This window comes from Biomphalaria glabrata, chromosome 7 (genome assembly GCF_947242115.1).
Source record: "Biomphalaria glabrata chromosome 7, xgBioGlab47.1, whole genome shotgun sequence".
Classification (NCBI taxonomy): Eukaryota; Metazoa; Mollusca; class Gastropoda; family Planorbidae; genus Biomphalaria; species Biomphalaria glabrata.
In genome coordinates, this window is record NC_074717.1 from 17,908,027 (window position 1) to 17,976,091 (window position 68,065).

At 38.2% G+C, this 68,065-nt stretch overlaps 1 long non-coding RNA gene across 5 annotated transcripts; it reads left to right on the top strand.

Annotated features, from left to right (window-relative positions):
* The first annotated feature begins 26,611 nt into the window (after positions 1–26,611).
* On the top strand, positions 26,612–37,047 carry LOC129927173 (uncharacterized). 5 transcript variants are annotated; one of them, XR_008778769.1, is made up of 5 exons: positions 29,792–30,687; positions 32,314–32,421; positions 34,490–34,576; positions 35,461–35,525; positions 36,950–37,047. It is a non-coding gene; the product is annotated as an uncharacterized LOC129927173 (long non-coding RNA). The 5 variants fall into 5 exon arrangements; XR_008778771.1 differs by lacking the exons at positions 29,792–30,687; positions 36,950–37,047 and adding exons at positions 26,612–26,689; positions 30,863–30,983 and having other exon boundaries at positions 34,490–35,891; XR_008778770.1 differs by lacking the exon at positions 36,950–37,047 and adding an exon at positions 26,635–26,689 and having other exon boundaries at positions 30,566–30,687; positions 34,490–35,891.
* Positions 37,048–68,065: the final 31,018 nt, after the last annotated feature.

Below are 68,065 nucleotides of genomic sequence, written 5' to 3' on the forward strand. Positions count from 1 at the left end.
ACTAAATGAATACAATTTAAGATAGTGACAATGATGAAATTCAACTATATTTAAAATTATAATAATGATGATATCTAACTAAATGTATAAATAAAATATATAAATATTTTAAGATGCTAAAGACACTATTTAGCATATTGAATAAAATAAATTTTTGTAAATAAAATGAATGATGAATAATGATACAAAATGATAATAATCAAATCTAATTAAATCAATAAATTTTATGAATAATATTGTTATGACTCTACATTGTGCCCTGTCATTTGGCGCGACATTGTGTACCAGAGGACACGATAGAGAACAGAGGAAGGAAGATGGCCGATGATTAGCGATGTAAACAAGAAGGCCTGAGATGTGATTCTAAGTTTGGCTCTAGATGTAGTTTATAATTGATTATTAAACGTTCTGTTTTATATCACTTTCGTTGAGGTTAATTGCTAAGTTATAGCAATATTAAGATGACAAAGACTATGAAATATAATCAAATGAGAACAATGAATAAATAATATTTCAAACTGATGATAAAATCTAACTAAATTAATCAAGTGAATGATGATACAAATGGATAATAATGGAAAGTAATCAAATGAAAAAATTAATTAACAATGATACTAAAATGAATAATATTTCTATATGAAAATTACAACTAGCTAAAAACATAAATAAATAAATAATGATATAAATGATAATAATGATGGCATCTTATAACTAAATAAAAAATATTTCAAAGTGATAATGATAAGTAACGTAAATGAATAAAATGAATTAATTATACAAAATAATGATAATAATGAAATCCAACTAAATGAATCAAATTAATGTTGAATGATACAATATAATATTGAACTCAATATTTAAGGATGATAATGAGGATGAAATGAATGATTAATGATACAAAATGACAATAATAATGAAATCCAACTGAATGAATGATTAATGACACAAAATGATAATTAAAGATGATAATGAGGATGAAATGTAACTAAATTAGCAATATAAAAACTATAAAAATGGTGATAATGATGATGATATGTAACTTAAATGAATTAACTATATAAATGAATGATTAATAATACAAAATGATATTAAACTAGATAATTGAAGATGATAATGAGAATAAAATGAATGATTAATGATACAAAATGATATTGAACTAGATATTTAAAGATGATAATGAAGATGAAATGAATGATACATGATACAAAATGATATTGAACTAGATATTTTAAGATTATAATGTTGATGAAATGTAACTAAATTAAGAAAATGAAACCTATATGAAAATGATGATGATGATATATAACTTAAATGAATTAATGATACAAAATGATAATGAAATCCAAATAAATGAATGAAATAAATGATTAATGATACAAAATGATATTGAACTACATAATTGAAGATGATGATAAGGATGAATGATTAATGATACAAAATGATATTGAACTATATATTTGAAGATGATAATGAGGATGAAATGAATGATTAATGATACAAAATGATATTGAACTAGATATTTGAAAATAATACTGAAGATGAAATGAATGATTTATGATATAAAATGATATTGAACTAGATATTTCAAGATGATAATGAGGATGAAATGAATGATTAATGATACAAAATGATATTCAAGTAGATAATTAAAGATGATAAGGAGGATGAAATGAATGATTAATGATACAAAAAAATATTGAACTAAATAATTGAAGATGATAATGAGGAAAAAATGAATGATTAATAATATTGAATGATATTGAACTAGATATTTGAAGATGATAATGTAGATGAAATGAATGATTAATGATATTGAATGATATTGAACTAGATATTTGAAGATGATACTGAAGATGAAATGAATGATTAATGATACAAAATGATATTGAACTAGATATTTTAAGGTGATAATGAGGATGAAATATAACTAAATTAACATAATGATGATAAAATAATTAAAATGAATGATTAAAAATACAAAATGATATTGAACTAGATATTTGAAGGTGATAATGGGGATGAAATGAATGATTAATGATACAAAATAATATTGATCTAAATAATTAAAGATGATAATGAGGATGAAATGAATGATTAATGATATTGAATGATATTGAACTAGATATTTGAAGATGATAATGAAGGTGAAATGAATGATTAATGATACAAAATGATATTGAACTAGATATTTTAAGGTGATAATGAAGACGAAATTAATGATTAATGATACAAAATGATATTGAACTAGATATTCGAAGGTGATAAAAAGGATGAAATATAACTAAATTAACATAATGATGATAAAATGATTAAAATTAATGATTAATGATACAAAATGATATTGAACTAGATATTTGAAGGTGATAATGAGGATAAAATGAATGATTAATGATAAAAAATGATATTGAACTAGATAGTTGAAGATGATAAATAGGATAAAATGAATGATTAATGATACAAAATGATATTGAACTAGATAATTGAAGATGATGATGAGGATGAAATGAATGATCTACAAAATAATATTGAACTAAATAATTGAAGATGATAATGAGGAAGAAAAGTAACTAAATTGGCATAATGATGATGAAATGATTAAAGTGAATGATTAATGATACAAAATGATAATGAACTATATATTTTAAGGTGATAATGAGGATGAAATATAACTAAATTAACATAAAGATGATAAAATGATTAAAATGAATGATTAATAATACAAAATGATATTGAACTAGATATTTGAAGGTAAAAATGAGGATGAGAAAAATGATTAATGATACAAAATGATATTGAACTAGATATTTTAAGGTGATAATGAGGATGAAATATAACTTAATTAACATAATGATGATAAAATGATTAAAATGATTAAATGATTAATGATACAAAATGATATTTAACTACATAATTAAAGATGATGATAAGGATAAATGATTAATGATACAAAATGATACAAAATGATATTGAACTATATATTTGAATATGATAATGAGGATGAAATGAATGATTAATGATACAAAAAGATATTGAACTAAATAATTATACATGATAATGAGGACGAAATGAATGATTAATGATATTGAATGATATTAAACTAGAAATTTGAAGATGATAATGAAGATGAAATGAATGATTAATGATACAAAATGATATTGAACTAGATATTTAAAGGTGATAATGAGGATGAAATATAACTAAATTGACATAATGATGATACAATGATTAAAATGAATGATTAATAATACAAAATGATATTGAACTAGATATTTGAAGGTGATAATGAGGATGAAATGAATGATAATGATACACAATGATATTGAACTAGATATTTGAAGATGATAATGAAGATGAAATGAATGATTAATGATACAAAATGATATTGAACTAGATATTTGAAGATGATACTGAAGATGAAATGAATGATTAATGATACAAAATGATATTGAACTAGATATTTGAAGATGATAATGAGGATGAAATGAATGATTAATGATACAAAATGATATTGAACTAGATATTTGAAAATAATACTGAAGATGAAATGAATGATTTATGATATAAAATGATATTGAACTAGATATTTCAAGATGATAATGAGGATGAAATGAATGATTAATGATACAAAATGATATTCAAGTAGATAATTAAAGATGATAAGGAGGATGAAATGAATGATTAATGATACAAAAAAATATTGAACTAAATAATTGAAGATGATAATGAGGAAAAAATGAATGATTAATAATATTGAATGATATTGAACTAGATATTTGAAGATGATAATGTAGATGAAATGAATGATTAATGATATTGAATGATATTGAACTAGATATTTGAAGATGATACTGAAGATGAAATGAATGATTAATGATACAAAATGATATTGAACTAGATATTTTAAGGTGATAATGAGGATGAAATATAACTAAATTAACATAATGATGATAAAATAATTAAAATGAATGATTAAAAATACAAAATGATATTGAACTAGATATTTGAAGGTGATAATGGGGATGAAATGAATGATTAATGATACAAAATAATATTGATCTAAATAATTAAAGATGATAATGAGGATGAAATGAATGATTAATGATATTGAATGATATTGAACTAGATATTTGAAGATGATAATGAAGGTGAAATGAATGATTAATGATACAAAATGATATTAAACTAGATATTTTAAGGTGATAATGAAGACGAAATTAATGATTAATGATACAAAATGATATTGAACTAGATATTCGAAGGTGATAAAAAGTATGAAATATAACTAAATTAACATAATGATGATAAAATGATTAAAATTAATGATTAATGATACAAAATGATATTGAACTAGATATTTGAAGGTGATAATGAGGATAAAATGAATGATTAATGATAAAAAATGATATTGAACTAGATAGTTGAAGATGATAAATAGGATAAAATGAATGATTAATGATACAAAATGATATTGAACTAGATAATTGAAGATGATGATGAGGATGAAATGAATGATCTACAAAATAATATTGAACTAAATAATTGAAGATGATAATGACGAAGAAAAGTAACTAAATTGGCATAATGATGATGAAATGATTAAAGTGAATGATTAATGATACAAAATGATAATGAACTATATATTTTAAGGTGATAATGAGGATGAAATATAACTAAATTAACATAAAGATGATAAAATGATTAAAATGAATGATTAATAATACAAAATGATATTGAACTAGATATTTGAAGGTAAAAATGAGGATGAGAAAAATGATTAATGATACAAAATGATATTGAACTAGATATTTTAAGGTGATAATGAGGATGAAATATAACTTAATTAACATAATGATGATAAAATGATTAAAATGATTAAATGATTAATGATACAAAATGATATTTAACTACATAATTAAAGATGATGATAAGGATAAATGATTAATGATACAAAATGATACAAAATGATATTGAACTATATATTTGAATATGATAATGAGGATGAAATGAATGATTAATGATACAAAAAGATATTGAACTAAATAATTATACATGATAATGAGGACGAAATGAATGATTAATGATATTGAATGATATTAAACTAGAAATTTGAAGATGATAATGAAGATGAAATGAATGATTAATGATACAAAATGATATTGAACTAGATATTTAAAGGTGATAATGAGGATGAAATATAACTAAATTGACATAATGATGATAAAATGATTAAAATGAATGATTAATAATACAAAATGATATTGAACTAGATATTTGAAGGTGATAATGAGGATGAAATGAATGATAATGATACACAATGATATTGAACTAGATATTTGAAGATGATAATGAAGATGAAATGAATGATTAATGATACAAAATGATATTGAACTAGATATTTGAAGATGATACTGAAGATGAAATGAATGATTAATGATACAAAATGATATTGAACTAGATATTTGAAGATGATACTGAAGATGAAATGAATGATTAATGATACAATATGATATTGAACTAGATATTTCAAGATGATAATGAGGATGAATTGAATGATTAATGATACAAAATGATATTATACTAGATAATTGAAGATGATAGTGAGGATAAAATGAATGATTAATGAAATAAAATGATATTGAACTAGATATTTGAAGATGATAATGAGGATGAAATGAATGATTACTGATACAAAATTATATTGAACTAGATATTTGAAGGTGATAATAAGGATGAAATGTAACTAAATTAGCATAATGAGGATGAAATGATAAAAATGAATGATTAATGATACAAAATGATATTGAATTAGATAATTGAAGATGATAATGATAATGAAATGAATGACTAATGATACAAAATGATATTAAACTAGATATTTAAAGATGATCATATGGATGAAATGAATGTTTAATGATATAAAATGATATTGAACTAGATATTTGAAGATGATAATGAAGATGAAATGAATGATTAATGATACAAAATGATATTGAACTAGATATTTGAAGGTGATTATGAGGATGAAATTAATGATAATGATACACAATGATATTGAACTAGATATTTGAAGGTGATAATGAGGATGAAATAAATGATAATGATACACAATGATATTGAACTAGATATTTCAAGATGATAATGAGGATGAACTGAATGATTAATGATACAAAATGATATTATACTAGATAATTGAAGATGATAGTGAGGATAAAATGAATGATTAATGAAATAAAATAATATTGAACTAGATATTTGAAGATGATAATGAGGATGAAATGAATGATTACTGATACAAAATTATATTGAACTAGATATTTGAAGGTGATAAGGATGAAATGTAACTAAATTAGCATAATGAGGATGAAATGATAAAAATGAATGATTAATGATACAAAATGATATTGAACTAGATAATTGAAGATGATAATGATAATGAAATGAATGACTAATGATACAAAATGATATTAAACTAGATATTTAAAGATGATCATATGGATGAAATGAATGTTTAATGATATAAAATGATATTGAACTAGATATTTGAAGATGATAATGAAGATGAAATGAATGATTAATGATACAAAATGATATTGAACTAGATATTTGAAGGTGATTATGAGGATGAAATTAATGATAATGATACACAATGATATTGAACTAGATATTTGAAGGTGATAATGAGGATGAAATGAATGATAATGATACACAATGGTATTGAACTAGATATTTCAAGATGATAATGAGGATGAACTGAATGATTAATGATACAAAATGATATTATACTAGATAATTGAAGATGATAGTGAGGATAAAATGAATGATTAATGAAATAAAATGATATTGAACTAGATATTTGAAGATGATAATGAGGGTGAAATGAATGATTACTGATACAAAATTATATTGAACTAGATATTTGAAGGTGATAATAAGAATGAAGTGTAACTAAATTAGCATAATGAGGATGAAATGATAAAAATGAATGATTAATGATACAAAATGATATTGAACTAGATAATTGAAGATGATAATGATAATGAAATGAATGACTAATGATACAAAATTATATTAAACTAGATATTTAAAGATGATCATATGGATGAAATGAATGTTTAATGATATAAAATGATATTGAACTAGATATTTGAAGATGATAATGAAGATGAAATGAATGATTAATGATACAAAATGATATTGAACTAGATATTTGAAGGTGATTATGAGGATGAAATTAATGATAATGATACACAATGATATTGAACTAGATATTTGAAGGTGATAATGAGGATGAAATGAATGATAATGATACACAATGATATTGAACTAGATATCTGAAGGTGATAATGAGGATGAAATGAATGATTTATGATATAAAATGATATTGAACTAGATATATGAAGATGATAATGAGGATGAAATGAATGACTAATAATACAAAATAATATTGAACTAGATAATTGAAGATGATAATGAGGATGAAATGAATGATTAATGCTACAAAATAATATTGAACAAAATATTTGAAGATGATAATAAGGATGAAATGTAACTACATTGGCATAATGAGGATGAAATGATTTAAGTAAATGATTAATTAAACAAAATGATATTGAACTAGATAATTGAAGATGATAATGATAATGAGGATGAAATGAATGATTAATGATACAAAATGATATTGAACTAGATATTTGAAGGTGAATATGAGATTGAAATGAATGATAATGATACACAATGATAATGAACTAGATATTTGAAGGTGATATTGAGGATGAAATTAATGATTAATGATACAAAATGATATTGAACTAGATATTTGAAGATGATAATGAGGATGAAATGAATGAATAATGAATGATACAAAATAATATTGAACTAAATAATTGAAGATGATAGTGAGGATGAAATGTAACTAAATTAGCAAAATGAAAACTATATGAAAATGGTGATAATGATGATATGTTACTTGAATGAATTATTGATACGAAATGATAATAATGAAATCCTAGTAAATGAATGAAATGAATGATTAATGATACAAAAGGATATTGAACTAAATATTTTGATGATGATAATAAGGATGAAATTTAATAAGCAAAATGAAAATTGTATAAAACTGGGGATAATGATGGTGAATTAAATGAAAGAAATATATTTTAAAGTGAAGATGATAATGATAAAATAATTATATAAAATGAAGAATTAAAATATGAATTTAAAGATGATAATCAAAATAAAATCTAATTAAATGAAAAAAATGAATGATGATAGTGTTATAAAACTAAATGAATGAATAATGATAACATGAATGAAACAACTAAATGAATAAAATAAAATGAATGAATAATGGTACAAAATAACAATAATAATGAATAAAAATTTTTTTAATAATGACAGTGAAATGAATACAATGAATGAATGATTATACAAATGATAATAATGATGAAATCTGACTAAATGAATGAATAATGATACAAAATGATAATATTGATAAAATCCAACTAAAAGAAATTCAATGAATGAATATTGATAACAACAATGATATCTAACAAACCAAAGAAGATGACTGTACGATGATACAAAATGAAAATAATGATAGTATCTAACTAAATGAGCTGAATGAATACATAATTTTTTTATCTTTTTTTTTTCTTTTTCTTTTTTTCTTTTTTTTTTTTTTTCTTTTTCTTTTTTTTTTTTAAATTTAGAGAAAACTAAATTTCTGCGAAGGTTCAATTCATAAGATTACTAACAAAGTAAAATAATTTAAACTTAACATTTCTAATGTAAAATGAAGCTTACATATTAGTAGAAAGATTTAGGCAACATCTATGATATTTAACAAAATGAATTTTAAAAAAAAAGAACACAGGATAATGATAATGTCATTCTGGCAATACAAAACTAAATGAATAATTAATAGTTTACTCATTTCTAGATGATAATTATGATGGTGATGATTATTAAACTAAATGGTGAATGAAAATATAAAATTATGATGCCAATTTAAATAAATGTAATTATGAAATGATAATGATGATGATTCTAACTAAATAAAGCAAATGAAAATTTCAATATAAAAATGATGGCATTTAACTAAATGAATAAGATAAGAAGATGACAAAAATGTCACATTTCAAAATGTTTATTAGAGCTCATTGGTTAGTACTATCTTTCCACACATTCAAGTTTCATCTAGCTGTTACTGTTTACAATTTGAGAAGATTATTTCCAAACTAAGGGGTATGATTTGTTGAGTCAGTTGGCTGAAATAGTCTGTATTTATGCATAGCTAAAGAGAAATAATGGAGTGTGTATAATGTATGTATGTGTTTGTATGTGTTATAAGTGTGTATAATGTATGTATTTGTGTGTATTGCATTCATATTTTAAAAATTCATACAGTAATTCTAAAAGGAATCAAAGAAAGCTGTAAACAAGGGAGATAACACTGTGTATATTTGTATTTTGTCACATTTTAGCATTATTCCCCTTAGCAAGGGAATTAATATTGTAATACTAGTAGACTGACGGCATAACATACACTGCTATTTTGAAGGGCCGGTGCAACCTATGTAACCGCAGTGAGCCCCGCACTTTCATAGGACCAGCGCTAATTCTAGGTTTATAAATTATTAAATTAGACCATTTTATAACATAACATATTTCCCGCGGCCTCTTGATTTACCAGAAGCTCCTGGAAATCTTCTGAAATTGCAAAATATAAGAAAAAGTCCTGGAAATCTCCGGAAATTATTAAAATGTATTGAAAACTCATACAAATCTCCTGAAATATATAGACTTCTTCTTCTTCTTCTAGCCAGCTTAAAAGCTGCTGAGCTGTGAACTTTTTTGCAGACTGTGCCAAGGAAAAAAAGTGTACTGTTTTCTTCAGTTGTTCAGCACTGCCGTACAGTGTGTTGGTTATGTTGGGCTGTAGTGGAAGTAGGGTCTGCCTAAAGTGGATTAGGAAGGGGCATTCAAAGAGGATATGATTGACAGTTTGGGTTCCAAAGGACTGTCAATGCCGGGGGTGAAAGTGGGGATAAGCACCCACTTTCCAAGAAATGCTCCCATGGCTTGCGTCTCTAAATGCCTCTGACAGTCAAATCCAGCTCCTGGCCTTCACGTGTGATTTTCTCAAAAATCCGGTGGAACCTGTTCTTACAAACTGACAGGAGAAGGGATGAAAGGTGGAACACTGGCGCCTCAAAACCAGTTTAGCTTCGTGTTGATGGGGCACATCAGCCTAAATAACGCAACCCATCTAGTTGAAGGAAAACTCTGACTCCAAACCTCCACTCTGTGGCGATACTCCCCCGTGTGGGTATCGGGGCTTGGAAATGACCAAGAGAAATAAATAACCCCACTGCCTTTCCACTTGCATTTCATTAAGTGAATAATAGTGGACCTTCCCCCCCTCTAGGTGCTTTTTGACGGAGGTCTGGATTGCACTACACCAGACGGAGGTCCTTGTCTCACTACATTCTAATACTAGACATAAATCCATCATGAAGTGTTTTTTTTTTCTGGATCTGGTGAATGTGATATCGTGAAGAGGCCTGGATCCAGGATGTGACGATTCCACAGAGCATACCCAGGGCACAGTCCACTTTAAGCTTTCTACCTAATAATACAAACAACTCTTAATTTTCACTTTTTATCACTATTCCTACCCAAACGTGGCCCTGCAAAAGCCGTTTCGCATAGGGCCCCACAATAGTTGAGTCCAGCCCTGCTATTTAGTGATGGGTGAATACAAAGCAGATTACTTGTTCTCCCCCGCCCCTCTTTTTTCTGCCACTAAAACTACATGGGGTAGAAATAAAAAAGAGTGATCTTTCCATGACTTCTTGGTCACAACGGTTAAGTCCGGCCCAGCTATTTTGTGATGAGGTGAATACTACTAGTTTTCCCCCCCTCTTTTTTTCATAGGGTAACTCTAGTCCGTCCGACTTGCAAAATAAAAGAGTGATCTTTCCATTACGTGGTGTTCAAACTCTTGAGCCATGAAGAGAATTATCTATATATATATTGTGTGTTGCATGTTACCGTATAACTAAAATTCAATTTTGAATTATTAATTGTAAATGCAAACACTACTAATATCACTGACCTAAAATCAGAGAAAATAGGGATAGCCAAAGTGTTTTCCTTACCATAAAATAAAAAAATGCATATAACTATTTGAACAGGTACAACTGTCAGATCTTAAATGTGGATAGGTTTTATTATTCTCATCAGCCCTTAGATCACATGGTGTGAAGGGTTACCTTTAATTTAGTATCTTGTGGGACAATGTCAAAGGTCAAAGTTGTAGAACAAGAATAAGAAATGTATCAGCTCAAGAACACAATGAATATATTTTATGCCTTGGTTTAAAGGCTTTTAATTGTGCTGTATCAGGCAGTCTTTTTTGGTGAGCTAAAAGGTGGTCAACGTAACAGAGGTGCACCACAGAAATGCTTCAAAGACCAGCTTCGGCGCAAACTAGCCTTAGCTGACATAGAGGAAATCACATGGCTGCATGCGGCCTCAGTATGAGACAGCTGGAGGTCAAACACAAAGGCCACGGGATACACATTTGAGACCAAAACAAAATTTGATGCCAAGGAAAGACGCAGATGGCAAAAAAAAATCTTAATCGACCACCGGCGGACAATGGTTATGCTTGCACTGGATGTAGTAAAATATGTAGGTCACAGCTAGGGCTGCGTAGCAACGGGAAATACTCATTTCCTCAATCTTCAGACTCGAAGACAACCCTTATTATTAGCCAGACAGTATCATTTATAGAAAGGATTGGTTGGAGACGTTGGATTTGTTGGTTGAAGAAGACAAGTTACATAGAAGGACATGTACAGAGTATTTAAGTTTGGTGGTAAGACATCAAAAGTGAATTTTATGTACCCAGCTTGTTAACTAATGTAGTTGAATTAGAAATACTATTGTTATTGTATGGATCTGCTATGAAAACATCTGGATTAAAAATGGACTAAGAGAAAAATAAAGAGATTGTATTTCAGAAAAATAAAGATGTATTGTCTTACATCAATTTTAAAAGCACTTTGTCTGATATACATATCAAATGAAGGAGGCTCCTCTTCCTGACACAAGGCATGGACACAGCAGTCCATTTAACTTTATTACAGCCCGAAGGATAGTAAGAAATAAAGGAGTGGGGATCTGGAACTCCAGCATTGGGGACAGGTTTAGGGTTTAAGATCTGGTAAGGTTAAATATTGTGCTTGATAGTAATTGTCTGATATCATATTTAATTGTTATTAAGTTTAATTTGTAATATTGTCATATAATAATCACTTTATATTGTTTTTAATTAGTAACTGATTAAAAATGATACATTTTATTTGTTACTGAGTGATTCTTAAGCTTTCATTAAGAATTTAGTTTATGACAAATTTTTAGGTTAGGTTTTCTACTAAATGCTTCATAATACCGTTATTTATAAACAACGCAGCATATGATAAAACTAATGGTTTAACAATTCTAAGAAATACAATTCGCTAATCATTAGATTGTATGTTCAAATGTGTCAGAATCAACTAACAATATGAATTATAAGAAATTTAGTTTAATGTATGACACCCATAATGTATAGGATGACTACCTAGTCGTGTGGTATGTGCTCTGGATAGGGTTAATCCCCAGTCATCCTGAGAGAAGTTTAGGCTGGGATGAAATAATCCCCAGTCATCCTGAGAGAAGTTTTGGCTGGGATGAAATAATCCCCAGTCATCCTGTGGGAAGTTTGGGCTGGGATGAAATAATCCCCAGTCATCCTGTGGGAAGTTTGGGCTGGGATGAAATAATCCCCAGTCATCCTGTGGGAAGTTTGGACTGGGATGAAATAATCCCCAGTCATCCTGTGGGAAGTTTGGGCTGGGATGAAATAATCTTAAAATCTGAAGGAATGTATGAAACGTAAAACAAACTAAAAACTAAGGGAGATAATAAAAGTGAATACATGACCTGATCTAGTCCTCTTGAACTACTGTCTGTACAGCAAGAAGACATCAGAACTCAGAAGCAGACATCAGAACTCTTGTTCCTTAGTTCACAACATTCTTGCGTGTCATGCAAATTAAAAAATAAAAACAAAGTCATTGAGCTGCGGTATTATTTTCATCATCTTAGTTTTAATTACAAAGCAAATCACAATTTTTACTAATAATTGTCTCAAATAATTGTATATCCTTACATTCATGTGTAAAACACAGCACTAAAAAAAAACCATCTATATAAGGTATAAGTGCCTTTTCTTTTAGTAATTAACATGTAATTTCAATTGTTACAAAAAATACTTTATCTAATTACTTTTCAACATCTCTCTTCCCTTTTGAACACTTTTGAGCTTTAGCATTTTGCCTATATTAAAATGTATCAGGCTGGCTATATGCTACTTTGGCATTAAGCCCCTTTTTTCTTTTGCCAACCCCAATGCAACTATCTGCTTTCTAAAGCTCAACCTTGAGTGACTTTTAGTATCCCATTCGTGCATTGTTTTGTAGTTTTAAAAAAAAAATGTGTTTTTATAAAATGTCTACACCAGCATTATTTTTATGCACTTTAAATTGAGAGCCACTGTTTTCTAAAAAGAAATTGATCCTTTTGTGCTATTAAACATCAGTTATTTTCCTTTGACAAGTGAGAAAATACTAAGCCACTAAATTTTTATTTTTTTTCATTGGCCAATAAGTGTAATTTCTAGTTTGAAAACGTCATGTCTAACTCTGAGAGATAACTCTTAAAATATATAAAATACTTTAAAATATATAAAATACTATTTATTAAACATTTAGAACAGCTTCATAAACTTTCTATTTCTATATGTGATCTAGTAAACTACAGTATCAACTTTCATTATTGTTTTACAAAAAATAAGAGCTATATACATCCAATTTTCACCACAAAAAGATTAACATCTTGTTCTCAATGAAACCTAAAGTACTCTCTGTAAGTAGATTTTAAAAATGTGTTGGTATTTTTCTATCCCAATGTAACTTATTAGAAGTAAACCTTTTGCAATAAGAGCTAATGTGTAAGTAAAATTATTACCTGATGTAGATGGATGACAATTACTGTTTCCGTATCAACCACTCAGTTCAGCAGAAGTCAGAAATCTTGATCACAAAAAATTATTTAAAAAAAGCAACAAAACAAAATACATTTGCAATAGAATTAAATATTCTGAAACTATAATTTTAGTTCCACAGGCAGAGATGAGATGAGATAATTTTAGTAATAACAAAAACAAAAATCTGACCTGATGTAGATCTATTGTTGTTACCATCACCACATCAAATGTTCAAGTTAGCAAATGTCATTGATTTTATATCCAATTGATATCCAATTCATGTGTAATTCTTAGCCTGAAAATTAAAAGATTGAAAAGACTAATTAATTAATTTAATTTAATATTATATTTGTATGTAATAGTAATACATTTATGAAAATGAATCTTATGGCCATTCTGAATTGAATAGGATGGCATAAAGAGAAAAGTATTAACATTAGAATTATGTAGGTCTGTTCTATATTAATTCAGGATTAAAAATGTTACTCAATTCTTACATTTTTTCCAGCAAAATATTACATTATTTTATTTTGTGTCAGAATGACTTTTCAAATAGAAAGCACTATTGGAGAATGTATCAAATCAAACATAGCCTTCAACCAACACCATGCCTGAGTTAAAATAAGAAAGAAGATGGGACTATTGTACAGAACTGACCTAGAGACTATACAATATCCTTTGATGTTTAACAGTAGATTTTATCTGCAAATGTGGACATTATTTTGGTGAGAAGGATGAAAAACAAGATTAAGTCATGGAGATGCAGTCAAACTACATGTGATAAATTTCATCCAGCCAAAACATTTTACAATTTAAAATAATTACAGAAGATTAGCCCATATGATCATGATTTACATCATCTCTTCTTTGAAATGTAAAGATCTTATTTTAGTTTTAATATAGGAAAATTTTAAAATCCTCTACGTCCAATTCCTTATCTTGGCATTTAAATATATTTAATCCCTAACTCACTCTCTTTCTTATATTTCTTAAATATTATTATTATTATTATTATTATTATTATTAAGATCTGCCTCAATACATGTGAGGCCCATAGGAGCAAATTGGAAGTCTTTTTTATTATTTAAGTTATTCCCCTTAACTAAAAATTGTCAAGCTTAAATTAAGTGTATAACAATAAATAAAAACCAGATTCTTTGAACATTGACAATGCAACAAAAGAATATTTTAGCTGTATGATAAGAATGCTACTAGTCACAGAAATAATGCAAGAATATTGTTACGAATGAACAGTGACAGGTAGAGGTCACTGTGTGACCCCGGCGAGATGACACAGCACCGAGTGTTATCTGGAATCTATGTGTGTAAACAAAGACAGGATGTGACGTGCCCTCACGTGTTGTTCCAGAGGACGAACAGATCTACGAAGGGGGCAGTGTTACAAATGAACAGTGACAGTTAGAGGTCACTATGTGTGACCTCGGCGAGATGACACTGCAACAGGTGTTCTCTGGAATCGACATGTATAAACAACGACAGGATGTGATGTTTCCTCCCATGTTGTTCCAAAGGATACTAGCAGTGTTTTTGCAACAATAGATAAGCGATTAGGGACTCTATTTAAACCAGAGAGTTGATGTGAAAAGAGTCAGTACAGTCGTCGTTACTGTTGTCTACTGTGCGAGACAGTAGAAGAGAGTGGACTTGAGCCGTTACACTCGATACAGTCGATGTAAGACGTATACGCTACATGTTACAGTGACGAATTGTTATAGTTATAATTCAATAAAGTTATATAAAGCTGAAAGTTGAGTCGTCAAGTTCTTTGCAGTGTTTTTTTTTTATTTGTGTGCCTAGTACATTTAGCCAGAATATCAGAAATACGTAACAATATGATAGTTGTCAAGACAAAAGATGGAATAGAAAAATCAAGCTAGTGAACACAGAAAGCAGATCAACACTAAAAATTGACTTACTTGACTTGTTCCAGTGTACCCCAGGTGAGCATAGAGCTAAAACCACAACTCTCTGCCAAAGTCTATTCTGAGCAGCTTTCTTTATCTGCTCCCAGTCTATAATCCTTAGCTTCACTGATGACTGACCACTCCCAGATTTGTTTGAGCCCTTTTTTTTTTGCTCGGTTCTCTCTCACAATTTAACAGTATATGTCCTTTTGGGTCACCTGATTCCCAGTAACCAGCATAGGTAACTGTTGGTGAAGATCTAGAGTTTTTATATTTGATTTTTTTTTTACTCTCTACGTTTGTGTGAAGGATTTGGTTCTTGTTCTTTATAGACAGTGCTTTGTCCCTTATTGTCTTTAAGTTCACTGTTTTGATTACCCCCACTTCCCAGATAACAAAATGGCATGTATCTTGGGTGTTCACCTGTTGTATGACTGGGCTCTCTTTTTTGTTATTAATTCTCATAACTTCAGTTTTCTTTTGTTGATCAGTAGTCCAGTCTTCTTTGCTTCTTTGATGTCATCAGGTCCATTGTATGAGCACTTTGTTGTGTATGGGAGAGGAGGCAGATGTCATCAGGACCATTGTATGAGCACTTTGTTGTGTATGGGAGAGGAGGCAGATGTCATCAGGTCCATTGTATGAGCACTTTGTTGTGTATGGGAGAGGAGGCAGATGCCATCAGGTCCATTGTATGAGCAACTTGTTGTGTATGGGAGAGGAGGCAGATGCCATCAGGTCCATTGTATGAGCACTTTGTTGTGTATGGGAGAGGAGGCAGATGCCATCAGGTCCATTGTATGAGCACTTTGTTGTGTATGGGAGAGGAGGCAGATGTCATCAGGTCCATTGTATGAGCACCTTGTTGTGTATGGGAGAGGAGGCAGATGCCATCAGGTCCATTGTATGAGCACTTTGTTTTGTATGGAAAGGAGGCAGAAGATGCCATCTGGTTCATCATATGAGCACTTTGTTGTGTACAAAAGAAGAGCCAGATACCAATAGGTACATTGCATGCCATTTTATTGTCAGAGACATTCTCATGACCCAATCAATGACAAAAAAAAATTACAAGCCAAAAAAAAATGATTTCTTGTCTTATTCCTTTTTTCTGGAAATGGATTATTAAGCTTAGTTGTCAACCATCGTGTAACAGCTAAATGATGATGGTGAGTATTGGTGGAACCTTGAATTGGTTTATCGACTTTTATGTCTCCATCAATACTAATGAAAGCTTCCTCAAAATCCACAAAGATGATGTACAGTGGGGACTACCAGTCAATGGATCTAAAAATGAAACAAGATTTTTGTATAAAATTATTTATTGAATCTAATTACAACTATCAAAGATGAATCTTTTTATTTATTTAACATTAAGTCTCTTTTCATTTCATTTACTGGAATACAAGATATTAAATACAAACATGTTCAGTGTCACCACTTTGGGACACAGGTTATAATAAAAATATATTTTGAAGATTGGGTGGTCCATCTAGTTGTATCACTTACTTACAAAAACAAATAAGGTATTTTTGGTGAGCACATTTATTAATTGCTGGGAATGCACCACATTTTATTTCAACCTGAACAAGTACGATGATGAAATTAGCGCACTTGACTATGTACTAACTGCCTTGCTAATTGGTGAATCTATTCTAATAAATCTATTGAGATTATCAGAGAAAAAAAAAAGGAGGGGGGAGGGAATATAGGGTTCATAGAGACTAACCTAAAAGACATGTCTGAATTACATTTTATTGACCATAATAGTAACTTGGATATGTGCATTTTGTTTTAACTTTCATCAGACCTACAAGCAGAGGTTCTATATTTCTTAATCATAAGTCCCCAGTTTGTTCATTTAACATCATCATATCATTAACTTAAATATGTATGATGTGTACACCTGTTTATACTAAAGACATAAGAAGCCTCCAGGTCTTAGTTTAATTTGTTAAATTTGCTAAAGATGCTGCCTTAAGTTTTATATCAAGAAACAAATCTCAGTATCAAAGTTTGATTTTTTTAAATTTACTAACTGATGTATGGGCAACTTTTTAGAACTGAATTCAACAAAAACTTAGTAGAGTTTAAGTCTATAATTGACATTCACAAGATTAACACATTCAGTGTTTTGAAAACAAAAAGTCATTTGCCCCTGTACTGGTAGAAATTATATTCTTTATAGAGATAAAAGAAACCTTAAATCAATCCTACATTCATATGTTTCATGTCTTGATATTTTTTTTTGCTAGATCAAACTTTATGTTCTACTAAAATGTCTTCAATGAAGAGATAAAGTGAAGTGAAAGTGAATGTTTGGAACACAGAATCCAACAAGAAAAACATTAAACAAATATTCTTTAGAAAAAAAACAAAGCTTATATTAAGTTTAATTTTATCTATTAGTTTGAATCAGTCATGGAATTTGATGTATAATTGACCTAGAGGGAAAAAAGAAGTAAAGTTTCCCTTTCAGGCTTGTTGATCTAAGAGGCAGATGATGTTAAGGTCATCTGTTTCTTTGGCCAACGGTTAACTAGCAGGGTATTATGTGGCCAGCACAATGACTAACTGCCTTAACTTTCCCCTACTTAAGTCAGGTACCCATTAGAGTTCAATGGACTCAGGGACGCCCTAAAAAATCCTGAAATTCAAAATCCCTGTCTTCACTGAGATTTGAACCCAGGACCTCAGATTTGGAAGCCAAGCGCTTAACCACTCAACCACTGCACCTCCATGATTGACCTAGACTCAATAAATAAATCAAGGAACAAGGAAGAAAGGGGTATCTTGGTGAATGTTTACATGATCATTTTTTTTAAATGTATTAAAAAAACAATGTTCACTCAAAGCCCTCATAGAGACTAATTCAACTAATACCACCACATCTGTCAAGTATATTTCATTTTCTTTCCCTTGTTCAAGATACCAAACAAAATATTTAATTACCCATTATATATATATATATATATGTATGTATAGTGATGAGAACTATGGGAACTAAACTAAATTTTAAAAGTTAAACTAACTTAAGTTTCAACTAAAATAAAGTAATTAAACTATCATGAATTTTAAATTATAGTTCAACTAAACTAAAGAAAATTAATTAAACTATACAAACTTTTTCATAACTTTTTTTTCAGGTTGGGGGGGGGGGGGGAGTTGATCTAAACTTGGCTATAGATATAATCATCATGTATGCCTATGGTTCGATCTTATCTTATTCATTTAACATTGTAGAAATATTTATCCATTATAAAATCAGTAATAAGGAAGATGTTTCTTACATAAACGTTAATGCCCAATAAGATTTGAAAAAAAAAAAGATGTCTAAATAAATGTGTGCTTGTATTTTTGCCTTATATTAAAACTTTTAGAACAAAATGGTACTTAAAAAAAAATAATAATATTAACTTGTTATATAACGGAAAATCTTACTTATACCAGTAAAGTTTAAAATCTCATTAAATAACAGATTTAGAATTTCACATTTCTAGTAACCAAAGAAATATAAACGAAATTGTTGGAGTTTTATGAAACATTTTTAAACATGAACTGTGGCAAACTCTGCTACTCCAGAATCAGCTTGATTAGTCACACTTCGAGACGAAACCAAGACTAGTGATTCCTCTGGTCTTTCAAGGCAGAAGGAATCATAGGTATAAGCAATTGTACCATTCAGAAATACACAAAAACAAATTTACTGCGACATATCACTAATTTTATAAATAAATTACATACATACACTATCTGATCAATTTTTCAACTAAGATTTCTTATATTGAAAATATCCAAAACGTTAGCATTCAGCAGAGCTCAAATCACTTTGTCACTTATCTTGTCAATAACATCTGACTACAGTTTTCTTTGATTCTTCTTCTTCTAGCCAGATTTTTGCTGCTGACCTGTGAGCTCTTTTGCAGACTGTGCCAAGGAAAAATAGTGTGCTGTTCTCTTCAGTTATTCAACACTGCCTCACAGGGTGTTGGTTATGTTGCACTGTAATGGTAGTAGAGTGTGGCTAAGGTGGATAAGAAGGGGCATTCAAAGAGGATATGTTGACGGTTTCATAAGAGTGGTCTACAAAGAGGGAGTTGTGTGGAGATAATTTTGTTCAGATGGAAATTTAACAGAGGTGTGTGTCCTTTTCTTAGTTGAAAGATTGTAGATTGCTCTTTGCGGGGGATGAAGTTAATACTGTCCAGTTTGTTAGGCATGGTCATTTCTTTGTGCAAGGCTTTGCCTGTGTTTCCTGACGCCCATTGGTTGAGCCACTCCTCTTTGTGATTGTTGACTAACATTGGCCTTAGGGTGAGGTAGTTAACAGGTCTATCTGGTTGTTCCATAGATGATCCCACCTTTGATAGTTTATCAGCCTTTTCATTTCCCATGATGCCAATGTATCCAGGGATCCACTGTAATGTGATGTTGATAATTAATTTTGACATCATCTGATGTATTACAACAATTAGTGCTGTCAACTCTCTTGGGCTGTTTGGGGTGCTGCTGTTAAGTGCTTGCAGAGTGGATTGGGAGCCTTGTAAAGACAACAATATCTGATGGTGATTGTACTCCTTCATATAATTTATTTGCAACTGTTTGCAATGCTATGGTAATTGCCTCAATATCGGTTTGGAAGTTTGAGCAGTAGTCACCATAGGGTGCACTGACTTCAAAGTGTTTTTTTGGGGGGGAAGACCAGGAAGGCACCAAGACCAGCATTGATGGTCGCTTTGAAACCCAATCCATCGGTATATATATGGATGGCTGTTTTTGGATGACTTTCAATTGTTTTGAGCGTGCCTACTTTGAGCTCCAATGGATTTGATTCTTTTGTTACGTTGGGGTATTATTTAATAAATGTGTTTTAATGGTTGGTTGTTTGTATTTAAGTTATTGGGTAGATGGTGTTTTAGGGCTAGTTCGTCAGTAAGTTGGATCAGTTCTTTGCTTTTTTGCTCATTTTTCCTTATTTCTCTGTGTTAGTAGTTTATTGAGATGATCGTCCTCCAAACTTCTGTATCTCTCAATAGCTTCTAATGCTGCTCTGTTGTGCCTTAACTTTAGAGGTTCAATATTGGAGTCTATTTCACAGACTGGTTCAATATTGGAGTCAATTTCACAGGCTGCAGTGAGAGTAGTTCTCATACCTCCACTAATTAGACTCAAGGCTTGGTTTTGGATTGTGACTACTGATGATTGATAGGTTTTGTTGGCAGCTACTTGTATGGAGAGACAGTTATCCATTACAGATCTGACTTATCCAGTGTATAAATGTCTTAAGGTTTTCTATTCAGCTCCCCAGGATGTTCCTGCTAGGTGTTTTATTATGTTTAATTTTTGTGATGCCTTTTCTTTTAAATCTGTCTTAAAGTGTTTTAGAGACAGTCTTTAGTCTAATTTTACACCCAGATATGTTGGATTTTCTTCTTTATTTATTGGAGTGAGCAAGTACTTTCTAGCCACCAATAAAGTCGGTTTTGATCATTTTTTTCTGCCATTAGCCAATGTTGGATGTTAGAGATATTGGCCTATAACTTTTTGTTATTGAATACTTTAGACAATAACCTATAAATGCTTAATCAAGTTAATTACATTTTTTTTTACTTTTAATGAAAATGTCACTTTTTGTTTACACCAATACAGAAGGTACAAAGGTTGTTTTTTTTTCATATTAGATATATCCCTGGCTATAATTCTACCAAGTTTTATCGCTGTAAGTATCTCACTGTGTTTACAAAGTGGAAAATGCCATTTTACAAAGAAAATAATGGCCATGTACAGTTTTGGTGATAGTCTATTTAGAAAAATTTTTGTAAAAAAAAAAAATATGTCAGGCTTTGTAAAGCCTAATATTCTGTATATATTTAAATATTTTTTTTTATTTCAAATTCACTGATTTTTCAAAAAAAATCTTTCATAACTTTTGATTACAATTTTTAAATAGTTGGTCAATAGTTGCTCAAGACCCCAGAATTTCTTAATTTCCTTCAATATTTACATTCTAAACTAGTAAGAATCATAAATACTAATGATATTAGCTTTGTAAGATAGAAATTTACTACTAATACTAGATCTAATATTAAATTTCTTAACTAATAAGTAAATCTGTCATCTACTAAACTCAATCTGAACTTTGAACTTTTGACCTGGGGTGGGGTGTCTTGCCTAGCCAGTGACATCATCTCCTCTCAGACAGTTCCATTGGGCTTAGTGTTAATTTTGGTGAGGTAAAAACAGGATAAAAAAAATCATAACTTTCTAACTGCTGAACATGCAGTCATAATTTATACATCATTGGAAAGTTCAAATGCAGTAGTTTAATGATGTATTAACAAAAATTATTTTTTTAAGATTTTTTCTCATCCCTATAAACATCACTATCAGAAAGATGACTGAGTTAACTCTTTCTCTCCTAACTGACAATACCAGCATTGATTCCACCAGAATGTGGTAAATAATTACAGAGAGAAAGAGTTAAAGTGTTCAGAAAGGGCCGCCAGGAGAATATAAAGAAAGTTTGTAAAGCACCATCCTAGAAGTTGTGTATGCACCAAGCGACAAAAAGATAGTCATTTTTGACTGTGTAGCATGATAATAACAAGTCCGAAGATTAATGAGGAATGAAGTATTTCCCATGGCTACACAGCCCTAGCTGCGACCTACATATTTTGCCACATCTAATAAAGTCATATGTGTAGCATACTATGGATATAAATCATATTTAGAGATAAGAGAATGCTTGCAACTATATTGATATCAAGAAAATAGAATGAAATATTTACCTTTACCTTGCCTGCAACCTTGATCACATGATACCAAATAATATGTGACAGAATGGGGAAAATCTCATTTTCATTTATGTATTGAAGATCATTTGTTGTTATCCTGTTGGCATGAACAATGTCAATTGATGTGGACAATGTCTACAATAGTTTAATCCAGATGTTGTTCATTGATGGAAACTCTTCTGCCATATTGAAATCTGTGTTGCAGTTGCTTTCCTCTGTGTTCATGCCTCAAACCTAGCACTGAGTTGAAGGTTTTTATGAGCTTTTGATCATTCTGGGTTCAGAAGTTTGTATATGACCTAAGGGAAAAAAACAATAATCAATAAGTTCATCAAATGCAATAGTAGGGAAATTGATATTCTGAAGAAGTTTAAAACATCAATAAAACTTTGCAAAAAAAAATTTGACCAAGCTATGAAAAATTGTTGTGTGTATTAAGTGTATCAACTAAACAAATTAGAAGAAGTCAACATTGTTTTTATTCACCCACTTCCAAACAAGAGACATTAAGGCAACATTTTCAACTTTCTTTTGGTCTGACTGTTTAGACATTGATGGAACATCAACTTTATATTGGTCTCACTGGTTAGGTCTATTGCTTTATGGCAACACTTTAATTGGTCTTGGCTATTGGCTTGAATGGTCAATCAGCTGTGTGCTAACAATCTTGGTAGCTTTGACTGACTAGCAGCTGTATGACAAAAATTTGATTGCTTTGATGGACTCCTAGCTGTATCATAAAAACTTGGCTGCCTTGATAAGACTACTTGTTGAATGACAAAAACTTGCCTGCTTTGATATATATATATATATATATAGCCTCTCCTTCGTGGTCGAAGATGAGGACATTTCTCATTTCCTATGGACTTGAAGATGACTGTTAAGTCCAATCCTTGCTTTAAAAAGCCGGCCGCAAATGTGGCATGGGTGGGTTAGGTCAGTTGCAGATAGGTCTGCTTTTTCTCTCAGCTTTTTGTTGGTTCGGCACTCTTTCGCCCAGGCCACTCTTCGTGATTCAAATGTGGAGACTCCGAGACTCACAGCTTCAGGCCATAAAGAGCGAACGAGAGCTAGTGCTTCCCAGCTGTGAATGTTGATATCACATTCCTTAAAGGTGCTCTTTAGAGTAGCACTTGTATTGGCCTCCCTGAGAGCATTTCCCTGCACAACTCTCTGCCTTGATAGACTACTTGTTGAATGACAAAAACTTGATAATGCCTGGATGGACAATGAGTTCATAAAACCTTGTCTACTTTAGTGGGTTATTTAAAGAGTGCATTAGGCTATGACTATTTATCTCACTATTCCTCATTCCTCCAAATTTTGAGCAATACATATAGACCAAGCTAATGATTAAATGCCAACATGAATTAGCTGTTAACAGTTAGTGCTGTTTCTTGGCTACATTGATAGTAACTTGAAAGTATGAAATAAAATATGCTACTTTGAATGGATGTGCCACATAATTGTCTATATTGTTGGGCAGCATGGAGCTTTTCTTTCCATTTTGGACAATGTGCTAGCAATCGTTCAAAGAGGAGGGATGATTGTGTTTACTTAGAAAATAGTTCTGATCCCATCAAGGTCTAAAGCGTAGGCCGTAATCATCTTTTTTGAAATAATGTTTGTATTATATAAGATATAAGAAGAAGATAAAGCCATCTTAATATACCCCCCATCTTAAAACCCAAAACATGTATAGCAATACTATTGGTGCAACCCCTCTTACACATACACATAGGCCTTATATAATAATTATTTTGCTTTCCTTCTAAAGACCCCCTCTACCAAATCCCACATGCTTCATAGAAGCACTTGTTAACCCACCCCTGCCCTTTGTTGACTACACTACTCAGTAAATAGACAAAAGATTTGAAATAAAATAATTTGGTCCAAATAATGTTTGCATGGCTCAGAATCTCTCCTCTTTCCACCAACGCCTAAGTCTAATCACAGAACTCTTCATTATATTATATTAATTATTATATTATATTAATTGAAATCTGAATTAATAAAGACAAGGGAAATAGAATGCATATTTTCATGAGAGATTGATTAGTAGTGTACAAGATTGGAAGTAAACCAAAACAGCAGCTGATTACAGAAAGGCAACAAGTTTTGGTGTTACTGACATTCAAGGATAAAAAAGTCTTAGAAGAAACATTCTAGAACTAGATTAAGGGACCTAGATAGTTTTTGTTAAATGTTTTAGAAACATCTAGATTTAGGATTATTTTTAGTTACATGTCTTAGAAACACAATCTCAAATTTTTTAAGGGTTCTGGTTTGCTTTAGTTTATAGCTCTAGTAAAGTTCCCCATTTAGACCTTGTCATCCCTGGGGCAGATGATGTAAAGGTCAAATGTTTCCATGGCCCACGGTTAGTGAAAGTGTCGTTGCCAGCACAACTCCAAATCGCCTTTACTTTTTCCAAACTAATATCAGGTACCTATTACAGCTGGTTGGACTCATAAGTGCTCTAAAGATCCTGAAAGTTAAAATCCCAGTCTTCACCAGATGTAGGCCCCCTATCCAATTTAGATTCTAGATCTGGTCAATCATCACTAATAATATATGCTATGGTTTATCGTTGGGTTATTTTATGAATACCTTTTTCTTCTACAAAATGTAACAAACTGCAGGGATTTTAGATTTAGATCTTTTACTACTTTAGTTAACTTGAGTATAGTTGACAAGAATTGAAGATATATAGATCTAGATATATCTATATAGATCTAGTATTATAGTCTAGATATCTACACGTAAGTCTAGAATTCGTTAGGTCAAATCTTGATAGATCTAGCATCATATAGATCTATAAATTAGTTAAACTTCATGTTAGGTCACCACATGTTGCGCTCAACCTATTGATCATTGTTGGTTAGATCTGGACTTTAGATATATATAGTTCGTCCATCGTGGTTCGATAATGACCACTTTGTTATCCAGGGGGCTGATGGCTTTTTGGGGTTTTATGCCTCCTCATGTGGCTGGTGAAACCTATGTGAGCTGGAGCTAGTGTAGTTTGCCTTGCTTTTCTTCTCTGGTGTTTTTCTTCTGCCAGCATTGTTACAGATCTGGACTAATAATATTAATATCATCAACGATATGAGGTGTGAGAGTGCTAACTTCTTTTGTCATGATCATATTCTAGATCTAGTTAATTATTATTATATTATTCAATAATTCATTATCAATATCATATATTGTGATATAATATTCCTGTCAATGTGTCATCCATTGACCATTCCAAATCCAATGATTGAATGAATGATAATTTTACATTCATGACAATGAAATTATGATTGGGTACTTAATTGAATTGAACAACGTTACATTTACATTATATAAAGCAGTGCAGATTTATATTCTTAAAGTAATTAAATAGATTAACAAGGATGAGACTTGAAATATTGATCTAGATTTCTAGAGCCAAGCTTGATAAAATGTTTCTTCAGAATAGCCTTCTTAGCGTTTAGTGAACAGAACTCAGGACTTTCACGTGATTTTTTATTAAACTTTCGACGTGGAAGAGCATACCTCTTGTGTTTATTTTAGTATATGCATTATTTCAATTTCGCAATATTATCTGTAAATACATTTACATTTAGCTAGATATTTATTTAGCTTTTAAAAGTATATGCCTGCCCATGTCTCTTATTGATAATAAAAAAATATCATTTAAAACACATTTAAAACCATTTGTTAAGTGCCAACGAAGTTTTAGATCTACTTGCTTTTTATTAATTATAATAAAGATGAGAGAGAATAAAAAACCAATTAATAATTGGGATATTGTCTAGTAACACTTGTAAACAATGAAAACTTTTTGGAATCTCAATCTGGGACCGTCACCCTGGGATCTACATACCATAGTAACATATAGACTCTATATAGATCTAATATAGATATACTGATATAGAATAGTTTATAATCAACTAGATCTTTATTATAGACTATAATAGACTCTAATACTCCTTCTTCCCTAGTCTAGTGAAGTGCTATGTCGGCTATGAGAACATCATGGAATGTGTTGCTTGAGCTAGCCAGGAAAACTAGATCTAATCACGACTAGTGACTTGGCAGAATTTAAGTCAGACTCATTGACATTCAACAATTGTCAATGATTGTCATTGGTCAATTGACGGTTGGTTAATATGCATGACTGAATGCATGACGTGTAGGACGTAATCATCTTCTTTTTTGACCTATAACTAGACTATTCTACTCTGTCTCTACTAGTAGACTAGTACTAGATCTAGAATCTAGGGTAATTCACTAATTGAAGTAATTGGTATGACTTTGTAACTTAGTCTAGTTAAGCATAGTAATACTAGAGCTGTAGAGACTAAACTCTAGATCTAATAGTAGATCTAATATCAGGGGCGGACTGGGTATCAAAATCGTCCGGGCATTACCATATAAACTGGCATGTCATATCATGGGCGATTTTTTTGGTGTGTGGGGGGTGGGATTTTTTTTTACCCCATGTTGCTGTGTGTGTGTGTATGTAATTAATCTTCATTACATTCTAACCTTTCATTCTTTCAAACATTTTTTCTACCCTAGAATACTCTCTTCCTTTAATTAGTGGATAGACAATACTCACAGCCAATGACAGGAAGTCTGGGGGAGTGCTGTAACCTCCCCCATCGAGGTCCTGATCCAAGCATTATTTCCATTTTTTTAAGCTTTAAAAAAAGCATTTTCTGAGGTATCTAAAGTGCAATTAGCCTGCTACTCTTCCGCTAAAAAAAAATTAAAAAAAAAAAAATCTGCCATTCACTGCATTTAATTAATGGAGTCCAGCGACTGGTAGAAAATGGTAAAAAAAAAAATTTTAGCACGCTCATGAAATTTGGTGACTGTAGTTTTCTTAAGTTGGATGCACTGGAGCACTAAGTAAAGTTTTTTCTTTCAGACAATGTGGTCTGAGGCAAGTAACGGTTTGAACCCAGCCCCCCCCCCCCTCCAGGCTAGGCCCATTATTATAGGTGCAAAAGTTTGAAAACGCATCGAAAAAACTGGATGCATGCTTGCGTAGGATTACATAATGTATTTTATTTATACATGTATGTAGTCTGAAAATATGTAAGTCACAGCTGGGGCAGTGTAGTCACGGGAAATATTGCTTCCTCATTAATATTCAGACTCGAAGACAAGCATTATTATTATTTATTCTCAAAACTATAAGCAATACAATAGCAGCCTTAATGAGTTTGAAACTTTTTGGTATTATTATTATATTAAAAATAAAATATTATAGTTACGTCCTACTCATTTCATGTGTCAATCTAGTCATGCATGTTGATCTGTGCTAAGTTATTGATTTCCTGGCTGACTCAGGCAACCCATTCCATTAAAAGATAAGAGAATGCAGAACGGTTAGAGAGGCACTTACTTAATGTGAAAAGCTCTTGCTTCGTCCTAGTACATTCTCAAAAACGCGAATTGTATATGAATTTATCATGAGGCATTGTTTAAAACAGAAATATATATCCCCTTTCATTAGATATCAGATTTGACAGTGCTATATAAATTATTATAATTATTTTAAGAATTTCCTTCATCAATGACTTCATACTAAGCATAAGTTAGCCTTTAATTATAAAAGTAAAAAAAAATTATTTAGATCTATAATCTAGATTTGTTTTGTTTTTTAAATTAAAAAATTTTTTTTGTAAGCCTTAAGTGTAGTACTTTTAGATCTATGTTATTAAAAATTAACAAAAAGAAAACTTACTTTTTATTTACAAATCGCAGAAAGTAGAACTCTGTACCCATATTGCGCTGTGAATATAAGTTGTGTGGTTTGCTATTTCAGGGCTGTGTGTGTGTTAAAGTTAATTTCTATCAAATATTGATATCATTGTTGCCCCTATTTTGTTTTGCTGTGTTATATCAATGTTTTCTAACTTAACCTCAATCATTCCTCTTTTTTGTAAACTGTCAATGGAACCATCAAAAGACAGGGGGAGGGAAGGAGCAAAAACAAATGAGAGTGCCATTGAACGTCCATGCCAACCAGCAAAATTATTAGGCCTAACACAACTTCAAAGACATCAAAGCAGTGTTGAAGTCCATGCTGCTCATGCATAGCAAAAAAGTATGGTCTAACGTTTTGCAAATGATAATACTTACAATGTATAGTGTAATTTGGTACGGCCCACGGGGCATTTGCCCGTTTGCCCCTATAGCTATTCCGACCCTGAGTAATACTATACCTATAATAGATTGTTATAGTTAACTATTTTTACGGGCTATGCCTTATAGTCTAATCTAGTTATAAATGCCTAAATAGTTGCACAGCATATACTGATTACTTTTTTAGACTCGAGTTTTATTTCTATTTTGGAACCTCATATGCTAAGCTAACACCTGTTCAGTGAGGAAGAATTACTGTATTTGTCCAGATACTGATGTCTTTGTCTTCTGTTGTAGGCTCTGTTTTGCTTTATATTTACAGTTTGGAGCAGTTCGGTTAGCCCAAAACCAGCATGAGTAATTGAATTAAACAATAATATTCTTCAACTATTCTTTTGTTTCCATGCTATAGTTTTACGAAACAATGATACAAATAATTTGTCCTTTTTTTTTTAGGAAATTAATGTTATGGGCTATTGCTGAAGCTAATATTATGTTAATCTGTAAGCCTAATTGGCTGTGGGCAGTGTGGACCCACTTAGCTGCAGTTACTCTTTGTGACCATGATAAAATGCTTTTACCAACTATAATGACTCCTATAAAATGTAGGCTACATGTATGCCAATTAGTATTCAAGATGCACATTTTCCTGATCATTTCATTACACTGTAACTATTTATCTTGTTAAATAATGTCTATGTTCGGCAGAGCATTTTTCAGTAATTATGGATTACTTGTTATCTTTTACTTTCATAAACTACATCATGAGTTTTTTAATTAGATTTATTATTTTAAGAAAACAAAATGAGTTATAAACTAATTTTAATATTTTTTGCTGCTGAGCTGTGAGCTCTTTTGCAGACTGTGCCAAGGAAAAATGGTTTTGCTATTCTCATCAGTTGTTCAGCTGTTGTGGTAGTAGGGTCTTCATAAAGGGAGTTAGGAAGGGGCATTCAGAGAGTTTATTGTTTCATAAGGGTGGATGCAGTGTTTGGCTTGGTCATTTCTTTGTACATAGCTCTGCCTGTGTTTCCTAATGCCGATTGGTTGAGCCACTCCTCTTTGTGATTGTTGACTAACATTGATCTTAGGGTGAGGTAGTTAACAGGTCTATCTGGTTGTTCCATAGATGATCCCGCATTTGATAGTTTATCAGCCTTTTAATTTCCCATGATGCCAATGTGTCCATGGATCCACTCTAATGTGATAATGATATTTAATTTTGACATCATCTGATGGATTATCTCACTTAGTGTTGTCAACTCTCTTGGGATGGTTGAGGTGCTTATCCATAACAGATCTGATGTATCCAATGTATAACTGTCTTAAGGTTTTCTTTTCGGTTCCCCAGCATCTTCCTGCTAGGTGTTTTACTATGTTAAGTCTTTGTGATGTGTTTTCGCTTGAATCTGCAATAAAGTATTTTAGAGACAGTCTTTGGTCTAATTTCAAACCTAGATATGTTAAATTTTTTATTTTTTTTTATTGGCTGTGAGTCTATTTATAAACTGTAGTCTCTTTTTGCTGTTTTGTTGCTGTGTTTAAAGATTGAATAAACTGACTTTTCTTTGTTTATTTCCGTTTTCCATAATTTTAAATACTTGGAGATAGTTGTGAGGGCTATATTTAATTTGGATCTTGTCAGCACTGGATATTACTCTGTTGTCCAAATTTTATCTAGAAAAAAATTACAGATGTTACTTCAAGAGAGAGACAGAGAGATTTACCAGTAAGTCCTACACATATCCATGTTTCAATCTAGTCATATACAGTTTAATCAGAGACTTAAAACTGCTAAATCATTTTTTCCTGGCTGATTTAAGCAACCCATTCCATGCTGTAGTAGCACTAGGGAAGAAGGAGTATATTTTGTAATCATCAGCTCCCCCCCCCTTTCTTTTCAGACCTTGCAGTCTATATGGAAGATGATATAAAGCTTATCTGTTTCTTTGACCTAAGCTTTACAAGGTTGTGATGTGGTCAGCACAACGACCAACCACCTTTACTTTCCCCAACTAATGTCAGGTACCCATTAGACTTTAAAGTAACCTAGTCTCACAAAGCTCAAAATCCCAATCTTCACTGAGATTCAAACATATACAGCCAAAGGCTTTACCACTCAGCCATCAAACCTCACATTCATTAGCTTGGCTTTTGAGTTAGTGCTTACTCTGAGATGCACACAAGTAACTAATAAAAAATGTTTTAGTGCATTGAAATAGCATCATGAAACAAGAATACTTTCAAGTTTTCATATTGAAGACTGTTGATAAAGATGTTCTACTTGAAATTAATTTGATCACAATCAAAAATAATCTGTCAGCAAGTAGTTAGCTCTTGAGGTATCCTCATATATTTTGAATATAGATAAGTTATTGTATACAGTAGAAGAAACTTTTAGTTGCTCAATTTTAAAGTATATGCTATACTAAGCCTGTAATAAAGTATTCAGTTCAAAATAATAAAGGTGAGTGTACTGTACATTTTTGTGGTATACATTAAGATTTTTAATATACCTACAAATATAAATACACATCAATACGGAATTCTACTTTTGTTTTTATATTAAAGTGTTTTTTTTGCATTATATAACTTTATTGTGAGATCAGGTACCAATAGATGCACATCATATCACATGTTATTTGTGGACCTGTTCCTGGACCATATGATAATCATCTCATCTCATCTATGCCTGTGGTCCCTTCTGGGGCATAGGCCACCAACCAGCTTCCTCTAGGCATCTCTGTTCTGGGCAAGTCTCTTCAACTGTCCCCACATCTTGCACATCTGCTTGGCATCTGCTTCCAAATCGCAGCAATAATGATAATGCTAGGGCTGAATATGACATCCATTTTACGCCTGAAGTCAAGCACTTTATCACAAGGAAACCATGCCCTCCCCCCCCCTCCGGCAATGAAAGGAAGTAATTCATTTTCCTTGTAGACAGTTGTAAAATGTACCACATGCTTTGTTTCCATTTCTTTTATACTGTTTCACTTTGACCTTTGCAATGTTTACCAAAATGTTTAAAGAATGCCATAACTTTCTATGTTGCAGTCAGTAGCAGGTGTCAGAGAAAACAATCCATGACTTTGTTGGAGCTCCTTTTTTAGTAGGCACTGGTGCACTGGGTGTGTTATTGTTTGCTTCTGTAATTTTTTTGTATACATAGGCTATAGGGCCCTAGTTTTATTTCAATTTTCAACCATGTTGATTATATGAATTTGTACTTTATAGATTGACCTGCATTGTTGCATAAAAACATCTGAATACTTTTTTGCCAGATAGTGGATATCATCCAACTTGAGTTTGAAATATTATAGTAGTTAATGAAGTTAAATTGTTTCTATTTCAGAAAGATTTGTGCAGACTCATCCTGTGGGTCAGTTCATGAACAGAATGATTTACACAAAATGTGAGGAGGCAGGATTGGCAAAGTGGCATTAATCTTTTCTATGTCCAGGTAGCAAAATCTGTTATATATGTCATACTTTAAAAACAGAATTTGCATATCTTTTCAATATGAATTCGTCATTAAAGGAAAACTCCGATGGTTTTGACAATTTTAAAATAACATGTGTTGATATAATATGTGTTTGGATTTACAGATAATGAAAATATTATTTTTTCAATTTTTATATTTGCAATAATAACTTAGTAATGAATGTTTTTTCCGTCAAAAGTTTCCTGCACATCCAAAATGGTCAGACTTTCACCGGGTTTCTATGTGACGTCACAAATGTGTTTTAATCTATTGACTTTCTGTATAACGGAAAACCATACAGTAAAGTTTTCATTCTTGTAAAAGAAATATATCTTCATCTATACAATTAGATCTAGAACTTGTAAGCAAAGAAAAAAATGCATGTTAAAAGTAGATTTACTACATGTAGTCTAGACCATCCTTACACTGACCAGTTTGTTAGAATCAGACACATGATCTATTTACTTTTAGGGACAGGGAGAGGCTTAGATGAAAATATAACTTTTTTCCTGAATTGGTTATCCTAATGCTCTTAGATCTATCTATAGGGGCCTATCTATATATATAACTGTACCATAGCTCTGGACTAGGCCGTCACTAAGCCTAACAGCCTAACTGCTACTGTAAGAATGAAGCGATATATGATTGGTTAAAACTAGTTTCCCTTTCAGTATTGTTGAGGCAAGTGCCTAAATATGCCTAAGCTGAAAACAAAATCTCAAAAAACCCTGTATTTTTTTGAGATGTCTAGAATTTACTGAATAATTTATTTATTATAAATGTTTATAAGCATTTAAATAAAAAATGGTAAAATGTTCACTATAACAACTTTTTACGCAGAATTTAAATATATCAATAACTCATATTTGAAAAACCATTTGTGTTTCCCTTTAAGCAACTAACATTTTCTTGCATTTAAACCTGGTGTCTACAGCATACACATAATCTTAGTAAAAAAGAAATTAGTTCAAACAAAGAAGAGAATTGCTATTAATTTTAATTTCATTTTAAAATGTAATCAAGTTTCACTTATACTGATAGGAGATATGAGAACCTTAAAAATGATGGCTGTAACACACAGTGGTTGAGATTTTTTAAAATTAAGGTATCTCTTTCAGTCCTAGCAATCTACAAGGCAGATGATGTAAAGGTCATCTGTTTCTATGTTTGACATTTAACGGGTTTCATGTGACCAATGACCAACTGCTTTTACTTTCCCAGTTTGGAAGCCTAGTGCTTTACCACTCAGCTTGTTATTTAAAAAATAATAAGATAGAGAAACAAATATTGTAGGCAAGAAATGTATCAACTGTCTGTGAACAGTTTGTAATCTTATGCCCTGTAAATTATTTATCAGTCTTTATAAGGTAGACTTTTACTATAGCTCTGACTGTTTGAAAAAGTTATTTTGAATTTTTAAAGTAATGACATGTCAGATAAACATTAATTCATAATCTAAAAATAAAAATAATAAATAAATAAAAGACATACACACACTTATAGCAAAAAGAAATTATTCTATCAAAAAAGAAAATTGAATGAAATATGGGCAAAACTAATACCACCTCAACATCTGACATAATGGGCAGTATATATGGTTAGGGGTTCACAGTTTAGAGTAATACCTGGAAGACCTGTTGAAATGGAGATCAGTGGTGGGTGCATGTGCGTATGAGGTTTTGGTGTGGTGCGTGTGAGGGTTTATGTGTGGTGCATGTGGGGGTTAGGTATGGTGCATATGGGGGTTAGGTGTGGTGCATGTGGGGGTTAGGTGTGGTGTGTGTGGTGGTTAGGTTTGGTGTGTGTGGGGGGGGTAGGTGTGGTGCATGTGGGGGTTAGGTGTGGGGGTAGGGTGTGGTGCGTACATTTTTTTATGTAAGAAATTTTAAAAACTTTAATATTAACTTGCAATAAAAAGCATTTGAAAATTTTAAAACAATAATTTGCCTTTTCTTGTAGAGGTTAAATAACATAGAGGAAAATGGTACTACCAAAAGTAAACATTTCACTGGGATATTGTGAATAAGTTTGAAAGTATTTATTTCAGACGATGTTCCTACATGAAGTCATGTAAAGTACATGGATGAAGACGTGCATAGAGAACTGAACAGGGCATTGGGACATTGGAATTAAGGTGGTTTTAAGTTATTAGTTTAAGTTATTGTATTTTATGTCAGTCTTGTTTTGTAATTGTTGTTTGTGGATGTGTCCAAAGTAGCCTTGTAAGTTTTGTTTGTAATGTCTGACATACTGTTGTTCATCTTGTTTGTGCTTGTTTGACAGTCATTGAAGTAGTTGTTTTTTACTGGCTTTAATGTAGTTCTGTTATGTATTTAGCTATTTAGTATCAATCTCTAAGACAGTAATTCTAATTCTTTGAGTTTGAAACTATTTTTCTTTCCTTTAATCGAGTATTTATTTGAGAAGGTCTTCTCATTTAAAGTCTATCTAGTTTGGAATGTGAAACAAGTTAGTTTCTTAGTTATCTTTTATTTTTAATTTTAAAAAGTAATCTATATCAATATTTGTTTAAGTTCTATTAAATATTTTTTTTTATTAAAGAATAATAAGTCTTTTCTTATAAAGGTGAAAATAACTTTGAGGAAATATTCATGGCTTTTCAAACTCAATTATCACTAAGATGTTAGGGTGAATGTGAAGATGGTTTTAAATAACTGGAACTTTGCAAATAGTCTTATTTATTTATTTCTGTATTTCTGAATGTCTTTGACTATACATATGCTTGGTCAACTTACAGCATGTTAACCTGACAATACATATTAACTATGACAGTCAATACTTTTCCGCTATTACTTACTGCATGTGACCAGTCAATACTTTTCCGCTATTACTTACTGCATGTGACCAGTCAATACATTTCCTCTATTACTTACTGCATGCTTACCTTACTATACACTCACATAGCAACTGATTGTGTTTTGTATTGTTCAAATATCTAGAAAAATAATTTTAATTCTTTGAGATTTCCAGAAGAATAATTAGTCTCTTCTGATACAGATCAAACAAACATGGAGGAAATGTATTTCCAGAACTAAACATGCCTCCTTGCCATTGTGATTGAGGTGAAGTTTAAGTCATTAGACTTTTATTGAATGTTTCTTCAAGCAATATGACAAAATAAAAACATTGCAACATTCTGCATGTTGACTTGACAATACAATTATTTTTTGACTCATTCTACCTGGCAATATACATATGTAGGGACTTGTTGCATATGGACCTGATTTCTACAACATTTAAGGAGACAGACTGTATATTGACATGGGGTGTAAGGTAGTTGAAAAGGTTATTTGTCAGCAAAATTCTACTTTAGAATAGCCAAAAGCCTGAAGTTCCCATCTACCTAGCTCATCTATGGCTTCTCGTGCCACACCCTGGCAACAGTCTTGGTTGATTGGCTGAATACATGAGTGAAAACAGTTTCTTAACAAAAGGATTTACAAACAAGACAGACTGTATATTGACATGGGTTGTATTTTAGTTAATAGGTTGAATTGACAACCATATTCTTTAGACTTGTCAGAAGCTTAAAAGGTGATTTGACAACTATATTCTATTGAATATTCAAATGCCTAAAATTCTTATCTACCTAGCTCTTTGTGCCACACCCTGGGCAACAGTCTTAACTGACTGACTGAATACATGAGTGAAAGCAGTTATTTACTTAATGTTCTGATTAATACATAATGTCCTAATAATTGTTTTTCAAAGTAAATTTTGTATTGATAATGTATGTATTTGTTTTATTGCTGAAATTTAAAAAAAAAACGTATTAAAAGAACTGAAATTTAAGGATACTGTATTTGACTTGTTGACTGCTGTAAATTTTGATCTTTCTTCTGTTTAAAAAAAACTGAGCCTGACTATCATGGTAAACTTAAATGATTGTTAGTTTATCACTTATTGAGTTATATGTATTTATGTAAAAAAAATTGCTTTTTTTAAAATAGATGGTTCCTTGTAAATATAAAAAACAATGGTACCCCTTTCAGACCTTGTGATCTATGAAGGTAAATGATGTAAAGCTCATTTGTTTCTTTTGCTAAAAATTAAGGAGGGTGTCATGGGGCCAACACAATTACCAACTGCTTTTACTTCAATAGTGTATGTCAGGTACCCATTAGAGTTGGGTTGACTCAGGGGTCTCCTAAAAATCTTAAGTTCAAAATCTGTTAAATATGCCTTCTTTTATTTTTCTACAGAAATTCAAATTATATGAAAAAAAAAATTGTTTGTTAATAACACATTTAGTGAAAAAAATGTTGACCTGATTCATTGAGGCTAAGCTTATTCTAATACAGTCAGACGCTGGATACCATAAAAACTCATTTGAAGGTGAAACAGCTAAGCTCTTTTCAGTCTGCCAGCAATCTTCCCAATAAAGTTTTATAAAGAATCAATGAAATGCATTCGACTAACTTACTTAAACAATGAACTCTTTCCATTTGGTCATCAAATTTCATTTCAATTCTTTGGTTTTCCTCAGGCCACAATGACAACAAAAGAACAAAAAAAAAATGTGAATCCAGGCCACTCTACATGTTTGATTGGAAACTGTAGACAAAGTGTCAGTTGATCTCAAATGTATTAAATTGATAAAATAATCCATAAGTTGTTTGGCATTTAATTATATTGCATATGTAAATAGTTAAATAAGTTGTATAAAAAGACATACACTAATATTTTAAAAAGACATACACTAATATTTTGTTACAAACACAAAACGAAATTGAAAGATTTTATTCAAAAAATGAACATCCAACATGTCACTCTTTACTAAGCAAGAAATGTGAATCTATTTAGGATTTTTAAAATAAACTGATCTTTCAAATATTAATAAATAGTTGTAAATTATATTTAAAATGTATACATTGTATTTGATGCATAATAAAAAAACTGTATTACATCATTGCATATCTATAAATTTATAGTTTAAAAAGTAATTTCTTAAAGTGGCTTTTACTGGCCTCGGAAGACCAATGTATTAATTAAAGAACAACAGCAAACCAAGTTACATAATAACCGAACTGTAAATAAGTGATCAACCATCGTTGAACAATAACAATATTTGATACTAAATACAAATATTTTATATTTAAATAATATTCAAAATATGTACAAATCATGTGACAATAAGTTAATGCATTATTTATTGTACAAATGAACACACCACACACACGCACACTCAGTTCCGGCCACACGGCCAGGTACCTCCAAATACGGAAATGCAAATCTCAAACTAATCACGTGGTCAATCACGGCTCCAAAGGGCGAGCTCAAAACCACACCCTGTGAGAGAGAAAACAGCGCAATACAATCCTCCCAAGTAGACACAAATCTCCGCCATAGGACGGTCCAAAGCCCAGCTGAAAATGGAGGAGGTAGCAACCCTACCCTGTAGAAAAATCACTAGCTACAGAAACACCAATCAGCGAATCAACAGACGTCACGGACCTCGGAGAGGATTGACCTCCAACTGGAAGGTTTATGAGGCATGTCGATGAAAGCCAGAGGCATCTGGAAGCCGACAGGCCGAAGAACATCATTTCTACAGCACCACCACCACCATTGGTACATGGAACGTCCGGACCATGTATGAGACTGGGAAGACAGCACAAGTGGCAGCTGAGATGAAAAGGTACAACCTCACTATCTTAGGAATCAGTGAGTCTACATGGATTGGTTCAGGGCAGAAAAGACTGACTGCGGGTGAGCTACTTCTATACTCAGGACATAAGCAAGAGGCTACACACACTCATTGAGTAGCCCTGATGCTGTCTAAGCAGGCTCAGAGAGCATTTATCAGATGGGAAGCACAAGGACCACGGATAATAACAGCCTCATTCCACACAGTGCAGAAGAAAATTAACTTAGACATTGTCCAATGCTACGCCCAAACAAACGACAGTGAAGAGGAGAAGGACAATTTTTACTACAGGCTGACTACCATCCTACATAACAGACATAAAAAGAACATCCTCATCATAATGGGCGACTTCAATGCTAAGGTTGGCAATGACACCACCCTAAAGAGATCAGGGGAAAACATGGACTAGGTGAGATGAATGAAAATGGAGAGAGATTTACAGATATGTGTGCCACAAGCAACTTAGTGATTGGAGGAACTGTCTTCCCATACAAATGAATATACAAAGCAACGTTGATATCACCAGACCTCTCAACAGAGAACCAAATAGACCATATTACCAGACCTCTCAACAGAGAACCAAATAGACCATATCACCAGACCTCTCAACAGAGAACCAAATAGACCATATCACCAGACCTCTCAACAGAGAACCAAATAGACCATATCACCAGACCTCTCAACAGAGAACCAAATAGACCATATCACCAGACCTCTCAACAGAGAACCAAATAGACCATATCACCAGACCTATCAAAAGAGAACCAAATAGACCATCTCACCAGACCTATCAAAAGAGAACCAAATAAACCATGTCACAAGACCTATCAACAGAGAACCAAATAGACCATGTCACCAGACCTATCAACAGAGAACCAAATAGACCATGTCACCAGACCTATCAACAGAGAACCAATAGACCATGTCACCAGACCTATCAACAGAGAACCAAATAGACCATATCATCTGACCTATCAACAGAGAACCAAATAGACCATGTCACAGTAATGTCACTAGACCTATCAACAGAGAACCAAATAGACCATGTCTGTATTGGGAAGAAGTTCCGTCGATCTCTTCAGGATGTATGTGTAAGACGCGGAGCAGATGTTGCTTTAGATCAAGGGTGGGCAAATTACGGTCCGCGGGCCACATCTAAAGAAATCAGGTGTGCCCACACATTACACATATAAAAATGCAAATAAATTTACATAAATATTTGTAAATATGTATAGATCTAGAAACAATGAAACGTTTGATTCTTATCACTTATTATGAAGAGGCTAAATAAACATTGTCTTTAAACGTCATTCTAAAAAGTTTAAAGTAAACGAAGATTATTCTTAATGGCAATATTTCGAAACATTCAGTCAAAGAGAAACACAAGCCAGTATTTATTCAATTATATGAAAAACTGTGTAGAAAGAGTTGGGTCGGGTTGTACAAGATGTTAAGTGAAACAACTAATGGATCTTTGACCTTGAAAAACAGGATTTTAATAAAATAAAGCATTGAATATCATATATATTGTTGGGATTGATTTCTCAATGATCTTATTGGCACATGGCTAGCCTTAGACATAGACAAACTACTTTGGACCCCCAAATGGTGAGGGCCTTGCACTACATCCTTCCTTTCCTACTTCGGATATTTAAGGAAGAAATAGCGAAACTTGTCATCAATGTTATTGTTGAAGTACAATAGGTTTTTAATAAATTGAATAATTTTACTTTTTTTCGCTGTTTTTTTTTATTATTTTATTTGAGGCCAAGTAATTCACTTTGCCAAGGGCCTCCAATTATCTGCCGGCCATGACTGGCAGTTCCGAGAAGTATTTGAAGATTTGGAAAAAAAACTTTCCGATGTTCGGTTACACAGTAGTATCCGCTGGCTTAGAAGAATATGGAATCTAAAGGAAGAAATAGTTAGGTTCATAGATGGACATTGATTGCGACTTTGTTACTAATATTTCTAATGAAGAGTTGAAGACAGACTTCATGTTTATCATTGGAGAAATTGAAATGTTTTGTTTGCAAATGAAATGTATGTGCATCTTAAATCTTTTCAAACAAAATTATTCCATTTCTCGAGCCAGCAAGTGAAACCAGGTTTTATCATTTTCCTTAACTGAAAGCTGAAAACTATTTCTAGTGAAATGATTGAAGGTACAAGACTTATTTGGATTACTTGATTGTGGAATTTGAAAGCAAATTTTAAGACGTCAAGAACTTGGAGCTAGTTTTCAATACCATCTGCTCACCATTTAATGCAGAAGCTGATTCAGCTCTAGAAAACATACCTCCAAGCAAATTATGACTTGAAAGAGAAATTCCAGTGAGTTCTTCCACGGAAGTTTCATGAGTGCCAAAAGCTGTATTCCACACTTAAGAAAACTTTGCTGCGAAGCTTTCACATTATTCGTAACCAAATTCATCTGTGAACACGCTTTATTTCGTTTGTTTCAAAATTATCAAGTGTTAGAACAGGTCGATGCTCACTGGCTGTAATTTGACAGCAGTCGCAAGAACAAAACAACTAGTAAGCTAGTTCTACAGTTTCGGAACATTATGCACGGATGTAAACAGTTAAATGCTTCACATTGAGTAGAATTGTACATTTGTGGTCAAATATTTTGATTGTGACAAAATTTGAAAAATTATACGTAAAATTAGTTCAAGAAATTGTTAACTCTTGTTGTAATTCCTCAATTGGGAGTTAAAAAAAATAATTTTTAATGCGGCCCTGGGTAGAAAAAGGTTGCCCACCCCTGCTTTAGATCATCATCTTCTGGTCGCCCAAGTAAATATGAAGCTGAAGAAGACTAGGACAAGTGGGCCCAGCAAATATCAACTCTACAATACTATTGCGCTGAAAGACTGCACAAAAACAGGAAGAGTTCAATGTCACCCTATCTAACAAGTTCCACTCCTAGAAGAGCTACTAGAATAGGAGACAGTAGAACAGACGTGGCAGAAAGTGAAATAAACAGTAACCTCCATATGCCAAGAAGTATTGGGTCCCAAGTCATACACCCACAAGGAGTGGATTTCATCAGAAACTCTTCAGAAGATCAAGAAAAGAAGAGAGAAGAAAGCAGGCGTGAACAACAGTAAAACAAGAGCAGCTAAAGGAAAAGCATAAAAAGAATATGCTGAAATAAATAACAATTAGGAAGATATTCGAAACGCAATCAAGCAATTGAAGAATTGAAGATGCTGTAGATCTCCGTGACTAACACCTACCCCCCACACGCAAACCTGCATATGTACAACAAATATACAACACCTACACACCCACACACCTGCATATATACAACACATGCACCACACCTAATCCCCCATACGCACACCTCCATATGTACAACACATGCACCACACCTAACCCCCCACATGCACACCTGCATATGTACAACTCAAAACCCCCAATTGTCTTGTCTACGCTCAAATAATTTTAGTGTGTAATTTGCTTTTTTTTTATATTGAAGAGGTATTTTTTAACATCAAACCACTCTGAAGGGGGGTTTAAACTCAAAACTTCTTTTGGCAACGCTCATAGCATTTTGAGTGTGTAATTTGCTTTTTTCTTACATTGAAGATGTATTTTTTAGCTTTAAACTCCACTGGAGGGGAGTTAAAACTCAAAACCCCTTTGAATACACTCATAACATGTTAAATGTATAATTGGCTTTATTTTTAATATTGAAGAAGTATTTTTAGCTTCAAACCCCACTGAATGGGGGTTTAAATTCAAAACTGAGTCAAAACCCATTTAGCTACGCTCATAACATTTTGAGTGCGTAATTTGCGTTTTTTATACCGAGTATTGAAGAGGTATTTTTTAGCTTCAAATCCTACTGAAGAGGGGGTGGGGTTAACTCAAAACCCCTTGGCTACGCTCATAGAATTTTGAGTGTGTAATTTTTCTTTTTTTATATTGAAGAGGGTGTTTATCGTAAATTTTGGAGGGGGGTTAAAAATCAAAATCTTCCTTAACTGTGCTCGTGAAATTTGGGGGATTGTCGTTTGCATTTTTTTGTTTTGTTATATAGAAGAGTGGAATTTAACTGCGAAAACCCCTGGTAGGGTTTTTAAACTCGAACCTCCTGGTAGGGGGTTTTAAACTCAAAAACCCCTGGTAGGGTTTTTAAACTCGAACCCCCTGGTATGGGGTTTTAAACTCAAAACCTCCTTTGCTGTGCTTAATAGTTTAGTATTAAAATCTCACCTAAAATTAACAAAATCAAAGCAAAAAATCAGTTACTAAATTCCAATCCCCCCCGCCTGCGGGGGGATTTCATTTCGGGGGTGGGGGATTTGAATTCTCCCCCCCCGGCTACGCCCATGGGTTAGGATAGGGATAGGGTTAGGGGAGGTTTGGTGGGATGCGTGTGTGTCAGTGGTATACGTACATGTGCAGATGCACATGTGGGAGGGTAGGTGTGGTACATGTGTGTTACTGGTGTGCGTACATGTGTGTTACTGGTGTGCGTACATGTGTGTTACTGGTGTGCGTACATGTGTGTTACTGTGTGCGTACATATGTGTTACTGGTGTGCGTACATGTGCAGCTGCACTTTGGGGGGGGGGGAGAGTGTGGTACATGTGTGTTACTGGTGTGGTACATGTGCAGCTGCACTTTTGTTTGGGGGGGGGGGGGGAGTGTGGTACATTTGTGTTACTGGTGTGCGTACATGTGCAGCTGCACTTTTTTTTTGGGGGGGGGGAGTGTGGTACATGTGTGTTACTGGTGTGCGTACATGTGTGTTACTGGTGTGCGTACATGTGTGTTACTGGTGTGCGTACATGTGTGTTACTGGTGTTCGTACATGTGTGTTACTGGTGTGCTTACATTTGCAGCTGCACTTTTTGGGGGTGTGTGTGGTACATGTGTGTTACTGGTGTGCGTACATGTGTGTTACTGGTGTGGTACATGTGCAGCTGCACTTTTGTTTGGGGGGGGGGAGTGTGGTACATTTGTGTTACTGGTGTGCGTACATGTGCAGCTGCACTTTTTTTTGGGGGGGGGGGGAGTGTGGTACATGTGTGTTACTGGTGTGCGTACATGTGTGTTACTGGTGTGCGTACATGTGTGTTACTGGTGTGCGTACATGTGTGTTACTGGTGTTCGTACATGTGTGTTACTGGTGTGCTTACATTTGCAGCTGCACTTTTTGGGGGTGTGTGTGGTACATGTGTGTTACTGGTGTGCGTACATGTGTGTTACTGGTGTGCGTACATGTGTGTTACTGGTGTGCGTACATGTGTGTTACTGGTGTGCGTACATGTGTGTTACTAGTGTGCGTACATGTGTGTTACTGGTGTGCGTACATTTGCAGCTGCACTTTTGGGGGGGGGAGTGTGGTACATGTGTGTTACTGGTGTGTGTATATGTGCAGATGCACATTTGGGAGGGGGGGTAGGTGTGGTGCATGTGTGTTACTGGTGTGCGTACATGTGCAGATGCACATTTGGGAGGGGGGTAGGTGTGGTGCATGTGTGTTACTGGTGTGCGTACATGTGCAGATGCATATGTGGAGGGGTTAGGTGTTTTGCATGTGTGTTACTGGTGTGCGTAATTAATTAAATATTATTTTTAAATAATATAATAATAATAAATTAATAAAATAATAATAAAAAGTAATTTTTAAAAAATTAATGTGAATTTCAAAAAATAATATTTGCTATTAATTATGTATTAAAATATTTTATAAAATATTAATATTTAATATTATATAAGTTTTTTTAATAATTAAAAAAAAATTTAAGTCACATTTGTCTTTTTTTTTTTGGTGTTTTAAATATACAATTTCTACAAAATATTTATCAGATGTGTACTGGTGATGTATTGTTAGGTTGCAGTTGACGCGATAATATGAAAAAAACTGCTTATTAATTGTTGTTTTAAATTATGTTTCACTTATTTGCATACTAAATAGTAAACATAATAGTTAGTACGATAGAACTTACTTAACCTAGCAATAGAACTGTAAAGAAAAAATTTGACAAAAATCTAAAACCATTTGCCTACATGTTTTACAGGTATGGGAAAAGGTCATCTCCCTTACTGTTAATGGTGAATAGTTGTAAAAATGGTGTATTTTTATGAAAAAAATTGCTTGCATAGTTGATTTAAAAAACTAAAGTTTTCGCTTTCAGAAAAGAAAAAAAAATTAGCCTTTGCATCTTTGAAAGGTCTAAAATATAATAAGGTGGGATTTTCAATATCTTTTCTAGTTTACGAGATCTAAACGGAACGGACAGACCACACAAAATTAATAACGTCTATTCCCTTTGAGAGCGAAGGAGGCCGGTAGCCTACTTGATGTTATGACGTAGCCGTTTTGACGCGATCGTTTCGGCGCAGCTGTTTTGGTGCGAGACGTTTTGGTGCGAGATATAATTTGACGATAATTTAATAACCGCGTAGCTTTTATAATTTATTAATTAATTAATTAAGAATTAAATACATTTAGTAAAATCACTAAATTTAGAAAGCTTTCAGGAAAGAAGACTTAAAAGTAAAGTAGCACTTATACATAAAACACTGAACCATAATCTTCAAATACAAAAACAAAATTTAATAAAATACTCAGAAAAACACAAAGATAAAGGCACATTTCTCGTTCCATATGCTAGGACAAATTTGTACAAATGCTCCTTCTCCATAGCGCTATTATATATAGAGCATGGAATGGGTTGCCTGAGCTAGCCATGATAACCAGCGACTTGTTTAATATGCATGACTAAGTGCATGACGCGTAGGACGTAATCATCTTCTTTTTTTTTTTTTTGAAGTAACGTCTGTATTATAAAAGATAATTTCTCCGCTCTGTTTTAAAATAATGATCGATCCCAATTTATATGCCATTTTCAACACCTTCTTGCAAAATGAGCTGGACGAAAATGAACCTCAAATTAACCTTGCTTTAAAATCTCATAACTAGATTAAAAAGAAAAAATAATGTTTTCTATGTAAGTTTAGCGCAGATAGATAACATAAAATAGGCCTCTTATTCTTGTCAAATAAGAAAGACATTAAAACATTTTTTTTAAAAGACTAGGCCCTATTTATAGACTTTATACATGTGGAGGGGGTTTTAAACTCAAAATCCCTTGGCTACGATCATACAATTTGTTTTATAGAAGAGGTGTTTTGACCTCAAACCCTCCTGGAGGATGATTTTAAACTCTAAACTCGCCTTGGCTGCGCTAGAGCAAGTAATGTTTAACTCTTTAAAGTGAAGTTTACCCTTTAAAAATATCTGAAAATCATATTTGGGCCTTTGAAATCTAAATCCGGCCTTGTATAAATAGATGTAGGTCCAACTGAGATTTTGTTACTTATTCGATAGGCTATTCCTATAAAAACCATATGAGGTATTGAGTGTGCAGGTTGATATTAAATATCTTGATGTTTGTGGTTGTTTTCAAACTATTAAATAATTGTAGCCTACAACTAGCTCGAGCAGTAGGCAAATGTATAGTAGAGTCTTGGCCTAGACGTTTTGGACGCCATCTTGACATTTTCTACACATTATTAGATGTTAGGACATATTAGACCATCTCGTTGAATCCCGATTTTTTTATTATTTTTTTTGTGAGCAAATTTACTGATTAAATCAAATGTGATTTCTTACTTTCCATAGAATAGTAATTTTTTAAATAGTTTAAAATACACGATAATTTGCGTTGAATAAATGTGGAAAACTTTTAGTCGTAGTCAGTTATCAAGTTGAGTCAAACGTTTCTCCTTAAGTTTTCGTTCTGTCAATTCCTACATGGCTGTGTGGCTTAGTGGTTAAATCGTTTGTCTCTCAATCAAATTTCATTCTAGGGGTCACGAGTTCGAATCCAGAATAGGGCAGAGTTATGTTTCAGTTTCATGGTTACAAATAAATAATAAAATCTAATAAAACCTGAGTTATTCAATAAATAGTTTAATACTATCATTAATTAATGAGATTAAGTATATTAATTAACTAATTAATGAGATTAAGTATATTAATTAATTAAGTATAAGATATTGAGGTTAGCATTAGGGATAGATGGATCATAGTTTACATGGACATGATAACCTGATAGGATGTGAAAAATCCTATAGAATAGAGATTATGCTGCAAAATGTTAAGTGTTAGGAAGTAATATAAGTAACATATAGGTATTCATATACATACGCACCACACGCACATCGGCACCACATCTACATAGACATGCACATTTACAACACATGCACCACATCTACATAGACAAGCACATTTACAACACATGCACCACATCTACATTGACATGCACCACACCTGCATATGTGGGACATGCACCACAATACAGGGACATGCACCACACTACATGGACATGCACTACAGGCACATGCACCACACTACAGGGACATGCACCATGCTACAGAGACATGCACCATGCTACATGGATACGCACTACAGGGACATGCACCACACTACATGGACATGCACTACATCTACAGGGACATGCACCACACTACATAAACATGCACTACAGGGACATGCACCACACTACAGGGACATGCACTACATGGAAATCACCACACTACATGGACATGCACTACAGGGACATGCACGACATCTACATGGACATGCACCACACGACATGCACTACAGGGACATGCACCACAATACAGGGACATGCACCATGCTACAGAGACATGCACCATGCTACATGGACATGCACCACACTACATGGACATGCACTACAGGGACATGCACCACACTACATGGACATGCACCACACTGCAGGGACATGCACTACAGGGACATGCACCACACTACATGGACATGCACCACACTACATGAAAATGCACTACAGGGACATGCATCACACTACATGTACATGCACCACACTACAGGGACATGCACCACACTACATGGTCATGCACTATATCTAAAGGGACATGCACCACACCTACAGGGACATGCACCACACCTACAAGGACATGCACCACACCTACAGGGACAAGCACCACACTACATGGACATGCACCTTACTACAGGGACAAGCACAACACTACAGGGACATGGACATGCACCACGCTACATGGACATGCACCACGATACAGGAACATGCACCACGCTACAGGGACATGCACCACGCTACATGGACATGCACTACAGAGACATGCACCACACTACAGGGACATGCACCACACTACATGGACATGCACTACATGGACAAGCACCACGCTACAGTGACATGCACCACACTACAGGGACATGCACCACACTACAGGGACATGCACCACACTACATGGACAAGCACCACGCTACATGTACACGCACTACAGGGACATGCACCACACTACAGTGACATGCACCACACTACAGTGACATGCACCACACTACATGGACATGCACTACATCTACAGGGACATGCACCACACTACATAAACATGCACTACAGGGACATGCACCACACTACAGGGACATGCACTACATGGAAATCACCACACTACATGGACAGGCACTACAGGGACATGCACGACATCTACATGGACATGCACCACACTACATGGACATGCACTACAGGGACATGCACCACAATACAGGGACATGCACCATGCTACAGAGACATGCACCATGCTACATGGATACGCACTACAGGGACATGCACCACACTACAGTGACATGCACTACATGGACATGCACCACACTACAGTGACATGCACCACACTACATGGACATGCACTACATCTACAGGGACATGCACCACACTACATAAACATGCACTACAGGGACATGCACCACACTACAGGGACATGCACTACATGGAAATCACCACACTACATGGACATGCACTACAGGGACATGCACGACATCTACATGGACATGCACCACACTACATGGACATGCACTACAGGGACATGCACCACAATACAGGGACATGCACCATGCTACAGAGACATGCACCATGCTACATGGACATGCACCACGCTACATGGACATAAACTATAGGGACATGCACCACACAACAGGGACATGCACCACGCTACAGGGACATGCACCGTGCTACAGAGACATGCACCACGCTACATGGACATGCACCACGCTACATGGACATGGACTATAGGGACATGCACCACACAACAGGGACATGCACCACGCTACAGGGACATGCACCGTGCTACAGAGACATGCAACACGCTACATGGACATGCACCACGCTACATGGACATGCACTACAGGGACATGCACATCAATACAGGGACATGCACCACACTACAGAGACATGGACATGCACCACGCTACAGGGACATGCACCACGCTACATGGACATGCACTACAGGGACATGCACCACACTACATAGACATCCACTACAGTAACATGCACCACACTACATGGACATGCACCACACTACATGGACATCCACTACAGGGACATGCACCACACTACATGGACATGCACTACATGGACATGCACCACACTACATGGACATGCACCACACTACATGGACATGCACTACATGGACATGCACCACACTACATGGACATGCACCACACTACAGGGGCATGCACCACACTACATGGACATGCACTACATCTACATGGACATGCACCACACTACATGGACATGCACTACAGGGACATGCACCACACTACAGGGACATGCACCACACTACAGGGACATGCACTACAGGGACATGCACCACACTTAATGGACATGCACCACACTGCAGGGACATGCACTACAGGGACATGCACCACACTACATGGACATGCACCACACTACATGGACATGCACTACAGGGACATGCACCACACTACATGGACATGCACCACACTGCAGGGACATGCACTAAAGAGACATGCACCACACTACATGGACATGCACCACACTACATGAAAATGCACTACAGGGACATGCACCACACTACATGTACATGCACCACACTACAGGGACATGCACCACACTACATGGACATGCACTATATCTAAAGGGACATGCACCACACCTACAGGGACATGCACCACACCTACAGGGACATGCACCACACCTACAGGGACATGCACCACACTACATGGACATGCACCTTACTACAGGGACATGCACAACACTACAGGGACATGGACATGCACCACGCTACATGGACATGCACCACGATACAGGAACATGCACCACGCTACAGGGACATGCACCACGCTACAGGGACATGCACCACACTACATGGACATGCACCACGCTACATGGACATGCACTACAGAGACATGCACCACACTACAGGGACATGCACCACACTACAGGGACATGCACCACACTACAGGGACATGCACCACACTACATGAACATGCACTACATCTACATGGACATGCACCACACTACATGAACATGCACTAGAGGGACATGCACCACACTAACGGGACATGCACCACACTGCATGGACATGCACCACACTACAGGGACATGCACCAAACTACTTGGACATGTCCTACAGGGGCATGCACCACACTACAGGGACATGCACTACATGGACAAGCACAACGCTACATGGACATGCACCACACTACATGGACATCCACTACATGGACATGCACCACACTACATGGACATCCACTACAGGGACATGCACCACACTACATGGACATCCACTACAGGGACATGCACCACACTACATGGACATGCACCACACTACATGGACATCCACTACAGGGACATGCACCACACTACATGGACATGCACTACATGGACATGCACCACACTACATGGACATGCACCACGCTACATGGACATGCACCACAATACAGGGACATGCACCACACTACAGAGACATGGACATGCACCACACTACAGAGACATAGACATGCAACACGCTACATGGACATGCACCACAGGGACATGCACCACACAACAGGGACATGCAACACGCTACATGAACATGCACTACAGGGACATGCACCACAATACAGAGACATGCACCACACTACAGAGACATGGACATGCACCACACTACATGGACATCCACTACAGGGACATGCACCACACTACATGGACATGCACCACACTACATGGACATGCACCACACTACATGGATAGCACCACACTACATGGACATGCACCACACTACATGGACATGCACTACATCTACAGGGACATGCACCACACTACATAAACATGCACTACAGGGACATGCACCACACTTCGTCTACATAGGCATGCACCGCACTACAGGGACATGCACCACACTACAGGGACATGCACCACACTACATGGACATGCACTACATCTACAGGGACATGCACCACACTACATAAACATGCACTACAGGGACATGCACCACACTACAGGGACATGCACCACACTTCGTCTACATAGGCATGCACCACACTACATAAACATGCACTACAGGGACATGCACCACACTACAGGGACATGCACCACACTACAGGGACATGCACTACATGGAAATCACCACACTACATGGACATGCACTACAGGGACATGCAACACATCTACATGGACATGCACCTACTACATGGACAGGCACTACAGGGACATGCACCACACTACAGGGACATGAACCACTTTACAGGGACATGCACCACACTACAGGGACATGCACTACATGGACATGCACCACACTACATGGACATGGACTATAGGGATATGCACCACACAACAGGGACATGCAACACGCTACATGGACATGCACTACAGGGACATGCACCACACAACAGGGACATGCAACACGCTACATGGACATGCACTACAGGGACATGCACCACAATACAGAGACATGCACCACACAACAAAGACATGGACATGCACCACACTACATGGACATCTACTACAGGGACATGCACCACACTACATGGACATGCACCACACTACATGGACATGCACCACACTACATGGACATGCACCACACTACATGGACATGTACCACACTACATGGACATGCACCACACTACATGGACATGCACTACATCTACAGGGACATGCACCACACTACATAAACATGCACTACAGGGACATGCACCACACTTCGTCTACATAGGCATGCACCGCACTACAGGGACATGCACCACACTACAGGGACATGCACCACACTACATAGACATGCACTACAACTACAGGGACATGCACCACACTACATAAACATGCACTACAGGGACATGCACCACATTTCGTCTTCATAGGCATGCACCACACTACATAAACATGCACTACAGGGACATGCACCACACTACAGGGACATGCACCACACTACAGGGACATGCACTACATGGAAATCACCACACTACATGGACATGCACTACAGGGACATGCAACACATCTACATGGACATGCACCACACTACATGGACATGCACTACAGGGACATGCACCACAATACAGGGACATGAACCACACTACGTCTACATGGGCATGCACCACACTACAGGGACATGCACTACATGGACATGCACCACACTACATGGACATGCACTACAGGGACATGCACCACACTACATGGACATGCACCACACTACAGGGACATGCACCAAACTACTTGGACATGTCCTACAGGGACATGCACCACACTACAGGGACATGCACTACATGGACAAGCACCACGCTACATGGACATGCACTACAGGGACATACACCACACTACATGGACATGCACTACATCTACAGGGCCATGCACCACACTACATGGACATGCACTACAAGGACATGCACCACACTACAGGGACATGCACTACATGGACAAGCACCACGCTACAGTGACATGCACCACACTACAGGGACATGCACCACACTACATGGACAAGCACCACGCTACATGGACACGCACTACAGGGACATGCACCACGCTACAGTGACATGCACCACACTACAGGGACATGCACCACACTACATGGACAAGCACCACGCTACATGGACACGCACTTTAGGGACATGCACTACACTACAGTGACATGCACTACATGGACATTCACCACACTACAGTGACATGCACCACACTACATGGACATGCACTACATCTACAGGGACATGCACCACACTACATAAACATGCACTACAGGGACATGCACCACACTACAGGGACATGCACTACATGGAAATCACCACACTACATGGACATGCACTAAAGGGACATGCACGACATCTACATGGACATGCAACAAACTACATGGACATGCACTACAGGGACATGCACCACAATACAGGGACATGCACCATGCTACAGAGACATGCACCATGCTACATGGACATGCACCACGCTACATGGACATGGACTATAGGGACATGCACCACACAACAGGGACATGCACCACGCTACAGGGACATGCACCGTGCTACAGAGACATGCACCACGCTACATGGACATGCACCACGCTACATGGACATGGACTATAGGGACATGCACCACACAACAGGGACATGCACCACGCTACAGGGACATGCACCGTGCTACAGAGACATGCAACACGCTACATGGACATGCACCACGCTACATGGACATGCACTACAGGGACATGCACCACAATACAGGGACATGCACCACACTACAGAGACATGGACATGCACCACGCTACAGGGACATGCACCACGCTACATGGACATGCACTACAGGGACATGCACCACACTACATGGACATGCACCGCACTACATGGACATGCACCACACTACATGGACATCCACTACAGGGACATGCACCACACTACATGGACATCCACTACAGGGACATGCACCACACTACATGGACATCCACTACAGGGACATGCACCACACTACATGGACATGCACCACACTACATGGACATCCACTACAGGGACATGAACCACACTACATGGACATGCACTACATGGACATGCACCACACTACATGGACATGCACCACACTACATGGACATGCACTACATGGACATGCACCACACTACATGGATATGCACCACACTACAGGGACATGCACCACACTACATGGACATGCACTACATCTACATGGACATGCACCACACTACATGGACATGCACTACAGGGACATGCACCACACTACAGGGACATGCACCACACTACAGGGACATGCACTACAGGGACATGCACCACACTTAAGGGACATGCACCACACTGCAGGGACATGCACTACAGCGACATGCACCACACTACATGGACATGCACCACACTACATGGACATGCACTACAGGGACATGCACCACACTACATGGACATGCACCACACTGCAGGGACATGCACTAGAGGGACATGCACCACACTACATGGACATGCACCACACTACATAAAAATGGACTACAGGGACATGCACCACACTACATGTACATGCACCACACTACAGGGACATGCACCACACTACATGGACATGCACTATATCTAAAGGGACATGCACCACACCTACAGGGACATGCACCACACCTACAGGGACATGCACCACACCTACAGGGACATGCACCACACTACATGGACATGCACCTTACTACAGGGACATGCACAACACTACAGGGACATGGACATGCACCACGCTACATGGACATGCACCACGATACAGGAACATGCACCACGCTACAGGGACAAGCACCACGCTACAGGGACATGCACCACACTACATGGACATGCACAACGCTACATAGACATGCACTACAGAGACATGCACCACACTACAGGGACATGCACCACACTACAGGGACATGCACCACACTACATGAACATGCACTACATCTACATGGACATGCACCACACTACATGAACATGCACTACATCTACATGGACATGCACCACACTACAGGGACATGCACTACATGGACATGCACCACACTACATGGACATGCACTACAGGGACATGCACCACACTACATGGACATGCACTACAGGGACATGCACGACATCTACATGGACATGCACCACACTACATGGACATGCACTACAGGGACATGCACCACAATACAGGGACATGCACCATGCTACAGAGACATGCACCATGCTACATGGACATGCACCACGCTACATCGACATGGAATATAGGGACATGCACCACACAACAGGGACATGCACCACGCTACAGGGACATGCACCGTGCTACAGAGACATGCACCACGCTACATGGACATGCACCACGCTACAGGGACATGCACTACATGGAAATCACCACACTACATGGACATGCACTACAGGGACATGCAACACATCTACATGGACATGCACCACACTACATGGACATGCACTACAGGGACATGCACCACAATACAGGGACATGAACCACACTACGTCTACATGGGCATGCACCACACTACAGAGACATGCACTACATGGACATGCACCACACTACATGGACATGCACTACAGGGACATGCACCACACTACATGGACATGCACTACAGGGACATGCACGACATCTACATGGACATGCACCACACTACATGGACATGCACTACAGGGACATGCACCACAATACAGGGACATGCACCATGCTACAGAGACATGCACCATGCTACATGGACATGCACCACGCTACATCGACATGGACTATAGGGACATGCACCACACAACAGGGACATGCACCACGCTACAGGGACATGCACCGTGCTACAGAGACATGCACCACGCTACATGGACATGCACCACGCTACAGGGACATGCACTACATGGAAATCACCACACTACATGGACATGCACTACAGGGACATGCAACACATCTACATGGACATGCACCACACTACATGGACATGCACTACAGGGACATGCACCACAATACAGGGACATGAACCACACTACGTCTACATGGGCATGCACCACACTACAGGGACATGCACTACATGGACATGCACCACACTACATGGACATGCACTACAGGGACATGCACCACACTACATGGACATGCACCACACTACAGGGACATGCACCAAACTACTTGGACATGTCCTACAGGGACATGCACCACACTACAGGGACATGCACTACATGGACAAGCACCACGCTACATGGACATGCACTACAGGGACATACACCACACTACATGGACATGCACTACATCTACAGGGCCATGCACCACACTACATGGACATGCACTACAGGGACATGCACCACACTACAGGGACATGCACTACATGGACAAGCACCACGCTACAGTGACATGCACCACACTACAGGGACATGCACCACACTACATGGACAAGCACCACGCTACATGGACACGCACTACAGGGACATGCACCACGCTACAGTGACATGCACCACACTACAGGGACATGCACCACACTACATGGACAAGCACCACGCTACATGGACACGCACTACAGGGACATGCACCACACTACAGTGACATGCACTACATGGACATTCACCACACTACAGTGACATGCACCACACTACATGGACATGCACTACATCTACGGGGACATGCACCACACTACATAAACATGCACTACAGGGACATGCACCACACTACAGGGACATGCACTACATGGAAATCACCACACTACATGGACATGCACTACAGGGACATGCACGACATCTACATGGACATGCAACAAACTACATGGACATGCACTACAGGGACATGCACCACAATACAGGGACATGCACCATGCTACAGAGACATGCACCATGCTACATGGACATGCACCACGCTACATGGACATGGACTATAGGGACATGCACCACACAACAGGGACATGCACCACGCTACAGGGACATGCACCGTGCTACAGAAACATGCACCACGCTACATGGACATGCACCACGCTACATGGACATGGACTATAGGGACATGCACCACACAACAGGGACATGCATCACGCTACAGGGACATGCACCGTGCTACAGAGACATGCAACACGCTACATGGACATGCACCACGCTACATGGACATGCACTACAGGGACATGCACCACAATACAGGGACATGCACCACACTACAGAGACATGGACATGCACCACGCTACAGGGACATGCACCACGCTACATGGACATGCACTACAGGGACATGCACCACACTACATGGACATGCACCGCACTACATGGACATGCACCACACTACATGGACATCCACTACAGGGACATGCACCACACTACATGGACATCCACTACAGGGACATGCACCACACTACATGGACATCCACTACAGGGACATGCACCACACTACATGGACATGCACCACACTACATGGACATCCACTACAGGGACATGCACCACACTACATGGACATGCACTACATGGACATGCACCACACTACATGGACATGCACCACACTACATGGACATGCACTACATGGACATGCACCACACTACATGGACATGCACCACACTACAGGGACATGCACCACACTACATGGACATGCACTACATCTACATGGACATGCACCACACTACATAGACATGCACTACAGGGACATGCACCACACTACAGGGACATGCACCACACTACTGGGACATGCACTACAGGGACATGCACCACACTTAAGGGACATGCACCACACTGCAGGGACATGCACTACAGGGACATGCACCACACTACATGGACATGCACCACACTACATGGACATGCACTACAGGGACATGCACCACACTACATGGACATGCACCACACTGCAGGGACATGCACTACAGGGACATGCACCACACTACATGGACATGCACCACACTACATGAAAATGGACTACAGGGACATGCACCACACTACATGTACATGCACCACACTACAGGGACATGCACCACACTACATGGACATGCACTATATCTAAAGGGACATGCACCACACCTACAGGGACATGCACCACACCTACAGGGACATGCACCACACCTACAGGGACATGCACCACACTACATGGACATGCACCTTACTACAGGGACATGCACAACACTACAGGGACATGGACATGCACCACGCTACATGGACATGCACCACGATACAGGAACATGCACCACGCTACAGGGACAAGCACCACGCTACAGGGACATGCACCACACTACATGGACATGCACAACGCTACATGGACATGCACTACAGAGACATGCACCACACTACAGGGACATGCACCACACTACAGGGACATGCACCACACTACATGAACATGCACTACATCTACATGGACATGCACCACACTACATGAACATGCACTACATCTACATGGACATGCACCACACTACATGGACATGCACTACAGGGACATGCACGACATCTACATGGACATGCACCACACTACATGGACATGCACTACAGGGACATGCACCACAATACAGGGACATGCACCATGCTACAGAGACATGCACCATGCTACATGGACATGCACCACGCTACATCGACATGGACTATAGGGACATGCACCACACAACAGGGACATGCACCACGCTACAGGGACATGCACCGTGCTACAGAGACATGCACCACGCTACATGGACATGCACCACGCTACAGGGACATGCACTACATGGAAATCACCACACTACATGGACATGCACTACAGGGACATGCAACACATCTACATGGACATGCACCACACTACATGGACATGCACTACATGGACATGCACCACACTACATGGACATGCACTACAGGGACATGCACCACACTACATGGACATGCACCACACTACAGGGACATGCACCAAACTACTTGGACATGTCCTACAGGGACATGCACCACACTACAGGGACATGCACCACATGGACAAGCACCACTCTACATGGACATGCACTACAGGGACATACACCACACTACATGGACATGCACTACATCTACAGGGCCATGCACCACACTACATGGACATGCACTACAGGGACATGCACCACACTACAGGGACATGCACTACATGGACAAGCACCACGCTACAGTGACATGCACCACACTACAGGGACATGCACCACACTACATGGACAAGCACCACGCTACATAAACACGCACTACAGGGACATGCACCACGCTACAGTGACATGCACCACACTACAGGGACATGCACCACACTACATGGACAAGCACCACGCTACATGGACACGCACTACAGGGACATGCACCACACTACAGTGACATGCACTACATGGACATTCACCACACTAAAGTGACATGCACCACACTACATGGACATGCACTACATCTACAGGGACATGCACCACACTACATAAACATGCACTACAGGGACATGCACCACACTACAGGGACATGCACTACATGGAAATCACCACACTACATGGACATGCACTACAGGGACATGCACGACATCTACATGGACATGCAACAAACTACATGGACATGCACTACAGGGACATGCACCACAATACAGGGACATGCACCATGCTACAGAGACATGCACCATGCTACATGGACATGCACCACGCTACATGGACATGGACTATAGGGACATGCACCACACAACAGGGACATGCACCACGCTACATGGACATGGACTATAGGGACATGCACCACACAACAGGGACATGCACCACGCTACAGGGACATGCACCGTGCTACAGAGACATGCAACACGCTACATGGACATGCACCACGCTACATGGACATGCACTACAGGGACATGCACCACAATACAGGGACATGCACCACACTACAGAGACATGGACATGCACCACGCTACAGGGACATGCACCACGCTACATGGACATGCACTACAGGGACATGCACCACACTACATGAACATGCACCGCACTACATGGACATGCACCACACTACATGGACATCCACTACAGGGACATGCACCACACTACATGGACATCCACTACAGGGACATGCACCACACTACATGGACATTCACTACAGGGACATGCACCACACTACATGGACATGCACCACACTACATGGACATCCACTACAGGGACATGCACCACACTACATGGACATGCACTACATGGACATGCACCACACTACATGGACATGCACCACACTACATGGACATGCACTACATGGACATGCACCACACTACATGGACATGCACCACACTACAGGGACATGCACCACACTACATGGACATGCACTACATCTACATGGACATGCACCACACTACATGGACATGCACTACAGGGACATGCACCACACTACAGGGACATGCACCACACTACAGGGACATGCACTACAGGGACATGCACCACACTTAAGGGACATGCACCACACTGCAGGGACATGCACTACAGGGACATGCACCACACTACATGGACATGCACCACACTACATGGACATGCACTACAGGGACATGCACCACACTACATGGACATGCACCACACTGCAGGGACATGCACTACAGGGACATGCACCACACTACATGGACATGCACCACACTACATGAAAATGGACTACAGGGACATGCACCACACTACATGTACATGCAACACACTACAGGGACATGCATCACACTACATGGACATGCACTATATCTAAAGGGACATGCACCACACCTACAGGGACATGCACCACACCTACAGGGACATGCACCACACCTACAGGGACATGCACCACACTACATGGACATGCACCTTACTACAGGGACATGCACAACACTACAGGGACATGGACATGCACCACGCTACATGGACATGCACCACGATACAGGAACATGCACCACGCTACAGGGACAAGCACCACGCTACAGGGACATGCACCACACTACATGGACATGCACAACGCTACATGGACATGCACTACAGAGACATGCACCACATTACAGGGACATGCACCACACTACAGGGACATGCACCACGATACAGGAACATGCACCACGCTACAGGGACAAGCACCACGCTACAGGGACATGCACCACACTACATGGACATGCACAACGCTACATGGACATGCACTACAGAGACATGCACCACATTACAGGGACATGCACCACACTACAGGGACATGCACCACACTACATGAACATGCACTACATCTACATGGACATGCACCACACTACATTAACATGCACTACATCTACATGGACATGCACCACACTACATGGACATGCACTACAGGGACATGCACGACATCTACATGGACATGCACCACACTACATGGACATGCACTACAGGGACATGCACCACAATACAGGGACATGCACCATGCTACAGAGACATGCACCATGCTACATGGACATGCACCACGCTACATCGACATGGACTATAGGGACATGCACCACACAACAGGGACATGCACCACGCTACAGGGACATGCACCACGCTACATGGACATGCACCACGCTACATGGACATGCACCACACAACAGGGACATGCACCACGCCACAGGGACATGCACCACGCCACAGGGACATGCACCGTGCTACAGAGACATGCAACACGCTACATGGACATGCACCACGCTACATGGACATGCACTACAGGGACATGCACCACAATACAGGGACATGCACCACAATACAGAGACATGGACATGCACCACGCTACAGGGACATGCACCACGCTACATGGACATGCACTACAGGGACATGCACCACACTACATGGACATGCACTACATCTAATGGGACATGCACCACACTACATAAACATGCACTACAGGGACATGCACCACACTACAGGGACATGCACTACATGGAAATCACCACACTACATGGACATGCACTACAGGGACATGCACCACACTACATGGACATGCACCACACTACATGGACATCCACTACAGGGACATGCACCACACTACATGGACATGCACTACATGGACATGCACCACACTACATGGACATGCACCACACTACATGGACATGCACTACATGGACATGCACCACACTACATGGACATGCACCACACTACAGGGACATGCACCACACTACATGGACATGCACTACATCTACATGGACATGCACCACACTACATGGACATGCACTACAGGGACATGCACCACACTACAGGGACATGCACTACAGGGACATGCACCACACTTAAGGGACATGCACCACACTGCAGGGACATGCACTACAGGGACATGCACCACACTACATGGACATGCACCACACTACATGGACATGCACTACAGGGACATGCACCACACTACATTGACATGCACCACACTGCAGGGACATGCACTACAGGGACATGCACCACACTACATGGACATGCACCACACTACATGAAAATGGACTACAGGGACATGCACCACACTACATGGACATGCACTATATCTAAAGGGACATGCACCACACCTACAGGGACATGCACCACACCTACAGGGACATGCACCACACCTACAAGGACATGCACCACACTACATGGACATGCACCTTACTACAGGGACATGCACAACACTACAGGGACATGGACATGCACCACGCTACATGGACATGCACCACGATACAGGAACATGCACCACGCTACAGGGACAAGCACCACGCTACAGGGACATGCACCACACTACATGGACATGCACAACGCTACATGGACATGCACTACAGAGACATGCAACACACTACAGGGACATGCACCACACTACAGGGACATGCACCACACTACATGAACATGCACTACATCTACATGGACATGCACCACACTACATGAACATGCACTACATCTACATGGACATGCACCACACTACATGGACATGCACTACAGGGACATGCACGACATCTACATAGACATGCACCACACTACATGGACATGCACTACATGGACATGCACCACAATACAGGGACATGCACCATGCTACAGAGACATGCACCATGCTACATGGACATGCACCACGCTACATCGACATGGACTATAGGGACATGCACCACACAACAGGGACATGCACCGTGCTACAGAGACATGCACCACGCTACATGGACATGCACCACGCTACATGGACATGGACTATAGGGACATGCACCACACAACAGGGACATGCACCACGCTAAAGGGACATGCACCGTGCTACAGAGACATGCAACACGCTACATGGACATGCACCACGCTACATGGACATGCACTACAGGGACATGCACCACAATACAGGGACATGCACCACACTACAGAGACATGCACTACAGGGACATGCACCACACTACATGGACATGCACCGCACTACATGGACATGCACCACACTACATGGACATCCACTACAGGAACATGCACCACACTACATGGACATCCACTACAGGGACATGCACCACACTACATGGACATCCACTTCAGGGACATGCACCACACTACATGGACATGCACCACACTACATGGACATCCACTACAGGGACATGCACCACACTACATGGACATGCACTACATGGACATGCACCACACTACATGGACATGCACCACACTACATGGACATGCACTACATGGACATGCACCACACTACATGGACATGCACTACAGGGACATGCACCACAATACAGGGACATGCACCATGCTACAGAGACATGCACCATGCTACATGGACATGCACCACGCTACATCGACATGGACTATAGGGACATGCACCACACAACAGGGACATGCACCGTGCTACAGAGACATGCACCACGCTACATGGACATGCACCACGCTACATGGACATGGACTATAGGGACATGCACCACACAACAGGGACATGCACCACGCTACAGGGACATGCACCGTGCTACAGAGACATGCAACACGCTACATGGACATGCACCACGCTACATGGACATGCACTACAGGGACATGCACCACAATACAGGGACATGCACCACACTACAGAGACATGCACTACAGGGACATGCACCACACTACATGGACATGCACCGCACTACATGGACATGCACCACACTACATGGACATCCACTACAGGGACATGCACCACACTACATGGACATCCACTACAGGGACATGCACCACACTACATGGACATCCACTACAGGGACATGCACCACACTACATGGACATGCACCACACTACATGGACATCCACTACAGGGACATGCACCACACTACATGGACATGCACTACATGGACATGCACCACACTACATGGACATGCACCACACTACATGGACATGCACTACATGGACATGCACCACACTACATGGACATGCACCACACTACAGGGACATGCACCACACTACATGGACATGCACTACATCTACATGGACATGCACCACACTACATGGACATGCACTACAGGGACATGCACCACACTACAGGGACATGCACCACACTACAGGGACATGCACTACAGGGACATGCACCACACTTAAGGGACATGCACCACACTGCAGGGACATGCACTACAAGGACATGCACCACACTACATGGACATGCACCACACTACATGGACATGCACTACAGGGACATGCACCACACTACATGGACATGCACCACACTGCAGGGACATGCACTAAAGGGACATGCACCACACTACATGGACATGCACCACACTACATGAAAATGCACACTACAGGGACATGCACCACACTACAGGGACATGCACTACAGGGACATGCACTATATCTAAAGGGACATGCACCACACCTACAGGGACATGCACCAAACCTACAGGGACATGCACCACAACTACAGGGACATGCACCACACTACATGGACATGCACCTTACTACAGGGACATGCACAACACTACAGGGACATGGACATGCACCACGCTACATGGACATGCACCACGATACAGGAACATGCACCACGCTACAGGGACATGCACCACGCTACAGGGACATGCACCACACTACATGGACATGCACCACGCTACATGGACATGCACTACATCTACATGGACATGCACCACACTACATGGACATGCACTACATCTACAGGGACATGCACCACACTACATAAACATGCACTACAGGGACATGCACCACACTTTGTCTACATAGGCATGCACCACACTACAGGGACATGCACTACATGGACATGCACCACACTACATGGACATGCACTACAGGGACATGCACCACAATACAGGGACATGAACCACACTACGTCTACATGGGCATGCACCACACTACAGGGACATGCACTACATGGACATGCACCATACTACATGGACATGCACTACAGGGACATGCACCACAATACATGGACATGCACCACACTACAGGGACATGCACTACAGGGACATGCACCACACTACATGGACATGCACCACACTGCAGGGACATGCACTACAGGGACATGCACCACACTACATGTACATGCACCACACTACAGGGACATGCACCACACTACATGGACATGCACTATATCTAAAGGGACATGCACCACACCTACAGGGACATGCACCACACCTACAGGGACATGCACCACACCTACAGGGACATGCACCACACTACATGGACATGCACTATATCTAAAGGGACATGCACCACACCTACAGGGACATGCACCACACCTACAGGGACATGCACCACACCTACAGGGACATGCACCACACCTACAGGGACATGCACCACACTACATGGACATGCACCTTACTACAGGGACATGCACAACACTACAGGGACATGAACATGCACCACGCTACATGGACATGCACCACGATACAGGAACATGCACCACGCTACAGAGACAAGCACCACGCTACAGGGACATGCACCACACTACATGGACATGCACAACGCTACATGGACATGCACTACAGAGACATGCACCACACTACAGGGACATGCACCACATTACATGAACATGCACTACATCTACATGGACATGCACCACACTACATGAACATGCACTAGAGGGATATGCACCACACTACAGGGACATGCACCACACTGCAGGGACATGCACCACACTACAGGGACATGCACCACACTACATGGACATGCACCACACTACATGGACATGCACTACAGGGACATGCACCACACTACATGGACATGCACCACACTGCAGGGACATGCACTAAAGGGACATGCACCACACTACATGGACATGCACCACACTACATGAAAATGCACACTACAGGGACATGCACCACACTACAGGGACATGCACTACAGGGACATGCACTATATCTAAAGGGACATGCACCACACCTACAGGGACATGCACCAAACCTACAGGGACATGCACCACAACTACAGGGACATGCACCACACTACATGGACATGCACCTTACTACAGGGACATGCACAACACTACAGGGACATGGACATGCACCACACTACATGGACATGCACCGCACTACATGGACATGCACCACACTACATGGACATCCACTACAGGGACATGCACCACACTACATGGACATCCACTACAGGGACATGCACTACACTACATGGACATCCACTACAGGGACATGCACCACACTACATGGACATGCACCACACTACATGGACATCCACTACAGGGACATGCACCACACTACATGGACATGCACTACATGGACATGCACCACACTACATGGACATGCACCACGCTACATGGACATGCACCACAATACAGGGACATGCACCACACTACAGAGACATGGACATGCACCACACTACAGAGACATGGACATGCACCACGCTACATGGACTATAGGGATATGCACCACACAACAGGGACATGCAACACGCTACATGGACATGCACTACAGGGACATGCACCACACAACAGGGACATGCAACACGCTACATGGACATGCACTACAGGGACATGCACCACAAGACAAAGACATGCACCACACTACAGAGACATGGACATGCACCACACTACATGGACATCCACTACAGGGACATGCACCACACTACATGGACATGCACCACACTACATGGACATGCACCACACTACATGGACATGCACCACACTACATGGACATGCACCACACTACATAAACATGCACTACAGGGACATGCACCACACTACAGGGACATGCACTACATTGAAATAACCACACTACATGGACATGCACTACAGGGACATGCACTACAGGGACATGCACGACATCTACATAGACATGCACCACACTACATGGACATGCACTACAGGGACATGCACCACAATACAGGGACATGCACCATGCTACAGAGACATGCACCATGCTACATGGACATGCACCATGCTACATGGACATGGACTATAGGGACATGCACCACACAACAGGGACATGCACCACGCTACAGGGACATGCACCGTGCTACAGAGACATGCACCACGCTACATGGAAATGCACCACGCTACATGGACATGGACTATAGGGACATGCACCACACAACAGGGACATGCACCACGCTACAGGGACATGCACCACACAACAGGGACATGCACCACGCTAAAGGGACATGCACCGTGCTACAGAGACATGCAACACGCTACATGGACATGCACCACGCTACATGGACATGCACTACAGGGACATGCACCACAATACAGGGACATGCACCACACTACAGAGACATGCACTACAGGGACATGCACCACACTACATGGACATGCACCGCACTACATGGACATGCACCACACTACATGGACATCCACTACAGGGACATGCACCACACTACATGGACATCCACTACAGGGACATGCACCACACTACATGGACATCCACTACAGGGACATGCACCACACTACATGGACATGCACCACACTACATGGACATCCACTACAGGGACATGCACCACACTACATGGACATGCACTACATGGACATGCACCACACTACATGGACATGCACCACACTACATGGACATGCACTACATGGACATGCACCACACTACATGGACATGCACTACAGGGACATGCACCACAATACAGGGACATGCACCATGCTACAGAGACATGCACCATGCTACATGGACATGCACCACGCTACATCGACATGGACTATAGGGACATGCACCACACAACAGGGACATGCACCGTGCTACAGAGACATGCACCACGCTACATGGACATGCACCACGCTACATGGACATGGACTATAGGGACATGCACCACACAACAGGGACATGCACCACGCTACAGGGACATGCACCGTGCTACAGAGACATGCAACACGCTACATGGACATGCACCACGCTACATGGACATGCACTACAGGGACATGCACCACAATACAGGGACATGCACCACACTACAGAGACATGCACTACAGGGACATGCACCACACTACATGGACATGCACCGCACTACATGGACATGCACCACACTACATGGACATCCACTACAGGGACATGCACCACACTACATGGACATCCACTACAGGGACATGCACCACACTACATGGACATCCACTACAGGGACATGCACCACACTACATGGACATGCACCACACTACATGGACATCCACTACAGGGACATGCACCACACTACATGGACATGCACTACATGGACATGCACCACACTACATGGACATGCACCACACTACATGGACATGCACTACATGGACATGCACCACACTACATGGACATGCACCACACTACAGGGACATGCACCACACTACATGGACATGCACTACATCTACATGGACATGCACCACACTACATGGACATGCACTACAGGGACATGCACCACACTACAGGGACATGCACCACACTACAGGGACATGCACTACAGGGACATGCACCACATTTAAGGGACATGCACCACACTGCAGGGACATGCACTACAAGGACATGCACCACACTACATGGACATGCACAACACTACATGGACATGCACTACAGGGACATGCACCACACTACATGGACATGCACCACACTACATGAAAATGCACACTACAGGGACATGCACCACACTACAGGGACATGCACTACAGGGACATGCACTATATCTAAAGGGACATGCACCACACCTACAGGGACATGCACCAAACCTACAGGGACATGCACCACAACTACAGGGACATGCACCACACTACATGGACATGCACCTTACTACAGGGACATGCACAACACTACAGGGACATGGACATGCACCACGCTACATGGACATGCACCACGATACAGGAACATGCAATACGCTACAGGGACATGCACCACGCTACAGGGACATGCACCACACTACATGGACATGCACCACGCTACATGGACATGCACTACAGAGACATGCTCCACACTACAGGGACATGCACCACACTACAGGGACATGCACCACACTACAGGGACATGCACCACACTACATGAA